The following is a 71,113-nucleotide window of genomic DNA, read 5'->3' as shown; positions in this document are numbered from 1 at the left end:
CAGTTCCTTTAGCCAAGACTCCCCTCCTCCTTGCACCACAATCTCTTCAATTCACCAATGGCCTTCAATCTTGCTCTAGATGCCCACAGCCGCTTAGGGTTCTTCTCAGTAGACTAAAAGACGGACAATGACGGCATATAGTGTGTTATATACGACCCAAACCTGAACGGCTAGGGTTTTCGCTAAACAACGTAGACTCGCCGAGTCCATATCGGACTCGTCGAGTCCAGTCGCGAACCCGCGACCCGAGTCCCCTCTTAAAACACCCCCAAATCATAATTATATCAACGTTTGAAATTTCGGGCTGTTACAACTCTCCCCCACTAGAACTAGACTTCGCCCTCGAAGTCTCACTCTGAAAATAGCTCCGGATGCTGCTACCGCATCTCACGTTCCAGCTCACCGGTCATATCCGATCCCCTCCAGTGCTGCCACCAAACTAACACTAGAGGTATCTCCTTACACCTCATAGCCTCGATCTTCCGATTTCTGATGACCACTGGTCTCTCAGCATAATTCAGGCTCGCATCCACCTGAATATCCTCTAATGGAACCACTGCCGACTCATCGGCTATGCACTTCCTCAGTTGCGACACATGAAAAGTGTCGTGGATCTGTCCCCACTCCGCTGGCAACTCAAATCGACAGGCTACCCGGCCTATCCTTGCAATCACCCAAAATGGCCCACTGTACCGGGGCCCAACTTGCCCCTCTTCTTGAATCGAATCACTCCTCTCTAAAGAGAGGCCTTCAGGAGTACGAAGTCGCCAACCTGAAACTCAAGCTCGGATCGGTGGCTGTCTGCATAACTTTTCCTGTCGGCTCTGGGCGGTCAATAACCTCTGTCTCATCTGCTGAATCTGCTCTGTCGACTGAAGCCCGATCTCTGTACTGTCCATCGCTCTCTGTAACCGAGAATTACCCAAGATGCAACTCTGCTCTAAATCCCAACAATCACTCAACCCATAAGGGTTAGGAAACCATGAACCACCGGATCCCCGATCCAAAGCCCACTTTGTCCATCCCGGACCGACTGAGAGATCCATTCTCACTCTCAGAGCAACTCTCACAAGTTCTCCTCTTGCCATCACATGCACCTACTGAACTAGTCCCAACACCCGCAGGTTGGAAGACCCGATACACTGATGATATCCTCGAACATCTCCCAAGATGAACCATTACATCCATCCTACACTCTGATCAGAATCACACGGAGAATTTAAGATTCTCTCTCCCCCTGCATCCCTTCTGAGCCTCAACAGACATCTCCAACCCATATGGGTTCCTACTTCGCTGCCGCGAACACGATACTCAAAGCCATACTCGAAATATTCTAACCATAATTCTGCTCTGCAGCTTTCATTCTTGTGAACTTGCACTCCCCTTCAGAGTTACACACCTTTCCCTTTTCCTTCCAAGGGACCCTCTTGGCCATAATGCCACTCCAACCGGTGCCACGGTGCTTGCCCCAAGCGACACCACCCTTTTTGCGTAATCGCTATTCACATACTCTGGTCCTCATTGCAGGGGCTCTCAATCCCATGCACTCTCTCCACTCATCAAAATCACTGCCTCAGCTAAACAAGATCACTAACCCGGGGCCATACCTTCCAATGCAATCACACTGCAACATACACAGTCCGCAATCTCAGACGGATCCAGCAATACCAACAGAGTCTCCAGCATGACTGGACCGACCCTCATAACACATACTAGCCACTCGAGGCTATATCTCTGTGGGTCCGTACACCCAAACTCTGCGAACCCTCAGGTTCTAACTTTGGGAACCTTCCGGTTCCAGCTCTAGAAACATGCACAACATAATCCCGTGGGATTAATGCAGTACAACTCATTACGTACCTCAAACATACAAATACTCTGATCGCATAACCCCGGTTACTTACTCAAGTTTGATCTCGGCCTTCTCTCAGGCCTCCACAATCAAATGCCCTAGGTCTGTATCCCGCCCCGCGTACTTGACAATCGCTCTTGTCAGCCTATACTCTGAGCTGATAGAACACTGCTGAATCCCAACAGCTAAGCACCCTCACATACTCAACGATCTCCCGGAGAATTCTCCAATTCTCCCCCACTAAAGCGCTGACTAACTGCCACCGATCGTCATTAACGACCTTTCAGAACAATCCTGCACAAAGAGAACATTTACACACTGACTGCTTCCCACAAGCATAAGCAACCCTCAGCCAGGTACATCTCCTCCCTGATCAATCCGCTCAAAAGAATCTGGTCTTTCAATTATACACTCCACGACTGCAGACGCTACCCCAGTGCCGCATTACCACTATTAACTCTCACGAACGATAACCAACGGAATTCCCAAACAACAACCCGTAACCAAACCCACAACCCGCCAAAGGATGAATACCGCATCGAAAACCGCACAAGGCTACCGGCACCAAAACACCAAACTATAACCATACCAAACCATCAGGGAACAACGAATGCCAAAGCGAAAACCTGAAACACCAGTCCATAACCATGCCAAACCCGCGAAACAACGAATACCGCATCGAAATCGACACTATCAGCACAAACAATACGCCACAATCAACGCAAGCTAATCAAGACATCAAGAAAGCATCATACCCGCAGCTGCCTCCGGCACTGCTCCGTCTCCCTCTGTCGCAAGCAGATAAGCACGACCCTGAGCCCTTGGGGCTCCGCTCCATCCTGTCCTCCTCCTGAACTCCTCAAGGTGGCCGATGCTAGAGCCTGCACCGGTCCTGCAGAAAGCTGTGGACAGTTGACCCTCAAATGTCCAGCCTGCTGACAATGATAACAAATTCTCAAATCCCGAATTGGCACTGACTGCTGACGGTCCCGCGCATAGTGCCCCTCTTTTCCGCACTTGTGGCATGCACCACCGGACCAACAAGCTCCGGTGCCATCCCTCCCACACTTCCCACAAGTGTGGCCGCTCCGATCCCCCCATTCCAACATCTACGGTCCTGGACCGTTTCGGCGCCGACTGCGACTGCATCGGGGCCTGCCTCCGCTCACGCAACTGTAACTCAACCCCTAACTCACGCCGCATGGCGGCCTCCTGCAACACCAACAAGGTCTCGCACCTCTGCGTAGACACCAACTGTCTGATATCCCCCTTGAGCATTCTCAGGTATCGGGACATCTGAGTCTGCTCCGAAGCGAACTCAGGGCAAAACATCGCCCTCTCAACAAACATCCTGGTGATCTCAGTCACCGACTCCAAATCCTGCTTCAGCTCAAGGAACTTCCGAGCCAACTCTCCTTTTCCTCCCGCGGAACATAGCGAGTACAGAACATCTCTCTGAATTGATCTCATGAAACCGCAGCCCTCTGCGCATCGGAAAATGACCTCGTAGTCAATCTCCATCAATCCTTCGCTCCTAGCCTCAACAGGCTCAGAGCACACCTCACCCTCTGATCAGCAGGGCATAAACTCGTGGAGAAATACCCCTCCACGTCTGATAACCATCTCATAGCAACAATCGGGTCCTGAACCCTACCGAATGTAGGAGGCTTCGTATAATAGAAGTCCCGATACTGAAAACCCCGACTAGCTCCTCCCCTCGCCGCTGCTACAGCCGTTGTAGCCGCCGCGGCAACCGTCTCTGCGAGAGCCGCATATTGCTCGTCGAAATACTCAATCATGGCGGTCTTGATCGACCCAAACAACTCCGACAACTCAGCCCGGAACAATGCAGCAACCCCACCACGCAGGATCCCACGAATCCTCGCATCCCGCTCGCTCGTGCTCGTCCGATCGATAACCTTCGACGGCACTCATTCACCCGGAACTCGTTCTCCAGCTCCCGATCCTGATCCGGATCCGCTATCATCATGCCTCGAGATCTCCATAATGAGGACACCCTACCAATCTCAAACACTTCCCAAAATCCTGGGATCCAACTCTCGCAACCCTACCCTAGAGACCATGGTTTCCCTGATACGCGTATGGGTCCTGTGCTTTCAGTAGTACGGGCCCATACTACCTTCCACACCTACCCATATTTGTATGAAGTACTACCACAATACCCTAGGGAACATGCATAACAACTATCAACCCTCACCACTAGAGGAACACTGAGAACATCCCATAAGGGACCCTAGGCTACAGGCATCACATATCAGGCGACCTTATCATGAATTCCTGAAGATCCCTAGCCTAACTCTAGCATGCTGTTCTATCAAGCTCAAATAAACAAATATCATGTATGGTATCTTGGGGTTACTTACTGGCTCCGGCTGATCGTACCTCCGCGTCCTCCTTTTACCAAATTTGAAAACCATTTTAATTTCTCATTTTAAAATCCTCCTCGATTTGAGACTGGAGTCACACGAATGTTTCCCCAATTCACTCAAACCAAGGCTCTGATACCAACTTGTAACGTCCAAAATTTCAAAACAATTAAAACTTTTCAAAAGTCACTCATTTTAATAATGTTGTTACAAAAAGGTTTTCAATACATTATTTAACAGAGTATTTCCCAGGTGCAATTCATGAAACACCAACGCGAGGAACGGTACGATCACGCCTTTGCCTTGTCACAGACTCTTGAGAACCTGAAACATAAAACCACAACTGTAAGCCCGAGAGCTTAGTGAGATACCCCCAGAATACCATCCACATATACGCCTTTCCAGGCCCTGACCTTCCGGTCCAACACACAACATAATCGCCTTCCGGCCCATAACATATCGCCTTCCGGCCCATAAGCATAAAATGCATATAAAACATAACAAATAATCATATAGCAGTTCATAGACAACAACCGATCAACAGATCACATATCATAGCATTACTCTAACAAGATACCGGTCTAGCCGGTCACTATCATAACATTACCCTATGAATCAGTCAACATACCAAATGCATACATACGCCCTTCCAGGCCATGACCTCCCGGTCCACATAGTAATGCCTTCCGGCCCATAACATATATTGCCTTCCGGCCCATAACATATAACAACTGACAACTACCCGGATTTCCATCCGATAAAAGGGTTGGCATTGGTGCCATAAACCCTAGCGATATAGTGAGGATAACTCACCTCGAAACTGCCGACTGAACAGATAGCTCAAGCTGCTCCAATCACTGATACGATCTCCACCTCTGGATAGTCACCAATGCACTGAACTCAAACAATAACAACAATTACCAAAATACCCCTGGAACCACTGGTCAATCCTTGGTCAAAGACAAGGTCAAAGTCAACCCCTGACTGACCCTACTCGTCGAGTCAACCCTATGACTCGCCGAGTCCCCATACTCAGAACTTCACTTAACCCGCGACCTAACTCGCCGAGTCACCCCAAGACTCGCCGAGTTCAACGACTCTGAGTCCACTCGCCCTTGACTCACCGATTCCTTCAGATTCCTTTTCTACACGTTGAGTATCCCCTTTTACTCTACGAGTTCCTCCTGGAAGAATCGCAGGGCCACCCCGACTCAACTCGCCGAGTCTGAAGAACAACTCGACGAGTCCCAGTTATTCTTCAAGCTACTCGCCGAGTCTGTTCATCAGACTCGTCGAGTCCATGCCATGCAGTCGATCAAACTGCTTCCTGAGATAAGTATTGTCCCGAAATACACAAGCATGGGACCTTCTGGACCTCTAAGGTCCTAATACAGGGTTATAGTCGTTTGAGTAACAAGGTACTAATCCATCTAATCACCAAATGGGTTCCATAAACCCTAAATCCATGCACACATCAACATAACAGAAGAAGATCCGGATTATTACCTGAATAACGCACTCTCTGTGTCCCCAAACCTCAGAACTCGAATCCCTTGCAGTTCCTTTAGCCAAGACTCCCCTCCTCCTTGCACCACAATCTCTTCAATTCACCAATGGCCTTCAATCTTGCTCTAGATGCCCACAGCCGCTTAGGGTTCTTCTCAGTAGACTAAAAGACGGACAATGACGGCATATAGTGTGTTATATACGACCCAAACCTGAACGGCTAGGGTTTTCGCTAAACAACGTAGACTCGCCGAGTCCATATCGGACTCGTCGAGTCCAGTCGCGAACCCGCGACCCGGTCTGCGATCCTACTCGGCGAGTCTAGGCTCCAACTCGCCGAGTCCCCTCTTAAAACACCCCCAAATCATAATTATATCAACATTTGAAATTCCGGGCTGTTACAAGATCTGGAAGATCTTCACAAAAATCGAACTTCTCGGGGGCAGAGCTTCGGCTCGGGAACCGCACTTCTCGGGATCTTCGGGATCTCAGGACTTGCTTCGGGGCTCGAGAATAATACCAGGGCTTCGGGGTATTTCTGGCACGCAAATCGATGCAAAACGGGAGAGAGAAGAGAGAAAATAACAAAAGAACTCGGCTGCCCTCGCATCCTATTTATAGGAGGCCGGAGCCTCGGAGTACGCGGGGCGTACTGCTCCGAAACGTCATGGCGTTCGTCATCCGAAGAACTCGAGTGCGAAGGTCGTCATGCTTCGCTGTACGCGGGGCGTACTTCAGATCAAATCGGTGACTCCTTCGGATAATCATCCGAATTAAAGATTAAATATAAATACAAAATATTTAATAAACTTCGGAAATTCATATCTTCTTCATACCAACTCCGTTTTCGACGTTCTTTATATCCACGCGTAGGTGAGACTACGCTCTACAACTTTCGTTTAGACTCCGTCGGCTAATTTTAACTTTATTTTTATTATTTATTTTTAATAGGCCGGGACAGAAAAACTTCGTTATAAATTCATAACTTCTTCGTTTGACGTCCGTTCTTGCCTAACTTTTTATCGCTTCAATACCAACAACGAGACCTTCGATCCTCGTTTAGATTGCTTCGGCTAAAAACCGCTCGATCTCAAATCGAGTATTTCGGGCTGCACATCGCTAAGCCGAAACTTCGATAAATCATAACTTCCTCATACGAAGTCAGGTTTGGGCGTTCTATATATATATATATATATATATATATATATATATATATATATATATATATATATATATATAGATATATATATATATATTCGGAAACCTCGTTTCAACTACTACAACATTATCCAAAGATATCAAGTTTATTTTACACTTTAATTTTGACGCTTATTTTTATTCTTAATTAATCAAACCACATAATTAAGCAATTAAGCACAAAACACATAATACTCAAATAATACAATCTTATTATTTCAAAACGGGTTACAAAGGTTAACCTAGACTATTACAATGCTAAAAATGGCATGCCCGGAAACACAGGCGTTACAACTAACCCTTTCTCCGCCCTGCTGCTGCTACAGAGGACAATTGGATAATCTTCGGATGTTCATTAGGTTATATAGGTCGTGTTAACCCTAGTACTTCGGGATAACAGTTACATATGTTGTGTTAGTCCTAGTACCTAGTGACAACACTTACAGTAGTACATTTTCCTGTTTACTTTATTTTGTGATACTTTCACATAAACGATGAGTTAGACTAAGTACTTTAGTACTAAACAATTAAAGGAAAACTATCATTTTACTTACAAAACATTCGGGTCTTGCTAGAAGACTACAATTCATACTTATAGGAAATAAGGGATTTTCTAGGGTTTCCATACTTACATCAACACTTTCATTTAAAGGTTTACATGGCCTTCATAACAAATTTTCATAAGCAAGACAACGACACTTAAATACTTATGAATTCACCAGCTTTAAAGCTGATACTCTCTTTCAAAATAACTTGTATTCTCAGGTCAACAGTAGACAGGTACGATGGCCAGGTTTTGAGAAGACGGAGCAGACAAGTCTCGTCTTTTATTTTGATTGTATATTTTTGGTGTTTTATTACAATGAAAGAACACACATGTATTAAACTTTACTTATAATGCAATGGATGATGTTGTTGCTTGTTTATTATATTACACTATTGTGATACTATACATGACGTCCTCCACCCCTAAACGTTTCCGCCGTTCGTGGTTTTGGGGTGTGACAGATTGGTATCAGAGCATTGTTTATAGTGAATATAGTATATCAACCCATAAAGATATACTAACTATAAATACATCGGGATTAAAACACTCTGTCTCAGAGTTATACTTTTAAATAATAAAATATTTAAGTAAGTATACGTGCATGCATTCATACTAAAATCAGTGTCACAATGACAAGAACAAAAGTATTACGATTGTTGAATATCACAAGTAAGCCTGGGGATATATGGTCAGTCTTGGGAATGGCATAGCCTGATCAATTATGCTGGTCCGAGGAGTGATTAGCATATGCCCAAGAATGGTTGTGATATGGCAAAAAATCTAAAAACTTACCAACACAACCATAAAGAAATACCATATGGGTATTTGATCTTACTGTAATTATCTTAGTTAGTTCGTCTATTTTAATCTATTTCTTATATCCCTTTTCTCGCGTAGATTAAAATGGATGGATTTCACCATGGCGATCCATACTTCCCAAACCAAGGCAATGCTGGTTGGCTAGAGGCAGAACCAGAAGATGATCACCCAATCCCTTTGGATGATCACCATGCCGAGGGTTTTTCCGATAGTTCTGACTCAGAGCCTGAAGTTAACAACCTACCCCCAGGTGCTCAAAACCCAAACCTGAACCCCCCGTCCCGCATTTCAAGGACCCACACCTCTATGGGCCACTGACTTGATTACTTGGAGTCATGAACAGGGTCAGCCCATTCCCTACAATGGAGACCGAAATTTCTACAACCTCACTGAAGGAGGTTCTGCTGATAGAGTCCTACCAATCATGGTGCGTAGGATTTCACAGAACTCGATAATGGCTCAGGCGACTATAAATCAAGTCTTAGAAGTTGACGCCAACTCTGGTGTTAACACTGTCCACATCCGCCAACTAGAGTCTGCTCATGAAAGGACTCTAGTCCGCAATGCAAATCTGCAGAGGGAACTTGCTGAAACCCAAGCTGAAGTTAGAGAACTTCGAGCTCAGCAAGTAAAGTCGGACAGGCGTATAAGGGACATTGAACGTCTACTGTCGGGCTCAAGGACTCATGCTAGTAGTTCTCGTCACCGATAGAATATCGTCAACTCATCTTTTGGATATAACCTAGTTTATGTAAAACTATGGTCTAATTTCCTGTCTTTATAAGTCTTAGACCTGTTAGGTCTTGATCTAGTCTTAATTCTGTCAAAATTTTCCATCTTGGTTGATGTAAGGCCTACTTGTAGGCCACTTTTCCCGAACTTGTTACATCTGTAATTCCAGTATTATTAACAGATATCTAATCTTATGGAAATCATTATCTAAATGTTGTCATCTTCATTTAATCATTCTATTCATTCTGTTGTTGGACTATGGGGAGTTAGTCCATGAGACACATTCATTAATCATTTATTCTTATCCATGTCGTCATCTTTTAAACGTACAGTTAAAGATGCCGCCATGCAAAAGTACAAGACGTAACCCAAACAACGAAGCACCGATACCACCACCTGAACCTCTTCAACCACCAAATCATTTCGATGCCAACATGTTCCAGTCAGCTTTCACAGCAGCAGTTGCAGTTGCTGTGTCAGCAATCAACGCTCCTGCCCCTAGTGGATCAGGAACATGTGCACCACCCTAGAACCACGGCGAAAGCCATAGACACCCTCGGAAATGCACCTACAAGGACTTCACAAACGCCAAACCCCGCAGCTTCAATGGGACTGGGGGTGTTATGGTGTTGAGACAATGGATTGAAAAGATGGAATCTGTCTTTGAAATTTGTGTTTGTCGAGAAGGAAACAAGGTCAAGTTCACAGCTTGTACCTTCTCTGACCGAGCACTAACATGGTGGAACAGCCATGTTAACTATCTAACTTTGGTGGTGGCGTATTCCATCGGCTGGGAAAAGTTGAAAGACATGCTGATGAAAGAATACTGTCCTCGAGGCGAAGTACAAAAACTCGAGCAGGAATTCTGGGGTCTTCAAATGGTTGGATCCGACATCACGACCTACACAAATAGGTTCTGTGATCTGGCAAACTTATGCCCTGACATGGTTGCTCTCCAGAGCAAAAAGATAGAGAGAGATATCTGGGGACTGTCGCCCCAGATCCAGTCAAGTGTGATCGCTTCCAGGCCTATTACCTTTGATAGCGCCAAGGAACTGGCACAATCCCTCATCGATCACCGGAAACCTCAGAACCCAACAATCCCTACACCCGTACCATAGGAGTCCAACCCCGACTACAACAAGAAGGGGTGGAATAAGAGGAAAAGAGGGGATTCGTAAGGATCCTCCAATAAACAACAACTTGTGGCGATCAATGCTGCCACAGTGACTCCTGTTGTCCCTGCGAACCCCTTACCAGCAAAAACTTATGCTGGAACTCTTCCGAAGTGCAACAAATGCAGCTTCCACCACCACGGACCTTGCAAGGAGATGTTTTGCTCTAACTGCAATAGGAAGGGGCACACCGCCCGTTTCTGCAAGGCTCCAACAGCTCAAGCTGCCCAGGTTCCTAACGCCGGTATGGGCCAAACTTGCTACGGTTGTGGCGAAGTGGGCCACTACAAGAGGAACTGCCCTAAAACAGGAATGGCTGGAGGGGTAGGAAGAGTTATGGCCCTACGCCACGAGGAAGCAGTAGCTGATCCTACGATAGTTACTGGTACGTTCCTCCTCGATAACTCATATGCTTGCATACTTTTCGATAGTGGAGCCGAGAAAAGTTGTGTAAGTCACAAATTTGCACACCTGCTTAAACAAAAACCATGTGCATTAGATAGTTCATTCACGGTAGAAATGGCTAACAGGAAAACAGAGAGTACAAACTGCATATACGTAGGTTGTACCTTAACTTTAGATGGCCATACTTTCAAGATAGATCTCATGCCAGTCCCAATTAAATGTTTCGACATTATCATCAGTATGGATTGGTTGATTCTTCTTCGCGCCGACATTATGTGCTTCGAAAAAGCAGTTCGTCTTAACCTTCCTAACAACGAAACTTTAATTATCTACGGCGACAAACCTAGTACGAGCCTTCGCATCATTTCGTGCATTCAAGCCCAGAAGTGCTTGCGGAAGGAGTACCATGCATTCCTCGCACACGTCGTCGATACCAGTCAAGAACTGAAAGACATCCAGAAAATCCCAGAAGTACGTGACTTTCCCGACATATTCCCATAAGAACTTCCCGGTTTACCACCGCAGCGCCAAGTCGAGTTCAGAATCGACTTAGTGCCAGGGGCTACCCCCATAGCCAAATCTCCTTATTGTCTAGCACCGGCTGAAATGCAGGAACTTTCCAGTCAACTTAACAAACTTCTCAAGAAGGGATTCATTCGACCAAGCTTCTCACCATGGGGAGCGTCGGTCTTGTTCGTCAAGAAGAAAGATGGATCGTTTCGCATGTGCATCAACTATAGAGAACTCAACAAACTTACCATTAAAAATCGTTATCCCTTGCCCCGCATTGACGATTTGCTTGATCAACTTCAAGGAGCCAATTACTTCTCGAAGATAGATCTACGATCCGGATATCACCAACTACGAGTGTTAGAGGAGGATGTTCCCAAGACAGCCTTCCGAACTCGTTATGGGCACTACGAGTTTGTAGTGATGCCATTCGGATTAACTAAAGCGCCCGCAGTATTCATGGATCTGATGAATAGGGTGTGTCGTCCTTACTTGGATCAGTTCGTCATCGTCTTCATTGATGACATACTCATCTACTCTTGAAGTAAGGAGGAACATAGCCAACATCTCCGTAAAATCTTAGAAACATTGCGAGCGAAGAAGCTCTACGCGAAGTTCTCCAAGTGCGAATTTTGGATTCGGCAAGTCGAATTTTTGGGCCATGTGGTTAGCGAAGAAGGTATACATGTGGACCCTTCCAAAATTAGGGCCATCGAGAACTGGTCAGCACCAAAGACACCTACTGAAATTTGGCAATTTCTAGGTCTAGCTGGCTACTATCGCAGGTTCATTCATAACTTCTCCAGCATAGCGAAACCTCTTACAACCCTGACCCAGAAAGGCGTGGCCTTTGACTGGGAAGAGAAACAAGAAAGAGCGTACAAATGCTCAAACGAGCCTTATGCACCGCACCAATACTGTCCCTCCCCAAAGGGATAGAAGACTTCGTGGTCTATTGCGACGCATCAAACCAAGAGCTCGGATGTGTTCTGATGCAGCGAGGTAAAGTCATAGCCTATGCCTCGAGACAGCTGAAGACACATGAGGTTAACTACACAACCCACGATCTTGAACTAGGAGCAGTTGTGTTTGCTCTGAAGATCTGGCGACATTACTTGTACGGTACAAAAAGCACGATCTTTACAGACCATAAGAGTCTGCAACACATTTTCGACCAGAAGGAGCTTAACATGAGACAACGGCGGTGGGTCGAGCTACTCAGTGATTACGAGTGTGAAATTCGTTATCATCCGGGTAAAGCCAATGTAGTAACCGACGCTCTAAGTCGGAAAGAATATACTGGTCGTAGAGTCATATCTTTGACTCTAACTATCCATTCACACTTGTCCACGCAAATAAAGGAGGCTCAGCTCGACGCTTTGAAACCTAAAAACGTGGCTGGTGAGTCCCTTAGAGGGATGGATAAGAACTTAGAAATCAAGGGTGGTGGAGCCTTATACCGCATGGATCGGATCTGGACATCGAAACACGGTGGATTCAGAGACTTGGTCATGACGGAAGCTCACAACACTCGTTATTCCGTCCACCCGGGTTCAGATAAGATGTATTTGGATCTTAAAAAGTTATACTGGTGGCCTAACATGAAAGCAGATATTGCTACCTTCGTGAGTAAATGCCTTACTTGCGCAAAGGTCAAGGTCGAATACCAGAAACCCTCAGGTCTTCTACAACAACCGGAGATACCAGAATGGAAGTGGGAGCGGATCACTATGGACTTCATAACCAAGTTGCCCAAGACGACGGGTGGACTTGATTCCATATGGGTCATCGTCGATAGATTGACCAAGTCTGCACACTTCTTACCGATCAAAGAAACAGACAAGATGGATAAACTTACCAGAACTTACATTAGGGAGATTGTAAGGCTTCACGGTGTTCCTTTATCTATCATCTCGGACCGAGATAGTAGATTCACTTCGAGGTTCTGGCAGTCATTACAGAGTTCCCTAGGAACTAGGCTGGACATGAGTACAACCTACCACCCACAGACCGACGGGCAAAGTGAGAGAACTATCCAAACCTTAGAAGATATGTTGCGTGCCTGTGTGATTGACTTTGGAAAAGCTTGGGATACTCATTTACCCCTTATTGAATTTTCCTACAACAACAGTTATCATACGAGCATAAAGGCAGCTCCATTCGAGGCCCTCTATGGCCGAAAGTACAGATCCCCTCTGTGTTGGGCTGAAGTGGGTGATACCCAGTTAGCTAAGGGACGAGTTCCCGAAAGCACTCTCACGGGTCTGGAGATCATTCGGGAAACGACAGAGAAGATCGTTCAAATTCGTGAACGACTGAAAGCCTCTAGAGACCGACAGAAAAGCTACGCTGACAAGCGTAGGAAACCATTGGAGTTCCAGGTGGGCGACCGAGTCCTACTGAAGGTCTCACCCTGGAAGGGCTTGATACGCTTTGGGAAGCGTAGGAAGCTCAATCCAAGATACATATGGCCTTTCGAGATTCTCGCGAGAATCGGCCCTGTGGCTTACAAACTCAACCTACCGCACGAACTCAATAACGTACATCCTACCTTCCACGTGTCAAACTTGAAAAAGTGTCTATCCGACGAGACTATTGTTATTCCACTCGACGAGACCGAGATCAACGAGAGCCTCAACTTCGTGGAGGAACCAGTAGAGATCATGGACCGAGAGGTCAAGCAAACAAAGCAGAGCCGTATCCCGATAGTGAAGGTGCGCTGGAACGCAAAGCGTGGACTGAAATTCACTTGGGAACGTAAGGATCAGATGAAACTGAAATACCCTCACCTCTTCGCTTAGTTATTTGTAATTTCTTATTTGCTTAAATTCTAATTTCGGGACAAAATTCCTTCTAACGGGGGGATGATGTGACAACCCGAAATTTCCATTCTGTACAAACTATATCACTTCAATAGAAGTTATAGCAGTCACAGTTAATTTTCAGACTTTTTCGCGTAAGTTTGAGTAATTCAGGGTTTACACTTCACGAAATATCAGGAGAGTGGGTGCAGTAGGGTTTTGTGCAACACTGTTATTCCAACACTCTATTATATTAGAGATCATTACAGGAATAAAAATATTTTCTGCCAAAAATATCTCAGGACTATAAATAGAATTCTGAACCAAATTCATTCATTATTCACATTTCCAACTAGAGAAAAGCCATTTTCTCTCTCACGGATCTTCGGGTTTTTATCCCAAATCATGAGTACCTCTTTCTAGTAATGTTAGAAAGCTTTATATGTGTTTATAACATGATTTAGAAGGCTAAATCACTAGATCTAGGAGTTTACTCCCCAAGGTGTTCTTGGGCGGTAAACTCCCGAAACAAAGCCGAGACCGACCCTTGTGTTATGCAACTGCCTTAGACTCATATGTATGTGTGTTAGGGACAAGAAAACAACCAAAAATCACCCAAGTTTGGTAGTTCACGGCCCAAGAGTTTCTTAGGCCGTAAACTCCCTTTTCAAACTCAAAATGGTGCTTTTAAGGCACCTAAAGCTTAGGACTTTTATCTAGACTTTTTCCCATTTAATCTAAGGCCTTAAGCACATCAAAATCACTTATCAAAGTGAGTTTATGGCCAAGACTTTGTTCTTGGGCCGTAAACATGAAAGAAGGGCACCAAAGTGTGCCTAATGTCTTCATATGCTTGGAATAAAAGCCTATAACTTATACCACCTATGATTGAGGCTTGAAATCAACAAGAACACCATTCCAAGGGAGTTTACGGCCGTAAACTCCAAAGGAAATGGCCTTAGGGCTGTAAACTCCTAAATGGAGTGTTTCTAGACCTTAAACCCTTCTAATAATTTAACCACCAAGTTGGAATAATTCTAGGAATCATTTGGAACCCTAAACACAAGTGCCTTGTCCCACAATAGCTTAGATGCAATCCTTAGGGCTTAAAACACTTATATAAAGTGTTTATTATGTCTAGGATGTCTTAACATTATCAATTAGTGATTTGAGACTAATTGAGTGCATATATGTGTGATTATATGTTCATTAGGATCGTAGTGTGTGTACAAGTCCTCGCTTGACACCTAGCAATCCTATACCGTTCAGTTCATCCCAATCACCAACTACAAGTGAGTTCATACCCCTAATCAATGTTTTAAATGGTTTTAAATGCTTAAATGGGGGGGGGGGGATACAAGTAGAAACAAACATGTTATTAAGTCATTGATATGTATTTTAAAACTGTGTTTGTCATTTAACAGATTTCACATACTACAAAATGTGACGCATGAAATGGTTTTCTATCTTAAAATACCTTGATAACAAAAGTATTAGTTTTGAAATGTTTATTAAAATGACATCAATTCATTCTCAATTATTGTTCAAAACTCCTAGATATCTTGCAAAACCATTATTTTACATTCTTGAACTAAACTATGCATATACACTTATAATCTTATATATGTATTGATGTTTTAGTTTACACCTTTCATTCAGTTTCCCACACCCTTGAGTAGTAAGAGTGTATAAACCTACATGATCAACCAATTACCTCTCAGTAAATCATCATAGGGATAAGTTGGAGATATCAAACATAATTCCTATTACAAGGAATCACACAAGAGTCAGTTCATTCATGAGTCTATATCAGTACATTACCTGATACATGAGTACCTTTACCTTTGATTACATGATACATGAGTACGTTTACATATACTTACATGATACATGAACACGCTTACATGAATGCGTTACATGAGTACCTTTACGTAGATACACTTACCTGTGTATATTAACATGAATACTTGTATCTCGAATTGCGAGGATGATTTATTAGTACCTTCTGTGTAAATCTTCCTGCATATCCCTAGTACCTCGGGATATCTAGACAGGACCCTATCCCTAGTACCTCGGGATACCTAGATGGGCCCCTATCCCTAGTACCTTGGGATATATGGACGAGACTAACCATTCCGGAACCCATCTGTTAGCAACAGTGGTTGATGAACATCTACGGATGCCTACGGTTATTACTTATACTAGGAGTACCTTTATAAGGACTAACCCTTTCTCCGCCCTGCTGCTGCTACAGAGGACAATTGGATAATCTTCGGATGTTCATTAGGTTATATAGGTCGTGTTAACCCTAGTACTTCGGGATAACAGTTACATATGTTGTGTTAGTCCTAGTACCCAGTGACAACACTTACAGTAGTACATTTTCCTGTTTACTTTATTTTGTGATACTTTCACATAAACGATGAGTTAGACTAAGTACTTTAGTACTAAACAATTAAAGGAAAACTATCATTTTACTTACAAAACATTCGGGTCTTGGTAGAAGACTACAATTCATACTTATAGGAAATAAGGGATTTTTTAGGGTTTCCATACTTACATCAACACTTTCATTTAAAGGTTTACATGGCCTTCATAACAAATTTTCATAAGCAAGACAACGACACTTAAATACTTATGAATTCACCAGCTTTAAAGCTGATACTCTCTTTCAAAATAACTTGTATTCTCAGGTCAACAGTAGACAGGTACGATGGCCAGGTTTTGAGAAGACGGAGCAGACAAGTCTCGTCTTTTATTTTGATTGTATATTTTTGGTGTCTTATTACAATGAAAGAACATATATGTATTAAACTTTACTTATAATGCAATGGATGATGTTGTTGCTTGTTTATTATATTACACTGTTGTGATACTGTACATGACGTCCTCCACCCCTGAACGTTTCCGCCGTTCGTGGTTTTGGGGTGTGACATAAAGACCCTCCACCAATCAAAGAAGCGGTGGGTAAGAGTGGATACCCATTAAACGGCCATTTTATAGGCCATAACCTTATACCCCCCTTATAGATCGGCTTCGTGAATGAGGCCTACTAACGGTAAGACTAGCATTTAAGTTATACATATATAATATTAGACTTTTAATGTTATACATAGTATAAGGGTGTATTTTACACTTTTAAAATACTAGGTGGTTTAAATTATACTTTTAATTAACCAAAATCATTATGGATTTATTAACTCTCTTTTAATTATACACTTAATTAATTTAATAAAACCATAAGGGTTTAATTTGAACTTTTTCAAAATTAGGGTTTTGGAATTTAGACTTTCAAAATTAACTTTTAATCAACAATTTAAAATCCAAAACTTGAGGGCAAGTTTTGAAACTTTTCAAAACAATTAGGTTTTAATCTCACTTAAAATTTTCGAATTTAAAACATTTAAATTAAAATTTTAAATATTAAAACTCTTGATTTAATAATTACCATAAATTAAATAATTAATTTAAATTATTAAATCACAAGGGATTATCTAGATCATGAGGATAATTACCATTTATACATTTAAGATATCCTAATCCCTTGAATCCCTCTCTAAATCTCGAAAATAAGGGATGGGATAATTCAAGATCTTTAATTACCATATTTAACAATTAAAAGATAATTACAAGATATGGGATTATCCAAATCCCTAAAATATAGGATCTTATCTTGGGGAAGGAGGCTAATCTCGAAATCTAAGGGTTTGCAAACCCTAGATTTCGAAATCTTGGACTAATGGAAAGGATTCATAAAACCTTTTCATGATATTTTCGCAAATTAGGGTTAGGAAACCCTAATCTCGAAATCTATAGCCTCATATGGTTTATTGGCTATAAACCCTAATTTGTCAAGTTCATACAATTGAATAAACTAATAGAAAACAAGTTAACCAATGGCTCTGATACCACTGATGGGTTTTTTACAAACAATCTTATGTGTGCATGCAACCCTATAATTGGATCTATGTTTTCACTATTAGATACACAACATTATGAACACATAATAAAACCCTAATGAGTCATACTATTTTCGAAATTCACCAAGAATATTAGATTACATACCTCTTGTTGTTATATAGCAATAACAACTCAAATCCTCCTTGTAATGGCTTTAGAAAGCTTAAAGTCACAAGTGTCACTCCTCTAATGGCTCACAAACACCAAGAGCAAGAGGATGAAGAATGATAAGAGAGGAGGCACCCAAAAACGTGTGGAAACCCTAAGGAAACTCTTGTCCACATTTTTGGTGCTCTAGGGATCCTTAAATAGTGAGGCTATTAGGGTTATCTCACAAGGAAACCCTAATTTGACTGCTTAAGCCCTAAGCAACCCATGGACTCCCTCCTTAGAGGCCTAGGACGATTTCTAATGGGTTTCCCCATAGAATTCGTCCACCCCTCTAATATAGAGTCCATTACTCCAATATTCAACTATCATACAATTGACAGTTTTAGTCCCTTAAGTTTAATTAATGTCTTTTAGCCACAAAATTAATTCTTAATTAATTATTGACTAATATTAATTAAACAATATGATTTCTCCTTTAATATATTATTCTCATAATATATTAATAAATCATAATTAATCCTCTTTCTCCATAGTTCATCCTATCAAGTTGCTTTGGTGAAGGCAACCCAAAAGGACCATGCACCATCGGGTCAAGTACATACCAAAATAGTTATGGACTTAGACACTAATACACAAAGAACTACCCATGTGAGAAATAGGTAGTTTAGCACCATTTCCAAAGGTTACATGCATATTACCCGAGTAAGGAGTCGGTTGAGAAACATTGTTTTGTGATGAATTCATGTGTGCAGTAGCACCTGAATCAACATACCAATCAGGATGGCCTTGAGTTACATGGCACCGAGATTGAAAAGCTTGTGCTAGATCGGAACTAGAAGTGACAGAATTTGATGTATAAGTGGACAAGTTCAGACATGATGAGGCATAATGCCCGTTCGTCCTACATAATTGACAGTGGGGAGGGCGACGACCACCACGACCTTGTCCACTGTTAGAGGCACCACGATAACCACCACGAGAATGAGTTTGACCACGACCCCGATTATTCTTGTTGCTATTGAAACGTGAGTTTTGAGAAACAAAAGCAACAGGTGGTGTGGAAGAACCATGTAATGACTGAAGAAAAATCTCATGGGCTTCAGCCTGAGCAACAAGATCACGAAAAACAGGAGGGGGTTTGGTGGTACGAATAGCAGTGGAAAACGTTTCAAAAGAGGGACCCAAACCACATAAATACCAATGGAGCTTATCAATATCTTCAACAGGTTGAGCAATAGCAGAAAGTTGATCACAAATAACCTTGAATTTCCGACTATATTCAGGGACAAAAGATGTACCTTTAGTGATGTTACGAAGGTTATCACGCAGAGAATGGATGCGTTCAACTGAGGAACTGCTATATGCAGCTTCAAGTGCTAGCCAAATAGAACAAGCAGTCGATAATCCAAGTACTTCAGAAGCTACTTCTTCCGTCAGAGAAGAATTAAGAAGGATAACAGATCGCTAGTCAAGATTAAACCAAGTAGCATAAACAGGATTCAGAGTGAGTTTATCATCAACCTTAATCTCTGTGGGTGGGGCTTCAAAGGAGCCATCAATGTGGGCGCTGAGTTACTGATAGGAGAACAAGGGTAACATTTGATTTCACCACAGTAAATAATTAGAAGAAGAGAGTTTAATAGGTATCATATGCAACAACGTATTCATAGTGAAAGTGGTATCGGTAGACGTCGCCGTGAACAGATCCCAGGAATAAGAGAATAAGATCGGTAGAAGTTTAGGGTTTAGGAAATAATGAGGGAGAAAAGATTAGGCTGATACCATATAACCTAAGATTGAATTAACAACACACCAATTATGTGCGTAAGAGTTGTATTTATATAAATAATACAAACTAATCTCCTGTGATAAAGGAGTGACAGATACAAGATAAATACAACATAAATTTTTGAATATAATGAAGACTAATTATCTAATAAATAGGAACCTTAATGCTAGTTGGGTTGAGTGACTTTTAAACCTTATCATGTATATTCATCTGTAATCCTTTTGTTGGCATTTTGTTAACATGTTAATATATAATTATTTAGTTGTTCAAAAAAAAGTATGGAGTTGGAACGTAACTTTGATCTTAGCTTCGGTATCACCTGACACAATCTCGGTTGGAGACCCGAGAAAACAGTAAAGTTAGTCTTTCATAGGAGAATGCGTCTAAGAATCAATGTAAGAGTGCTAGGGTTTGTGTATCCTCTCATGTGCATCGTACACCTAGGTGATTTATAAGGCATGGAACAATACATGCCTTGTGAATCAGGACCAAGACTTTTGACAACGTATGTTTTTTTTTTCAAATAAAGATAACGATCTTGATGACACGGTGCAAAATATATGGATAAATACTTACAACAGGGATACGTACTATATCCATATACAACGGATAGTATGTGTGCATTGTTTGTAAATATGTGATATATGTAATGGGTTTAATGCGTAATGTGTGACAAGTGCCTTGGAGCGGAGGGAGTCGTTGACAATTTGGAGGAAGGTACCAATGGTACCTCCAAGATTACCATTATTTACCAAGTGGGTTGATGGTTGGAATGCATTTCAGCGGGTTTATGAATCCCTTTCCTTTCATTTAAAATAAGTTGGTTGTACATCATGGTTTAAAACTTATACTAAATTATGTTTATATGTTTTTAATTAGTTTTCTATGTTTTTAATGTTTTTGTTAATTAGTTGTACACAGAAACGAATACGGCAACGGGAAACAGACACGGAACGGAACCGGAAACGGCAAAATTCAAAAATTCAAGATATGGATACGGCAAAGATACGACAATATAAAAATATGCAAACACACACACACACACACATATATATATATATATATATATATATATATATATATATATATAAGAAATTCCAAAATATGTAAATCGGTGTCTGATTAGTGATTTCTTAATTGGTGAATCCGTGAATGGTTTACAGGTTTGCTGATTTCTATTTGGTGATCACTATGATGAGTGATCGTCTGATCGACGAGGTAGTAAACAGACTTGAGGGACGATCGAATTTAACTTGTATGGTATTAAGTTAAGAGTCGATTAATATAGCCCATTAGACTTTGTTGGACTGAAAAGGCCCATGAAAACCCTAAAGAAAATGGAAACTTGGAGGATACTGCACAATAACGTATCGTGTTTACCAGATACGTCATGGAAACATTTCCTAGGTGTTTCCATGGAGTATCGGATACGGGAACGACGACCAATTTGAAGTTTCTGTGCATCATAGGTTTTGAATGATTTTAATCAACGTGTATTTATTTTAAAATTAAAAATTGAGTGGGTTTAGTGGGTTGGGAAAATAGGTTTCCATGTGCTTTGGGTTATGAAAGATGGAAAAGAGATAAGAGAAAAAAACTGATACGACATTGGGTTGGAAGGAACGAACTCCCTCCACCCTAAGGCTTGGTGGTGCACCTCCATAACACTAGACCTTCAAGTGGTCTCCTCTTACATGCTTTTCATCACCCCATCTACATATAAAATATGTATAATCTCTTGATACTTGGAACCTAATGTCATCTCAAGATACTCAGGTGTAATATACATGTATCCTGCTCATGATTTCAAGATATTTAGATGAGATAACTCTTTATTAATAAAGTATTAACTTTACATTAAAAATTAATAGTTTCATACATACTTATTAATCTAGCATTTTTTTCTTGAATCTCATGCATTTGAAACCTCATTTTTTAACTTCCTTTCACCACATTCATTTGAAACTCCCATGACTTTTCAATTTCTTTACATTAATATTATAAATAAGTTAAATAATGTTCTATAAACAAGAAAGGGTGTTTTATTACAATGTCTTCATCCCACATCGATGGTGAGAGTAAACAAGAGAATGTTTCATCTTCTATAAATAGGAAAGGTTGTGAAATGTTTCAAAGGGACCAAACCAAGAGAACTTCCTCATGCCTACCTTTGTAGGATTTTGAAGGTATTATTTGGTGAGATTGTCTATATTGGCAAGTGTCCAGTTAACTTTCAGAATTCCAAAAATGGTTTTGAACCGAATTTTTTCAGGTTTAAACCGTGTTTCAGTTAGAAAAAAAATTATGTAGTTGGGTATATTGAGTTGAACCGGAGCTGGATTAATTTGGATCGATAAATGAATCATTTTCCTTTCACAACAAACATTTGAAACTCCCATGATTTTTCAAATAATTTCTAGTTATATTATAAATAAGTTACATAATTTTATATAAATATAAAAAACATCTACTTAAACGTAAAATTATAACTATTTGAAAAATCTCTTTGATTCAAAAGCACGAAATATATACAAACCGGGTTTCACTAGAAAAAAAATATGCAGTTTGGTATATTTTGTTGAATCGGTCCGAGTTTGATCTATTTGGACCATAAAAGAAGCATTTTCCTTTCACTACATACATTTGAAACTCCCATGATTTTATAAATTGTTTCCAATGATATTTTAATAAAGTTACATAATGTTATATAAATATAAAAAAACATCTACCTAAAAATTAAATTATAATTGTTTGAAAATTCGATTTTGATCAAAAGCACAAAATATATGCGCAGGTTATATTTTATAAATGAATTTGTTTTATAATGAACTTTTGAATCTTGAAAATACATATAAACAAGCTTTCTATATTAAGTACCTAACTGAATTTATGATTTTAAAATTGAACAAAAAGTTATTCAATAAGAACATACTTTTTTGGATAGCAACTTATGAGATTATAGAAAAATGGAACTATTGAACAATAAAGAAAGGGTGTTTTACTAAATAAGTTGAATAATGTTTTATTAACAAGAAAGCGTGTTTTTTTACAATGTCTTCATCCCACATCGATGATGAGAGTAAACAAGAGAACGTTTCCTCTTCGATAAATAGGAAAGGTTCTGAAATGTTTGAAAGGGACCAAACCATGATAACTTCCTTATTCCTACCTTTTTAGGATGTTGAGGGTATTATTTGGTGGGATTGTCTTTATTGGCAACTGTCCATTTAAGTTTTAGAATCCCGAAAACGGTTTTGAACAAGATTTTTTTTGGTTCAAACAGAGTTTCAGTTGAAAAACCGTAATGTATTTTGGTATATTGAGTTGAATCGGTCTGAGTTTGATCAATTTGGACCGATAAAGGAAGCATTTTCCTTTCAGCACATACATTTGAAACTCCCATGATTTTTCAAATTGTTTTTAATAATATTATAAATAAGTTACCTAAACATAAAATGATCATTGTTTGGAAAATAAATTTGATTCAAAAACACAAAATATATACAAACCGGGTTCCAATAGAAAAAACGTTATGTAGTTTGGTATATTAAGCTGAATCGGTCCGAGTTTGATCAATTTAGACCGATAAATGAAGCATTTTCCTTTCACCACATAGATTTGAAACTCCCATAATTATTCAAATTGTTTATAATAATATTATAAGTTACATAATGTTATATAATATAAAAAAATCTACCTAAACATAAAATTATAATTGTTTGAAAAATCACTTTGATTCAAAAGCACGAAATATATACTCGATTATATTTTATAAATGAATTCATTTTATAATGACATTTGGAATCATGAAAATACATATAAACAAACTTTCTATATTAAGTACCTAACTGAATTTATGATTTTAGGATTTAACAAAAAATTATTCAATAAAAACTTGATTTTTTATAGCAACTTACGAGATTACTGAAAAATGGAACTATTCAACAATAAATTTTCTGGATAATGTTTTATTTTTATTATTTAATATTTTATTTAACAAAATGAAATTATTGTCAAATAAAGAAATGAGTTTAATTAAAATGTCTTCATCCCACATTGATCGTGAGAGTAAATAAGAGAATGTATTATCCTCTATAAATAGGAAAGATTGTGAAATATTTTAAAGGGACTAAGCCATGAGATCTTCATTGCATCTAACTTTGTAGGACGTTGAGTGTATTCTTTGGTGAGATTGTCTTTGTCGACAAGTGACTAATTAAATTTCAGAATTTCGAAAATGATTTTGGACCGTATCTTTTAGATTTGGATCGAGTTGAATAAGGATCCGAGTTTTAGGAGTGAGCATAATAACCGAAAAACCGAACCAAAACCAAATTAATCAATATAACCGAACCATTTTAAAAACCATTGGTTCGGTTTCTAATTTTTCTTAATCAATAACTAACGGTTCGGTTATGGTTTTATAGGTTAATCGATCCATTATTAACTAAACCGTTAACTTTATATATTAATATATAAAAATTATATATTATATATAAAACAATAATCTAATTTATTTAAGACCTATTAAAATTTCAAAATATAATTCATTAATCATCACTTATCAGGATACGAACGAACAATCAAACCATCAAAGGTTGATCACACATATAACAGAGACACACACAATCTTCCAATCATACATTGAGTTAGATTATTGATTAATGTTGTAATTCCTAATTGGCTAATTTATAATTTTAAACATTATTCACCATTAGTTTAATCTTCACACTCATAATCCTAATTGGAAGGCTTCCCACACCGTTAATCCTAACCAAAGATTGTTTTGACTTTATAGTTCTTTTCGAAAGATTTTTTTACTTTATAATCACAACTTCTAGGTAGGTTAAGTTTTTTGTTCTTGACTTTGTGATATATTAAGAATGTATTTTTTTTTATTTTTTTATTTATTGTTTTTGACTTAATCACATTTAGTGTATATGAGTGATTGACTTTTTTTTATCCATATAACACATAATATGAATGTTTGACTATTTTATCTTATAGTTTTTGATTTAATCGCATTGAACGTGTATGAATGTTTGACTTTATTTTAATGTTAATATCAATTCTCAATATATGAAATTATTTATGTAAATTTTTTTAATGTTTTATATTTTTTTTATTGTTTTTTATTTTGAATATGACTATGTGTTGTCTCACTTCGAGTATCAAAGGTACACATTTTATTCTATTAATATAAGCTAGGTTACAAACATTGGTTCCAATGATTCTTTTGTATTCTCTTTTCAGTTTTTATGCCACTATACTTTCGTCATTTATATTATTTTGAACATTATGGTTAACCAATATTAACCATTAACCAAAACCATTAACCGACAAAAACCATTAACCATAACCACTATTAACCATACCCAATGGCTACTAAAATGCATTAACCAATCATAATGGTTATGGTTCGGTTTTGACCAATAACTGAACCAAACCGCCCCATACACACCCCTACCGAGTTTCTTCTGGCTGAGTTAGGCAAACTCGCTTCCATTGGAGGCCGAGTTTAAGTAACATGTCGAGTATTTGGTTGTGTGTAGCCAAGTTTTACAACCCTGTATGTAATACAATTTAAAGTTTTAACCTTATAAAAGACGTCACTATTATCATATGTTTTACATAATTATGGTAATATTTATGATACAAAACATTTTTTTTATTATTTAAGATAAAAAGTTGTCTCTATTATCATATGTTGTATACAATGATAAAATTTAAGATAGATAAAAAAAATGTCTCTATTATCGTATTTTCTACATAATAATAATATTTAATATAAACATTTTAATTTAATATGAAATTATTATTTAATAGATAACAATAACGATTTATTTATTTTAATTTTTTTTCTATTTTAATCATATAACTTTGTATATGCAAAACAACTTCAAGTTCCGACCTTATCTCTTATAATATAGTTCAACATAATAACAATAAAAAAATCATTTTTTATTTTTTTTATGAAATTATTATTTAATTGTTAATAACAGTGATTTAGTTATTTTTAACTAACTAGGGCATTCGCCCTAGTTAGTTATAATAATTTTAGCCATAAATTCTAAATTTAACAATTTTTAAAAGACCATGCCTGTTTTCATCCGATCTATATGGCATATGCACCTCTATTATATTGGTGTAAGTGTGTAACCGTATAAGAGAATGGTTAAAAATATATAGTCCTATGTGCTATGTGAATGGTTAAAAAGTCAAATAGAAAAACTAATTGGGCCACGGCCCAACCAAAATCAGGAAGACGAACTCGTTATAGTTAGAAACCCTAGACCCTCCATTAGATTCTTTCTCGGGGTGGCCTTCGCAGAACACACTAAATTTTTATCGGCGACGCCAGCAGCAGCAGCAGCAATGGTAAGTTTTCGCCGCCTGTTTTACTGAAATCATGCGTTCACAGGCACCGGCGCACGTATACACATATCTTACGATCGAGTTTTTCTATATCGATGTGCTAATTTCTTATTGTCGGCGATGATCTCAGGTGAAGTACTCGAAGGAACCAGAAAACCCCACCAAATGTAAGTCTTTGAGTTATGTTTTGATTCTGGAAAATAAAACCTATCTACTACTTCAGATTCGTAGTTTCAATATTTGATTTTAGGTGTCTATACATACACTAATTAGATTGTGTTTTTGTTGATTATATTCATCAGCTTGCAAGGCCAGGGGATCTGATCTCAGGTGCCATTTCAAGGTAACATTTCCTTCAATTCCTCAACACAACGTTATTTTATCAATTTAACGAATGAAATTTTACTGTAATCGTAGTACTTGTTCGGATTGTTAACCTAATTAGCTTTTTTTTCATCATCTTATTCACTGATACACATGTTGTAATGTAATGTTTCAGAACACTCGTGAAACAGCACATGCTATCCGAAAGATGCCTTTATTGAAGGCGAAGAGATACTTGGAAGATGTTTTGGTCCATAAACAAGCCATTCCATTTACTCGTTTTTGCCGTGGAGTTGGACGAACTGCACAAGCCAAGAATCGTCATTCCAATGGACAAGGACGTTGGCCTGCTAAATCTGCAAAGTTCATTCTCGATCTTCTAAAGAACGCTGAGAGTAATGCAGAGGTAAACAATCATTAACAATTCATCAACATCCATCTTTACATAATCTTTTCTTAAATTCCAACCTATAAAGTTTTATTTTGTTTACGAACTGGTTTTAGGTGAAAGGATTGGATGTCGATGCTCTTCACATCTCCCATATCCAGGTCAACCAAGCCCAAAAACAGAGGCGTCGGACATACCGTGCTCATGGAAGAATCAATCGTGAGTCACCCACCTTCACCTTCACCTTTTTTTTTGTGTGTTTATTAGAGTAGATTTGGGGTTGTATATTGATTGAATGAATGATAATGGAAACCTGTGTTTCTTGTTCAGCTTACATGTCTTCTCCTTGCCATATTGAATTGACCTTGTCTGAAAAAGAGGAGCCTGTTAAAAAGGAGGTGGGTTGTTTGGTTATTTTACTAATCTTTGATTGTGGACATTTTTTTTTTGTTTTTTTTGCTAACTATGAATATGTTGCAGCCTGAGACTCAGTTGGCACCAAGAACCAAGAAGAACCAAGCTTAAGTGAAGTTGAGTGGTAGAAAGGATTCAGTTTTTGTTATCTGAAAACTCTGTTTCTGTTTCCAAAAGATTTGTTTTATGTTTCTATTATTATGAGGTGATGTTTTTTGCTTTATGAAATTAAAACATTTTGGTTGAGTGTTTATGATTCTTTTTGTGGCTGTTTGAGCTCAAAGCTGCAAAACCCCTCATCACTCTTTTGTGTAAACAACACATTATAACGACATATCTGTGTTTGTGACATTTCCCAACACTCAATTGCAGCGTCCTTGTGATGTTAGAGAACTCTTGTCATGTGTTTTTTTTGGTACTATGAAGAATTTTGAAGCGCTTGCAAACTTCATAGAGAATAATCATCTCATTTTTGAGTATTTGCAATTTTCTATCATTGATCCTGCAACTTAATATCTGACTATCACATGTGAGTCGCCTTTAGACCGATGGGAGTGGCACGCGGTTTGGAACTGCATTATAGCTACGTGGACTGCACTACGGCTCGAGAGGATCACGACTTGTGATTGGCGGTTGATTCCTTTGACCGTTGAACGGTCCTCTTTGCGCATTTTTTTTTCTTTTTGCTTTTCTTTCCTATATATACAAGTACATTTTTTTTTTTCAAACAATACAAACCCTTTTCTCTCAAAATTTTTAAATAATTTACCAATTTCTTTCAAAAGTGTCATCTTCCGAAGAATTTCAAGTTATATTTGATGCCGCTGTTGCATGTGCTCAAATGGCAGAACAAACATACGATGCTTTATGCAATAACGCAGCCGTAAGTTCTCAACGGATAGCACGAAGATATATTTTCAAAAATTATGAAGAAGCCAACCAATGTTTGGTACAAGACTATTTTCAAGAGAATACCACTTAGCAAGGGTACTTGTAGGCGTTTTAGAATGTTTAAAAAGGTTTATACGACGTATAGTTGAAGATGTAACGAGGGAGTGCAGTTTTTTTCAACAAGGCTAAGATGCTAGAGGTACATCCGGTTTCACTCCCTTACAAAAATGCACGGCCGTATTTCGTCAGTTAGCATATGACATTTCGCCTGATGCGTTACACGAAAGTTTTAGGATGTCTGCTAGGACCATACGAGACAGTCTCCACTATTTCTGCAAAACTGTGATTCAGTTTTATGGTCCTAAATATTTACGTAAGCCTACACATAATGACATCTTGCAATTGCAAGCTCATCATGCTAGTGTGCATGGGTTTCCTTGAATGCTAGGAAGCTTAAATATTCTCCATTGGGCATGAGAAAATTGTCCTACATCATATCATGAGCAATTTACCCAAGGTGATCATGGTCACCCAACGGTCATACTTGAAGTAGTTGCATCACAAGATCTATGGATTTGACATGTTTTTTTTTGGTTCTCCTGGTTCGATTAACGACATCAATGTTCTTAATCGTTCACCTATATTTATTAACATATACGATGGATCTGCACCAGATTCTTCTTTTGAAGTGCGTGAAACGCCATATAAGTATGATTATTATCTGGTCGATGGATGCTATCCTGAGTATGCTGTGTTTGTTAAATCATTTACGTGTCCACATGGTTCTAGACGAAAAAAATTCAAGAGAGCTCAAGTAAGAGCTAGGAAGGATGCTGAGCGTGCTTTTGGAGCTCTGAAGAAACGGTGGTTCATATTGAAAAAACCAGCAGTTAATTTGGGCAAGGAAAAAGTTCAAGAAATCATGTATCCATGTCTCATATTGCTTAACATGATTATTGAAGACGAAGGAATAGCGATATGTGCGTTTGACGAGGAAGAAACCATACCAGAGACACAACCAATAAAAATTGGTGGCGAAGAGTATATGAACATGAGAGTAGAGATACGTTGCACTGAAACATTTCACAATCTTCGCAATGACTTGGTGAAACACATTTACGGGGTTCAAAACATTAACCTTAATTTGGATCCACTGGATGACTCCGAAGACGAGTTCTCGGAGAACGACTTTATGTAGTTTGCTTTAGTTATTTTATTTGTGTTTTTTTTTTTTTTTTTAAGTTTCTAGGATTATTTAAATGTCATGTGTGTGTTTTTCGGGTTTCTTTTTTTTTTTTTTTTTTTTTTTGTAATGCAATGTAACGTTTTTTGAATTTTCAAGTAATGAAAATTTATGTTTTTTATTAAAAAAGAAATTTTAATTAAAATAGCTATAAAAAAATAAAATAAAATTGTGGCACCACTCCCTTGGTGTGGCAAGAAACCACACTTGTGTGGTAAAAATGACGTGACGCTTATGTGGCGGTGGAGGGAGTGATGTTTCGGTGGCACCACTCCCTCCAGCCTTATGTGCCCTGATCTAATAGGGTTAGATAGCTACAATAGCTTCGAATCAATTGTGTCTAACCCACTATGGTCTGATTCATTGATAGACCCCCATTGAACGGTTGGACTCCGCTAAACTTCATTGATGACAAAAAACTTACAATCTTTAAAGGGATCTTCTTAGATACCAATTAGCAAGCTTAATCGAATGATATGACCTTCATTCCTTGGACAAACGTCATCACAACAGATATCATGTAACATTCTCATCTTATAGTATTATATTATTTAGTGCAACACAAATGTATATTATATTTCTTGTTCTCTTCGATGACGTAGATCGTGCTGATTGTTTTAATGTCCCAACGTCTTTTAAGGACCCCAAAAGCATGTTCTGTGTCTTTTCTTACTGATTCATGTAACCTTTTTTTTCTTCATTTATTGGATGTGGATATGACTTCATAAATACAATCCAAGTTGGATATATTTCTTCCATAAGATAAGCAACATGCTTTTAATGTTTGTCGTTTAGGTTAATGAACACTCGAGTGGTGTTCCATAATATTTATCGTCAAACAGTGGTGATTGGAAGAGGATGTTCAAATCATTGTTCAAACCAACTACAAATAGAATGCATGTTAAAACCATAAATCTTCTGATTCTATTATTTCTAGTATCATCGTTGGATAATCATAATCATGATCACCAAGCATTCCAGGGAATCCATGTCTAGTTTTCTGTGTTTTGCACAAAAGTTGAATGTTAATGGATGTTGGACGGTGCAAATACCCAACCTTATAAAGTTGGATCATAGCAAAAGTTTTGAAGACTTCACATGAAGTTCTTTCTGACATATTCAGATACTCATGTAACGACTCTGGGTTAGTAGAAGTTTTCAAGACTTTCATGTGAAGTTTTTTTGGTACTATGAAGAATTTTGAAGCGCTTGCAAACTTCATAGAGAATAATCATCTCATTTTTGAGTATTTGCAATTTTCTATCATTGATCCTGCAACTTAATATCTGACTATCACATGTGAGTCGCCTTTAGACCGATGGGAGTGGCACGCGGTTTGGAACTGCATTATAGCTACGTGGACTGCACTACGGCTCGAGAGGATCACGACTTGTGATTGGCGGTTGATTCCTTTGACCGTTGAACGGTCCTCTTTGCGCATTTTTTTTTTCTTTTTGCTTTTCTTTCCTATATATACAAGTACATTTTTTTTTTCAAACAATACAAACCCTTTTCTCTCAAAATTTTTAAATAATTTACCAATTTCTTTCAAAAGTGTCATCTTCCGAAGAATTTCAAGTTATATTTGATGCCGCTGTTGCATGTGCTCAAATGGCAGAACAAACATACGATGCTTTATGCAATAACGCAGCCGTAAGTTCTCAACGGATAGCACGAAGATATATTTTCAAAAATTATGAAGAAGCCAACCAATGTTTGGTACAAGACTATTTTCAAGAGAATACCACTTAGCAAGGGTACTTGTAGGCGTTTTAGAATGTTTAAAAAGGTTTATACGACGTATAGTTGAAGATGTAACGAGGGAGTGCAGTTTTTTTCAACAAGGCTAAGATGCTAGAGGTACATCCGGTTTCACTCCCTTACAAAAATGCACGGCCGTATTTCGTCAGTTAGCATATGACATTTCGCCTGATGCGTTACACGAAAGTTTTAGGATGTCTGCTAGGACCATACGAGACAGTCTCCACTATTTCTGCAAAACTGTGATTCAGTTTTATGGTCCTAAATATTTACGTAAGCCTACACATAATGACATCTTGCAATTGCAAGCTCATCATGCTAGTGTGCATGGGTTTCCTTGAATGCTAGGAAGCTTAAATATTCTCCATTGGGCATGAGAAAATTGTCCTACATCATATCATGAGCAATTTACCCAAGGTGATCATGGTCACCCAACGGTCATACTTGAAGTAGTTGCATCACAAGATCTATGGATTTGACATGTTTTTTTTTGGTTCTCCTGGTTCGATTAACGACATCAATGTTCTTAATCGTTCACCTATATTTATTAACATATACGATGGATCTGCACCAGATTCTTCTTTTGAAGTGCGTGAAACGCCATATAAGTATGATTATTATCTGGTCGATGGATGCTATCCTGAGTATGCTGTGTTTGTTAAATCATTTACGTGTCCACATGGTTCTAGACGAAAAAAATTCAAGAGAGCTCAAGTAAGAGCTAGGAAGGATGCTGAGCGTGCTTTTGGAGCTCTGAAGAAACGGTGGTTCATATTGAAAAAACCAGCAGTTAATTTGGGCAAGGAAAAAGTTCAAGAAATCATGTATCCATGTCTCATATTGCTTAACATGATTATTGAAGACGAAGGAATAGCGATATGTGCGTTTGACGAGGAAGAAACCATACCAGAGACACAACCAATAAAAATTGGTGGCGAAGAGTATATGAACATGAGAGTAGAGATACGTTGCACTGAAACATTTCACAATCTTCGCAATGACTTGGTGAAACACATTTACGGGGTTCAAAACATTAACCTTAATTTGGATCCACTGGATGACTCCGAAGACGAGTTCTCGGAGAACGACTTTATGTAGTTTGCTTTAGTTATTTTATTTGTGTTTTTTTTTTTTTTTTAAGTTTCTAGGATTATTTAAATGTCATGTGTGTGTTTTTCGGGTTTCTTTTTTTTTTTTTTTTTTTTTTTTGTAATGCAATGTAACGTTTTTTGAATTTTCAAGTAATGAAAATTTATGTTTTTTATTAAAAAAGAAATTTTAATTAAAATAGCTATAAAAAAATAAAATAAAATTGTGGCACCACTCCCTTGGTGTGGCAAGAAACCACACTTGTGTGGTAAAAATGACGTGACGCTTATGTGGCGGTGGAGGGAGTGATGTTTCGGTGGCACCACTCCCTCCAGCCTTATGTGCCCTGATCTAATAGGGTTAGATAGCTACAATAGCTTCGAATCAATTGTGTCTAACCCACTATGGTCTGATTCATTGATAGACCCCCATTGAACGGTTGGACTCCGCTAAACTTCATTGATGACAAAAAACTTACAATCTTTAAAGGGATCTTCTTAGATACCAATTAGCAAGCTTAATCGAATGATATGACCTTCATTCCTTGGACAAACGTCATCACAACAGATATCATGTAACATTCTCATCTTATAGTATTATATTATTTAGTGCAACACAAATGTATATTATATTTCTTGTTCTCTTCGATGACGTAGATCGTGCTGATTGTTTTAATGTCCCAACGTCTTTTAAGGACCCCAAAAGCATGTTCTGTGTCTTTTCTTACTGATTCATGTAACCTTTTTTTTCTTCATTTATTGGATGTGGATATGACTTCATAAATACAATCCAAGTTGGATATATTTCTTCCATAAGATAAGCAACATGCTTTTAATGTTTGTCGTTTAGGTTAATGAACACTCGAGTGGTGTTCCATAATATTTATCGTCAAACAGTGGTGATTGGAAGAGGATGTTCAAATCATTGTTCAAACCAACTACAAATAGAATGCATGTTAAAACCATAAATCTTCTGATTCTATTATTTCTAGTATCATCGTTGGATAATCATAATCATGATCACCAAGCATTCCAGGGAATCCATGTCTAGTTTTCTGTGTTTTGCACAAAAGTTGAATGTTAATGGATGTTGGACGGTGCAAATACCCAACCTTATAAAGTTGGATCATAGCAAAAGTTTTGAAGACTTCACATGAAGTTCTTTCTGACATATTCAGATACTCATGTAACGACTCTGGGTTAGTAGAAGTTTTCAAGACTTTCATGTGAAGTTTTTTTGGTACTATGAAGAATTTTGAAGCGCTTGCAAACTTCATAGAGAATAATCATCTCATTTTTGAGTATTTGCAATTTTCTATCATTGATCCTGCAACTTAATATCTGACTATCACATGTGAGTCGCCTTTAGACCGATGGGAGTGGCACGCGGTTTGGAACTGCATTATAGCTACGTGGACTGCACTACGGCTCGAGAGGATCACGACTTGTGATTGGCGGTTGATTCCTTTGACCGTTGAACGGTCCTCTTTGCGCATTTTTTTTTTCTTTTTGCTTTTCTTTCCTATATATACAAGTACATTTTTTTTTTCAAACAATACAAACCCTTTTCTCTCAAAATTTTTAAATAATTTACCAATTTCTTTCAAAAGTGTCATCTTCCGAAGAATTTCAAGTTATATTTGATGCCGCTGTTGCATGTGCTCAAATGGCAGAACAAACATACGATGCTTTATGCAATAACGCAGCCGTAAGTTCTCAACGGATAGCACGAAGATATATTTTCAAAAATTATGAAGAAGCCAACCAATGTTTGGTACAAGACTATTTTCAAGAGAATACCACTTAGCAAGGGTACTTGTAGGCGTTTTAGAATGTTTAAAAAGGTTTATACGACGTATAGTTGAAGATGTAACGAGGGAGTGCAGTTTTTTTCAACAAGGCTAAGATGCTAGAGGTACATCCGGTTTCACTCCCTTACAAAAATGCACGGCCGTATTTCGTCAGTTAGCATATGACATTTCGCCTGATGCGTTACACGAAAGTTTTAGGATGTCTGCTAGGACCATACGAGACAGTCTCCACTATTTCTGCAAAACTGTGATTCAGTTTTATGGTCCTAAATATTTACGTAAGCCTACACATAATGACATCTTGCAATTGCAAGCTCATCATGCTAGTGTGCATGGGTTTCCTTGAATGCTAGGAAGCTTAAATATTCTCCATTGGGCATGAGAAAATTGTCCTACATCATATCATGAGCAATTTACCCAAGGTGATCATGGTCACCCAACGGTCATACTTGAAGTAGTTGCATCACAAGATCTATGGATTTGACATGTTTTTTTTTGGTTCTCCTGGTTCGATTAACGACATCAATGTTCTTAATCGTTCACCTATATTTATTAACATATACGATGGATCTGCACCAGATTCTTCTTTTGAAGTGCGTGAAACGCCATATAAGTATGATTATTATCTGGTCGATGGATGCTATCCTGAGTATGCTGTGTTTGTTAAATCATTTACGTGTCCACATGGTTCTAGACGAAAAAAATTCAAGAGAGCTCAAGTAAGAGCTAGGAAGGATGCTGAGCGTGCTTTTGGAGCTCTGAAGAAACGGTGGTTCATATTGAAAAAACCAGCAGTTAATTTGGGCAAGGAAAAAGTTCAAGAAATCATGTATCCATGTCTCATATTGCTTAACATGATTATTGAAGACGAAGGAATAGCGATATGTGCGTTTGACGAGGAAGAAACCATACCAGAGACACAACCAATAAAAATTGGTGGCGAAGAGTATATGAACATGAGAGTAGAGATACGTTGCACTGAAACATTTCACAATCTTCGCAATGACTTGGTGAAACACATTTACGGGGTTCAAAACATTAACCTTAATTTGGATCCACTGGATGACTCCGAAGACGAGTTCTCGGAGAACGACTTTATGTAGTTTGCTTTAGTTATTTTATTTGTGTTTTTTTTTTTTTTAAGTTTCTAGGATTATTTAAATGTCATGTGTGTGTTTTTCGGGTTTCTTTTTTTTTTTTTTTTTTTTTTTTTTTTTGTAATGCAATGTAACGTTTTTTGAATTTTCAAGTAATGAAAATTTATGTTTTTTATTAAAAAAGAAATTTTAATTAAAATAGCTATAAAAAAATAAAATAAAATTGTGGCACCACTCCCTTGGTGTGGCAAGAAACCACACTTGTGTGGTAAAAATGACGTGACGCTTATGTGGCGGTGGAGGGAGTGATGTTTCGGTGGCACCACTCCCTCCAGCCTTATGTGCCCTGATCTAATAGGGTTAGATAGCTACAATAGCTTCGAATCAATTGTGTCTAACCCACTATGGTCTGATTCATTGATAGACCCCCATTGAACGGTTGGACTCCGCTAAACTTCATTGATGACAAAAAACTTACAATCTTTAAAGGGATCTTCTTAGATACCAATTAGCAAGCTTAATCGAATGATATGACCTTCATTCCTTGGACAAACGTCATCACAACAGATATCATGTAACATTCTCATCTTATAGTATTATATTATTTAGTGCAACACAAATGTATATTATATTTCTTGTTCTCTTCGATGACGTAGATCGTGCTGATTGTTTTAATGTCCCAACGTCTTTTAAGGACCCCAAAAGCATGTTCTGTGTCTTTTCTTACTGATTCATGTAACCTTTTTTTTCTTCATTTATTGGATGTGGATATGACTTCATAAATACAATCCAAGTTGGATATATTTCTTCCATAAGATAAGCAACATGCTTTTAATGTTTGTCGTTTAGGTTAATGAACACTCGAGTGGTGTTCCATAATATTTATCGTCAAACAGTGGTGATTGGAAGAGGATGTTCAAATCATTGTTCAAACCAACTACAAATAGAATGCATGTTAAAACCATAAATCTTCTGATTCTATTATTTCTAGTATCATCGTTGGATAATCATAATCATGATCACCAAGCATTCCAGGGAATCCATGTCTAGTTTTCTGTGTTTTGCACAAAAGTTGAATGTTAATGGATGTTGGACGGTGCAAATACCCAACCTTATAAAGTTGGATCATAGCAAAAGTTTTGAAGACTTCACATGAAGTTCTTTCTGACATATTCAGATACTCATGTAACGACTCTGGGTTAGTAGAAGTTTTCAAGACTTTCATGTGAAGTTTTTTTGGTACTATGAAGAATTTTGAAGCGCTTGCAAACTTCATAGAGAATAATCATCTCATTTTTGAGTATTTGCAATTTTCTATCATTGATCCTGCAACTTAATATCTGACTATCACATGTGAGTCGCCTTTAGACCGATGGGAGTGGCACGCGGTTTGGAACTGCATTATAGCTACGTGGACTGCACTACGGCTCGAGAGGATCACGACTTGTGATTGGCGGTTGATTCCTTTGACCGTTGAACGGTCCTCTTTGCGCATTTTTTTTTTCTTTTTGCTTTTCTTTCCTATATATACAAGTACATTTTTTTTTTCAAACAATACAAACCCTTTTCTCTCAAAATTTTTAAATAATTTACCAATTTCTTTCAAAAGTGTCATCTTCCGAAGAATTTCAAGTTATATTTGATGCCGCTGTTGCATGTGCTCAAATGGCAGAACAAACATACGATGCTTTATGCAATAACGCAGCCGTAAGTTCTCAACGGATAGCACGAAGATATATTTTCAAAAATTATGAAGAAGCCAACCAATGTTTGGTACAAGACTATTTTCAAGAGAATACCACTTAGCAAGGGTACTTGTAGGCGTTTTAGAATGTTTAAAAAGGTTTATACGACGTATAGTTGAAGATGTAACGAGGGAGTGCAGTTTTTTTCAACAAGGCTAAGATGCTAGAGGTACATCCGGTTTCACTCCCTTACAAAAATGCACGGCCGTATTTCGTCAGTTAGCATATGACATTTCGCCTGATGCGTTACACGAAAGTTTTAGGATGTCTGCTAGGACCATACGAGACAGTCTCCACTATTTCTGCAAAACTGTGATTCAGTTTTATGGTCCTAAATATTTACGTAAGCCTACACATAATGACATCTTGCAATTGCAAGCTCATCATGCTAGTGTGCATGGGTTTCCTTGAATGCTAGGAAGCTTAAATATTCTCCATTGGGCATGAGAAAATTGTCCTACATCATATCATGAGCAATTTACCCAAGGTGATCATGGTCACCCAACGGTCATACTTGAAGTAGTTGCATCACAAGATCTATGGATTTGACATGTTTTTTTTTGGTTCTCCTGGTTCGATTAACGACATCAATGTTCTTAATCGTTCACCTATATTTATTAACATATACGATGGATCTGCACCAGATTCTTCTTTTGAAGTGCGTGAAACGCCATATAAGTATGATTATTATCTGGTCGATGGATGCTATCCTGAGTATGCTGTGTTTGTTAAATCATTTACGTGTCCACATGGTTCTAGACGAAAAAAATTCAAGAGAGCTCAAGTAAGAGCTAGGAAGGATGCTGAGCGTGCTTTTGGAGCTCTGAAGAAACGGTGGTTCATATTGAAAAAACCAGCAGTTAATTTGGGCAAGGAAAAAGTTCAAGAAATCATGTATCCATGTCTCATATTGCTTAACATGATTATTGAAGACGAAGGAATAGCGATATGTGCGTTTGACGAGGAAGAAACCATACCAGAGACACAACCAATAAAAATTGGTGGCGAAGAGTATATGAACATGAGAGTAGAGATACGTTGCACTGAAACATTTCACAATCTTCGCAATGACTTGGTGAAACACATTTACGGGGTTCAAAACATTAACCTTAATTTGGATCCACTGGATGACTCCGAAGACGAGTTCTCGGAGAACGACTTTATGTAGTTTGCTTTAGTTATTTTATTTGTGTTTTTTTTTTTTTTTTAAGTTTCTAGGATTATTTAAATGTCATGTGTGTGTTTTTCGGGTTTCTTTTTTTTTTTTTTTTTTTTTTTTGTAATGCAATGTAACGTTTTTTGAATTTTCAAGTAATGAAAATTTATGTTTTTTATTAAAAAAGAAATTTTAATTAAAATAGCTATAAAAAAATAAAATAAAATTGTGGCACCACTCCCTTGGTGTGGCAAGAAACCACACTTGTGTGGTAAAAATGACGTGACGCTTATGTGGCGGTGGAGGGAGTGATGTTTCGGTGGCACCACTCCCTCCAGCCTTATGTGCCCTGATCTAATAGGGTTAGATAGCTACAATAGCTTCGAATCAATTGTGTCTAACCCACTATGGTCTGATTCATTGATAGACCCCCATTGAACGGTTGGACTCCGCTAAACTTCATTGATGACAAAAAACTTACAATCTTTAAAGGGATCTTCTTAGATACCAATTAGCAAGCTTAATCGAATGATATGACCTTCATTCCTTGGACAAACGTCATCACAACAGATATCATGTAACATTCTCATCTTATAGTATTATATTATTTAGTGCAACACAAATGTATATTATATTTCTTGTTCTCTTCGATGACGTAGATCGTGCTGATTGTTTTAATGTCCCAACGTCTTTTAAGGACCCCAAAAGCATGTTCTGTGTCTTTTCTTACTGATTCATGTAACCTTTTTTTTCTTCATTTATTGGATGTGGATATGACTTCATAAATACAATCCAAGTTGGATATATTTCTTCCATAAGATAAGCAACATGCTTTTAATGTTTGTCGTTTAGGTTAATGAACACTCGAGTGGTGTTCCATAATATTTATCGTCAAACAGTGGTGATTGGAAGAGGATGTTCAAATCATTGTTCAAACCAACTACAAATAGAATGCATGTTAAAACCATAAATCTTCTGATTCTATTATTTCTAGTATCATCGTTGGATAATCATAATCATGATCACCAAGCATTCCAGGGAATCCATGTCTAGTTTTCTGTGTTTTGCACAAAAGTTGAATGTTAATGGATGTTGGACGGTGCAAATACCCAACCTTATAAAGTTGGATCATAGCAAAAGTTTTGAAGACTTCACATGAAGTTCTTTCTGACATATTCAGATACTCATGTAACGACTCTGGGTTAGTAGAAGTTTTCAAGACTTTCATGTGAAGTTTTTTTGGTACTATGAAGAATTTTGAAGCGCTTGCAAACTTCATAGAGAATAATCATCTCATTTTTGAGTATTTGCAATTTTCTATCATTGATCCTGCAACTTAATATCTGACTATCACATGTGAGTCGCCTTTAGACCGATGGGAGTGGCACGCGGTTTGGAACTGCATTATAGCTACGTGGACTGCACTACGGCTCGAGAGGATCACGACTTGTGATTGGCGGTTGATTCCTTTGACCGTTGAACGGTCCTCTTTGCGCATTTTTTTTTTCTTTTTGCTTTTCTTTCCTATATATACAAGTACATTTTTTTTTTCAAACAATACAAACCCTTTTCTCTCAAAATTTTTAAATAATTTACCAATTTCTTTCAAAAGTGTCATCTTCCGAAGAATTTCAAGTTATATTTGATGCCGCTGTTGCATGTGCTCAAATGGCAGAACAAACATACGATGCTTTATGCAATAACGCAGCCGTAAGTTCTCAACGGATAGCACGAAGATATATTTTCAAAAATTATGAAGAAGCCAACCAATGTTTGGTACAAGACTATTTTCAAGAGAATACCACTTAGCAAGGGTACTTGTAGGCGTTTTAGAATGTTTAAAAAGGTTTATACGACGTATAGTTGAAGATGTAACGAGGGAGTGCAGTTTTTTTCAACAAGGCTAAGATGCTAGAGGTACATCCGGTTTCACTCCCTTACAAAAATGCACGGCCGTATTTCGTCAGTTAGCATATGACATTTCGCCTGATGCGTTACACGAAAGTTTTAGGATGTCTGCTAGGACCATACGAGACAGTCTCCACTATTTCTGCAAAACTGTGATTCAGTTTTATGGTCCTAAATATTTACGTAAGCCTACACATAATGACATCTTGCAATTGCAAGCTCATCATGCTAGTGTGCATGGGTTTCCTTGAATGCTAGGAAGCTTAAATATTCTCCATTGGGCATGAGAAAATTGTCCTACATCATATCATGAGCAATTTACCCAAGGTGATCATGGTCACCCAACGGTCATACTTGAAGTAGTTGCATCACAAGATCTATGGATTTGACATGTTTTTTTTTGGTTCTCCTGGTTCGATTAACGACATCAATGTTCTTAATCGTTCACCTATATTTATTAACATATACGATGGATCTGCACCAGATTCTTCTTTTGAAGTGCGTGAAACGCCATATAAGTATGATTATTATCTGGTCGATGGATGCTATCCTGAGTATGCTGTGTTTGTTAAATCATTTACGTGTCCACATGGTTCTAGACGAAAAAAATTCAAGAGAGCTCAAGTAAGAGCTAGGAAGGATGCTGAGCGTGCTTTTGGAGCTCTGAAGAAACGGTGGTTCATATTGAAAAAACCAGCAGTTAATTTGGGCAAGGAAAAAGTTCAAGAAATCATGTATCCATGTCTCATATTGCTTAACATGATTATTGAAGACGAAGGAATAGCGATATGTGCGTTTGACGAGGAAGAAACCATACCAGAGACACAACCAATAAAAATTGGTGGCGAAGAGTATATGAACATGAGAGTAGAGATACGTTGCACTGAAACATTTCACAATCTTCGCAATGACTTGGTGAAACACATTTACGGGGTTCAAAACATTAACCTTAATTTGGATCCACTGGATGACTCCGAAGACGAGTTCTCGGAGAACGACTTTATGTAGTTTGCTTTAGTTATTTTATTTGTGTTTTTTTTTTTTTTAAGTTTCTAGGATTATTTAAATGTCATGTGTGTGTTTTTCGGGTTTCTTTTTTTTTTTTTTTTTTTTTTTGTAATGCAATGTAACGTTTTTTGAATTTTCAAGTAATGAAAATTTATGTTTTTTATTAAAAAAGAAATTTTAATTAAAATAGCTATAAAAAAATAAAATAAAATTGTGGCACCACTCCCTTGGTGTGGCAAGAAACCACACTTGTGTGGTAAAAATGACGTGACGCTTATGTGGCGGTGGAGGGAGTGATGTTTCGGTGGCACCACTCCCTCCAGCCTTATGTGCCCTGATCTAATAGGGTTAGATAGCTACAATAGCTTCGAATCAATTGTGTCTAACCCACTATGGTCTGATTCATTGATAGACCCCCATTGAACGGTTGGACTCCGCTAAACTTCATTGATGACAAAAAACTTACAATCTTTAAAGGGATCTTCTTAGATACCAATTAGCAAGCTTAATCGAATGATATGACCTTCATTCCTTGGACAAACGTCATCACAACAGATATCATGTAACATTCTCATCTTATAGTATTATATTATTTAGTGCAACACAAATGTATATTATATTTCTTGTTCTCTTCGATGACGTAGATCGTGCTGATTGTTTTAATGTCCCAACGTCTTTTAAGGACCCCAAAAGCATGTTCTGTGTCTTTTCTTACTGATTCATGTAACCTTTTTTTTCTTCATTTATTGGATGTGGATATGACTTCATAAATACAATCCAAGTTGGATATATTTCTTCCATAAGATAAGCAACATGCTTTTAATGTTTGTCGTTTAGGTTAATGAACACTCGAGTGGTGTTCCATAATATTTATCGTCAAACAGTGGTGATTGGAAGAGGATGTTCAAATCATTGTTCAAACCAACTACAAATAGAATGCATGTTAAAACCATAAATCTTCTGATTCTATTATTTCTAGTATCATCGTTGGATAATCATAATCATGATCACCAAGCATTCCAGGGAATCCATGTCTAGTTTTCTGTGTTTTGCACAAAAGTTGAATGTTAATGGATGTTGGACGGTGCAAATACCCAACCTTATAAAGTTGGATCATAGCAAAAGTTTTGAAGACTTCACATGAAGTTCTTTCTGACATATTCAGATACTCATGTAACGACTCTGGGTTAGTAGAAGTTTTCAAGACTTTCATGTGAAGTTCTTTTAGTGATTATCAAATACTCGTCTAACAACTGGGCTTGCTTCTATATGCTATTTGACGTATTGTTGAGATGCATTTTTGTAGCGTACTGCTTCTCTCATGTGTATCCCATGTTGTTTGAAAAAAAGGACAATTCAACTTCAAGGCACGAACAAATAAGAAAAATACACCTAAACAAATATTTGATTATCCGGATTGTAGAGAGAAAATAAATATAACTTAAGAAAATTTGAATGAAATTGAAGGTGTGATTGTTTTTGAAGGTAAAGATGGTTATTTATATTGTTAACTTGAAAAAAAAAAATTATTGACCAATCATCCGTCAACATAACAGAAAGAGAGGGAAAAAGAGGGGGGGGGAGAGAGAGAGAGAGAGAGAGAGAGAGAGAGAGAGAGAGAGAGAGAGAGAGAGAACGGGTTTAGAAACCACCCTAGCACCATTTGCATGGTATCGCCATCTTTGAGTATCTGAATATGTCAGAAAGAACTTCATGTGAAAGTTTTCAAGACTTTCATGTGAAGTTCTTTCTGACATAACTAAACCCACATGGCGTACGGTCTAACCCTTAATAAGAAAGCTTACCATTTTGTGACTAAATTATGGCATGTTTGGTATGATCAAGTTGAATCACATCCATAAAATAATAAAAAAATATTTAATGTTATGTTTGGTTTAGTTAAGAAAATAGTAGATAAATCTACGATATTAGAAACCCATAAAGACAAACGATATTTTTTTAGTAAAATATCAATGAACTCCCAAAATTACAATACAAAAATATTGCTAGATATCCATGAAAAATGAAAGGAAATAATTTATTTGAAAATTGAAAATCTTAAAAACGGTATCATTATTGAAAAGTTAAAATTTTATGAATAAAAAGTAATTTACAGTTATAATATATTATTACATTAGATTCATCAAAGAACGAAAAAGAAAACCCCTCCCAATTTCAATATTACATGACAAACATGACCTTTTATCCATTTTCATTTTCCATCCTATTCCACTTCTCTTCGTTTGTTGCACATACCAAACACTATATTAGTCTTACAATTACACCTTTTTTTTTTTTTTTTTTTTATGACAAAAATGCAACAAGTACAAATCGAACCCACCCCAAAATACAACAATCCTTATGTCCCATTCAATGAAGCCAAGCATACCCATCAAAAAGTAATCAAATACAAAGATGATTGTAAATCCAAATCCAACTCATTCAGATTCTTAGTACTCAAAATCAACTAGTCCTTTGTCAAAAAATGTCACACACATTTGACATGAACCAATTACACATAAACATCACACACATAGTTCAAGGCTGCACAGCTTCAAGCAGTTTCTCATATACCTGTCTACCTGTCAAATCTTCCACCTGTTCCACAATATATCCATCAAATTCCGATGCTTACATCCATCTTTTTTATACTATAAAATACTAAAAGATAAAATTCATAATAAAGAAAAAAAAATTACAAAAAAGTTTGTTTGTTTCAACTTACCACAAGAAGCTTAGACTTGCTATTCCACCCTCTCTGAAGTGTCATCTGACTTAGTCTCAAACCTAACACCTAAAACCAACACAACAAAATCATATATGATTTTCTTCATCTACACAACTCAAAAATTAAATAATAAAATCGAAAAATATAAAAAGAAAACAAACCTTCCCCATAAATTCTAAAAGCTCATTGTTAGCTTCCCCACGTGCTGCAGGTGCAGCCACAGTGACTCTAACATCATCAGCATTCACTCCTACCAAAAAATTAAAAACAAAAATAATAACATGTATTATTATAAATTTATAACACAAACCAATTTTGTCAAAAATATAGATTTACTTGTGATTGCTGAGCGTTGTGCTCTGTCCTCCACTTCAATTGCCACCTGGACAAGTCCTCCTTCTAACTGAGAAATGCAAGGTGGCACAGGTGCATCCTGTAACATAAAAACAATATAAAAATTATTAAAAAAAAACCTTCATTGAGCATTTATACAGGTCCTAATCGCTTATAAGGTTATAATCTTGTGAGTTTTATTGCAAAAGCCATGGAAACTACAATTACAGTTTACCTGGGGATTAGTTTCTGCAGCAACTGTACTAAGTGCACCATCAACAACATAAATGAAAGAGGCAGATTCCAAGTCTTCTTCAGAACGATAGCAAACAAAGAGTCCACAACCTATACAGTTCATACGAAATTGCTTTTCTAATTTCCCTTCACCCCTATAAGAAATTCAGTATTAGTTGCTAATAAAGTAAGATATGTGTACGTTTTCACAAGCACCAAAGAAGTGTAACAAGCTTACCTCTTTAGGAGAATTTTTCCGGCTTCATTTATGTTCAATCTTGTAAGATGCTTTTTCTTGTCCAAAGCATATGCTTTGTCGGTTTTTCGTTTGGGCATCTTCTGCAATTGCGTATCTACAATCTTACTTTAGTATGGGAAAATTGTAGAGAGAAATGGTGAAGTAATGCGGAAAATGGATATGAAGTTTGGATTTGCATAAGAAGATCATATTCAGAACTAGGTCTAAAACAGAGGAAAAAAAAAGGAGTTGGAATGTAATTTGAAGTAAGCTAAGAGAAGAAAGCCGATGAATTTCGAATTTTCCAGTATAACTTTCGCCGAAAAGAAACAGTTTTTGGTTCGTTTCAAGTTAATTAGGGTTTCCTTTTCGAATTGTGTTGTTTCGATCAAATTGACAATATACACAAAGGAATTTGCAGAGAACAATATACTAATAATAGAATTACAAACTAAGATACATAAATTTTACATAAGAGAAAGAGAGAGGTTCACCGGTAATGAGGACGTGAGAACTACAATGCTTGCAGTAATAGACGAAGAGATCGGAATCTGGTCCATCTGGCGCTGCATCCTCGCTCGAGTATGTGTGAGTCGTCCTCTTCGGCATATTGTTGCTTCCTTGTCTATCTCACACACCGGCTCCGGTGAAGTTCGGAAATCTAGCCGGAGAAAGCAGATATCACCAGGAGAGTGGAGACGTACTCAAAAGAAGGATTCAGCAGCGAATTTTATAAAAACAACCCTCATTTTATTCTAGTGCGTAGATTATATAATTACATTTTTTACCCCTCAAGTAACATTATTTTGCAACTTTGATCACTTAAATTACTTAACATTATTTCATGTACATAATCATATTTGCAGAGCATCTTTGGATTAGACGCTTATATTTGTGGTGTAATTTAGTTCGGCTTCATGGTTCGATTTGCAGAATTCAGGATCGAAAGGTTGGACTTGAGGAAAGATGGATAAAAAGCTTGGATTATTGAAAAAAGAAATAAAAAGGAAGATGCTTTAAAGAAAATAAAAAGACATGAGAAAGAAATTCAACATGCATGGTCATGCACAATACAAAATGTCATCTATTTTGGAATGTATAACCATGCAAAAATTTGCACCGAGTATGCATGGTCATACAGAGTTTTGAAAATTTTAAGTCATTTAAATACTTTTAATCGGGAAATTAGGTTTTAATCGGTTCCTAAGTCCTAACTTATCTTGTGAGAACTCTCTCTTGGACGAATTTTGGGCTAGAAGACATCTTATTTGATATTTTTGAGTTAATTGTGGTAGGGTTTACTCACATAGGAGTAAATTATACGAATGGTCCCTATGATTTGGGTTAATTTTCATGTTTGGTCCCAAATTTATTTTTTTAATTCGGAAGGTCCATATTGTTTGTTTTTGTTACGCATTTGGTCTCTATCTTACCTAAAAAGACTATTTTGTCATTGATTTTTTTAATTTATTTAAATAAACAAACTCTCACCCCACTTTCACCTCACTTTAACTTACCTTACCTACACCACTTTATTTAAATAAATTAAAAAATCAAGGGAATAATATTTTTAGGTAAGATAGGGACCAAACGTGCAATAAAAAGAAACTGTAGAGATCTTCCAAGTTAAAAAATAAGTTAGGGATTACACATGTAAATTAACCCAAACCATAAGGACCATTCATATAATTTACTCTTGTAGTAGTGATTCACCCGGCCAAATCTCAAAATACTTACTTACTTAGGTTGTGTTTGTTTTTTTAAAAAATCCTCTTCTAACCTCTTAGTGATGCGCGGCGCAACACACGCGCAACACTTTTAAATTCGCAGCAGTTTGATTTTTAGAAGGCTTCGGGCTCAAAAACCTCTTCCCGTCCTCTTCCCCACGCAGCATTGGGCTTGCCTCTTCTCACCACTTCTAAACCTAATGACAAAAAAAAGACACGGACAAAAGCATAGCCGCAGCTCCTTCGTTCTCTCTTGGCGTCGAATCTGTTGAAGACCGGAAGAAATCTCGCTACCGGTCACCGCTCGCTGCTTCTGCTCGCCGCCTACTGCTGTTGGTGGTCGCCGATTTCACTGCCCCATCCTTCATCTGCCTTCGTCTTCAACATCATATCACATAGGTTTGTTTTTTTTCCTGATTTCTTAATTGACTACCTAAATATAAAGAATTTGTGAAATAAGCTTTGAAAGTGTGAAATAAAATTGAAGCTGTGAAATAAGATTGAAGAGAGAAGCTGTGAAATAAGCTTTGAAACTGTGAAATAACTTTGAAACCTTGAATTATTTATTTTTCTGAACCTTTGAAACTGTAAAATAAGATTGAAGAAAAAGATGATAATCTCATGATTTTAATGGTTTCATAAGGGCATAATTGGCTTTTTTTTAACAGATCCACCATAGAGAGAAGTTTGTGTTTTGTTATAATTCTAGCAGTTAGAGATATTGCAGCCATAAATTGAGTTAAAATTCTGCTTTAGTGCTTTGTTATAATTCAAGGAGTTTGTGTTTTGTTCTTTAATTAGAGCCATGATTTATGTTTAGGTTCATGAATTTTTGTGTTGAATTGTTATGAATGTTGGGTAAAATCATAATCATTGCTGAAATCATATACTTATATGCTGAAATCATAAACTCGTATACTAGTTTATATGCCGAAATCATTAGCTCAAATGGTTTTTTTAAACTTATTTGTTGAATTGTTATCACTTGTATTTCTTGAATGGAGATCAAGTTTATGCTTATTTGCAAGTTTGTGCTTAAATTGTTGAATATGATAAACGTATTTGTTGATTATGTTGAAATATGATTAATCCTTTTTGCTAAAGTATGTATTCTATATTTTTTTTGTTATTAGCAATGGGAGATAAACATACATGGACCAATGAGCAAACAAAATGCTTATTGCTCACTTGTATTGAAGAAGTACAAACTGTGGGTAGAAAAGGTTTGAGTTTGCACAAACAATCATGGCACAAGTTAGGAACAACCATTAAGGAAAAGTATGGCGTGGATTTGAGTTAACGACAATTAAAAAACGCCTATGATAACCTTAAAGCCAAATACACAGGATGGTTATACTTAAAAAACAAAACTGGAAACCTTTACAATCCACAAACAAATACTTTTAATTTAACAAATGAGGAGTGGGAGGACTTTAAAAAGGTATATATACACACACATATTTATATGTATATTGTTTATATAGTTTCCAATTCTTATATTACTTTTGGTACATTGATTGCGTTTAGGGACATCCGAAAGTCGCTTCTTTGAAAACCGTCCCATTATTGTTTCCAGAGCTTTGTGCAGAACTCTTTGATGGAAACAGTGCATCTGGTAATCTCAGTTATGCCACATCCCAAACACCATCGGGACATGGATCATCTTCTTTCCATGTCACACCACTACATCTTATGGACACCCCTTCTATTAACATAGATGAGGATGATTTCTTTTCCAATCATACTAGTGAGCATTTTACTCAGCCTTCACCTTCTGCTGCTTCACCTTCTGGTAACCCCAACAAAAGGGCTAAACCCTCAACTCCTAGACCTCGAGCTCCTAGTGCCTCACCTGATCCACCTTCTTCTGCCTCGCCTAAAGCTTCTATTACTGCTGATGATTTAGCATTGGAGATGCAAAAAGCTCTACGCCATTTGACTCAAGGGCCAACAAATCCCCAATGTTTAGAGAAGCTTGAGTTGCTCGAGTTAGACCCAATAGACCCTCTACGATTTGCTGCGTATCACATTTTTGGAGGGACCATGAATATGAGAGAGATGTGGGTAAATTTGCCTAATGATCCACGAATATTAAGAGGATGGATCGAGATGACAGCTACAAGTTTGGGAGTTTTAAAGGATGGAAAGATCGTTCGTTAACTTTATATGTTTGAGTTGTTTAGGTTTTAATTGCATGTTTTGGAACTATATGGTTATGTTTTTTGGTTATTTTCTACTTGAATATTATTTTTAGTATTTGGTACTTGAGATTTATGTTATGTTTTTTGGTACTTGAAATTTATGTTATGTTTTTTGGCACTTGAAATTTATTTTATATTTTTTTGTACTTGAGATTTATGTTATGTTTTTATCTTATGTTATGTTATGTTTTGTTGATTAATAGGTTTGTAATGGATCACAACAAAAAGATACTACTCATAATTCTTATGTACTTGTACGTCCGCTACTTTTGGAAGAGAGGTGTCAAACGAGTGCGGGACAACGATTCGGAAATGACGGGACATGAATTTACGTTAGAGTTACTTCACCGTAATCCTCTACAATGTCTTGAAGTGCTACGTATGTCCCGTGAATCATTTGTTCGGCTATGTGCTCATTTTAGAGTAAACTACGCGTTAAAGGATAGCAAACATGTGTCGGTTGAGGAGAAGATGGCTATGTTTTTGATGATGATCGGTCATAACCAACGTTATGTGATTATCAAGCGGAGATTTCAACACTCAAAGCAAACAATTCATAAGTTTTTTCATGAAGTGTTGGACAAAATGTTGCTTTTCGCACATGACATTATAGTGCCAACTTCTTTTAATCCGAATCCAAACATTCCGGGACATAATAGGAGGCTACGACGGGTGTTCAAGGGAGCAATTGGTGCACTTGATGGCACTTTGATACATGTTGTTGTCCCTGCAAACAAACGGGGTTTATATAGAAGTAGGGGAAAAGGCAATTGTTACCAAAACGTATTGGCAATATGTGACTTCAACATGATGTTTACGTTTGTTGTGGCCGGTTGGGAAGGGATAGCACACGATTCTAGAATTTTATCAGAAGCATTAGCAAATCCACATGCACCATTCCCGCTCCCACCATCAGGTAAATTTATGGTTATTTAAATAGTTTTATCTTAGCTTGAAAAATAAATGACTTTTTTTTTGCTTTTTACAGATAAATATTATCTTTGTGATGCCGCCTATGCAAACATTCGAGGTTTTATGGCACCGTACCGTAATGTAAGGTATCGGCTTGGAGATTTCCGTCGAAGACGTGCATTAACGAATAAAGAAAAATTTAACCATGCACACGCAAAACTTCGAAATGTCATTGAGCGGGCTTTTGGTGTCTTGAAAGCACGATTCCCTATATTGAAGAGGATGGCACCATTCTCGTTGGTTACACAACGAAACATTACCCTAACAAGTTTTGCGCTTCATAATTTTATAAGAAGAGAGGGACTACGTGATGAGTTTTTGCACGATATGATGAACCAAATGTCTCGGTTCAGAATAACAATGCAGTCGTTGATAATGATGAAGATGAGATTCCAACACATGGTACTGCAGCGGACCGTGAATATATGACCCAGTTACGGGATGAAATTGCCGAACAATTGATGCAAAATATGGAATGAAAATTATTAAAGTTTGGGTCTATGAATTTTATTTAAAAATGTTATTATAAGACTAATGTGGTTGTTTGAATTTTATTTCAATGTTTTAAAACTACTATTATTAAATTTTTGGTATTAAAAAACTATATTCGGTTTATTAAATTACTTTATTTTAAATTTTTTAATATCTGCAGCAGTTTGCAGATGTTAAAAAAACAAACATGTTTCTCATTACAGTCTGCAGCACTTTGGTCCACCTCTTCTGCTGCAGAGGGCCGCAGAGGTGGTCCGCAGACTTCAGACAGTTTCACTTCGGAAAAACAAACAACACCTTAGTGATCATTAATCTTTGTTGTTTTGAATTTCTATATTTTTGTGTATATATTATTTTGGAAATTAAATAAGCTAACCGTTATAAATGAGTTTTTTTATTTAAATATCTTTTTTTTTCAGCTTTTTAAAAATAATCATTTTCTCCGGAATGTTTTCATTCCGGTCATAGTATTGTTTATATTCCGAAGTTTTTTTCAAAGAAATATTTTTATATTTTTTGGGGATTTCGAATGCTACATTTCGAAGTGTTTAATGTCATCATTTTTCAATAAAGTGTTTAATATCATCATTTTTCGAATGCTACATTTCGAAGTGTTTAATGTCATCATTTTCCAAAATTTTAGTCTGAAATCTGAAAGGTTGGTCCGGAACTCGGTCTGAAATGCATTTTTTTTTGTCATAAAAAATGTTTTTTCTTGGTCTAAAATTGACGGTGGTTGTTTTCTTCAAATACATATTTGAATGTGGTTAGATTACTTAAATTCTCTATTATTTTTCCATTGAAATCTTGTTGTATAATCTTTAGATTCATGATCATATTGTTAAGGTTTCAATTAAACTGGCCATTTATTTGGATATTTTAGTTAGAGAAAATTTCGTGTATACCCTTTTTAAACAACAAAATATCGTATTTGTCCAACTTAAAACCTAAATATTATATTTGTCCTTCTTAACCTTTAAAATATCATATTTATCCAAAATCTTATTTTTAAATATTTTTTAATAATTTATAATCAAATGGATGTTTGAAGCCTGCGTAAATTTCTTAAGCACCTCAATCGAGTGGATCAATTTCTTGATCATTTACTTTCATAGATGTAATTTTAAGCCCTAGTTTGGCAAATTTCGTTTTGGTTTGTAATAAGTTATGTGCTTCTTCATCTTGTCTGCATATGATGTTTGGGTTCCTTTTCACTTCTTATAATTTTCACTTCTTATAATGGTACTTCATGCTTGGTTATGGTTCATATGGTAGTATGGTACCTAATTCTAGAAATAATTATGTTTTTGGTTCAAGATGCAAGTATAATCTAGTAGGTGAACTAATTAACTTATTTCAAGAACAAATGATTGTAGTAATTTGTCTGGAAATTAAGAAGATAAGTGGATCATTGTAGCCAAATGATTGGATCAATTATCAAAATTGACAATATCAGTCAATGTTTCACGTTCAATTACTTGATCCAGCTTTACTTCCCTTCCCGCTTCTTTGCTGTACAAATGTTGTTGAAGGCGACGTTGAATGAAGCTTTTTTTCCGGCATGTGTCGTGTGTAATTGAAAGGGCAAGTTGGTCAATTAGCCTTTTATTTTTTAAGTTAAATTGATTATAAATACTAAAAGCGATTAAAAAAATAAATTTAAACAAACATGATATTTTAAAAATACAAATACGATTTTTTGCAATGTTTTAAAAACCGGTCTGAACCGGCCGGTCGAACCGGAAACCGGAGGAGGGAGCGGTTCAACTATCACCGGTTTTATATCAATTTCTGAACCGGATTGAACCGACCGGTTTTTAGAAAAACCCGGTTGAACCGCTTAAACCGAATAAAAACACACGAAAAAAACCATTTACATAATAAACTTTAGTGATTTTTTTTCCCAAACCTATTTAGTTTTCTTTAAATAAAAACATATGATAAATGTTATAAAATTTCTTGATGTTTTTGTATTTATTTAAAACTATATTTTGTTTCGGTATTATTCTTTTTTTTAGATATATGGATTGATGTAAAACATTAAAACTTATAGTTATATGTTAATTTAATATATATTGATTCATCAAAAACTTATTTTTATGTGTATTTTTAATGTTTGAACTTGTAAACATCAAACTCATGATTTATTTATGTACATATGTGTAGGAAAATAGAAAAAAACATGAAAAATATTGAAACCGGTTGACTCAGCGGTCGAACCGGTTAAACCGGGAACCGGTCACCATACCGGTTCAACTAAAAATCTGGTTTTTAAAACATTGATTTTTTGTTGTTTAACAAGAGTATACACCAAATTTTCCCTTTTAGTTATATGTAGCCCATTCAAACCTAGTATTCGTAATTTTTTAAATGTTTATACGGTACAAGTAATTGACATGCATTTTTGTAGAAAAAAATGATCTTTTTAATATTAATGTAACTCAGTCTTTGTTTATTTATGACAGAACTAAAAGTCTGAGTTTTGAGTTAGAATCAATTTCATAACTTTCAAAAATAATCTCATAACATTTGAAAATCTAATCAACATTGCCTCTGTTTAACTAACAACCAGCCACGATATCAAATCTCATTTATAACTATTTCTATGGATTTAAGAAAATTTCTTGCATAGATTTATACTTTTCACAAACCTAAAATCATACAACATTGGCTTAAATCGGTGCTATTATTCACACCTTTGATTTGATAAAAAAAAAAAAAAAAAAAACATCAAATCAAGAGATACACAATAAGTAATTAAAGGGTGCATGTTCAGTAAAATAAATATTAAAAAAAATTAAAATGGAGTTGGAAGTTGGAACATTTAGTAGTGGGTTGTAATTGTATCAATAGAATCATCCATTTAAATACGTTCACAATACCTTTTTGAGATTTGATAAAACTTGCTTTTTTCTTATCGCATTAGCATCAAATATAATTCAACCATAAAGACAAATCCAACAAAAACTTCATTTTTTTCTCAGAATCAACGAGTCTTCCAACAAAAAACCATAGTCACTAAACAAAATCAAAATTGGAAAGATAAAACCGATAGATGGTTTTTCATTTGATAGATCAAAGAAAATCATAAACCATGACCTCACATCTCTGCAATCACAAAAACCCGACACATTAGCAAATTAATCAATCATATAACTTCAAAAAAATATCTAATTAAAACAATAAACTTACAGATCTTGTTGAAGGCAACAATATCACAGCTCTGAACATACTCATTAATGGGCTCCTCACAAAGCCTTTCTTCAATAAGTGTATCAACAGACACCAAATCATCAACAATAGTCATCATGATCTGAAGCTTCTTGATCCCATATCCAACTGGAACAAGCTTTGCTGCAATCATAACAAAAAATATTCCCAAAATCATATAATTAATCATCTATCATTTTCCCATTTTATTAAAAAAGAAAAGATGAATAACATACATGCACCCCAAAGCAAGCCATCCAAATGAACACTTCTCACAGCCTCTTCAAGCTTCTTCATGTCAGTTTCATCATCCCATGGCTTTACATCCATCAAAACTGAAGACTTTCCAGCTGATAATTATATAATATAAACAGAAACAAAGTCAGTCAAACAATTAAATGGTAAAATTAAAGATTAAAATGAGAGCACAAAGTATCTTGAACTCACATTCTTTCTTCTTTCCAGATGCTTTTGCTTTTGCTGCACGTTCTTCAGCTGCTTTCTTTTCCTCTTCGGTTTCCTCACCAAAAAGATCCACATCACTGTCATCATCTTCATCAACTGCAGCCTAATAAATGTAATACAAAAGATGAATAAATCAACAAAACCAAATGTATAATCATTAAGCAATTTATGTGAAACTTACTTACCTTTGTTCCGTTGACAGGAGGGGTTGCAATGGCTTCTTCAGGGAAACAAGCAGATCCCTCAACAGTAACGCCACTTCCTTCAGCAGAAACACCACTAGAAGAAGGGTGACGTGTAAAGATTCTGAATGAAGTGTGAAAAAAAAAATGAGGATTAAGATTTTAGGAACTTACGAGATTCTTAGAAGTGCATCAATGTGGTTGAACCAACGAGATACATTGACATATTGGGATGATGGTTGTTTTGTGAAAGCAGCATGAACAGTGAGATCATCCTTTGAAGCTTGGTACCTGTGGTAACAATGGTGAGAAGTAATCTTCATTGAGAAATGAAGAATCAATCACATGTTTTTCAGATGGTAATTTTGACTCACCCAGTGATGTAACTACGGGTTAAAAGGTACTCATCGAGCTTCTTGAGACCGGCTTCTGAACCAACATAGAATGTAGGTGCCATTTCTGGATGATCGAGTATTCTCTTCTGCAAGTAATAATTCGTATGGTAAATATATGCAATCTAATAAAAACTGTGAACAAAATTTCATATCGATGTATTTGTATCAAATCCTAGTTCATATTTGCAATTGGATGCCAACAATCATGTCTCTAAACAAGTTTCTCTAATGTTTTAATATATTGACGACATTATCAGCCCTGTTAAATTCGTAACCTAAATGAACTCGGATCTTAACAATAAGATCAAAAATCAAAACTGTCGAATCATGACACAAGAGCAACACAAAATTACTTGGTGAATTGCAACTTCCATTCAATTACGCAACTACTTTTCGAAACCCTAATCACCGTTAGAACTCAGTATGACTATACACACTATCTAGAATTAAAAATCATGACGAGCGTACAGATCCGACAAGTATGAATATATAAGAAGAACCTAAGGAAACAGTTTGCGCTGGTTTTGAAAGTCTACAGATGCAGATTTCATATGATTAGAAATCAATTAAACAGAAGGAATTACAGAACACTAATTCATCAGTCATACCTTCTTCTGAGAGATCCGATGGCAGCCTCGTTCGTAAGTTCGGCAGTCGGCTGAGACGAAGACTTGAAGTGAAACCCTACTCTAATTTATAGCAAAGATAAATAGGAGCAAAAATGTCATTTCGACGGAGGCCTTGGAAAAAGAAAATTACAACAAACCCCTAGTGTTTGGGGAGTTTAAACTTTTATGACTATCTTCATAATTAATTAATAACAAATCTTCAAAAACGGTTCCTATGGTTTTTCAAACAATCAACTTGAGTTTCTTTTTTTTCTTTTTTGTCTTATGGAGGGTAAACATTGTTTAAAAACCTTTTACAGATAGTTATTTTGGCTAACACTATTAGTTTTGGTATGTTAAGTCATAACATGGGCAGTTCATACCATGGTAAATTTGTCTTTACAAACTACATGGACCATTTATGAAGATTTGTCTACATTATATTTGTTTTCAATTGGCGCCCAAATCTCCCCCAGTATCAAACCGAAAAGAAAGCCCTAGCTCGTTCACATGCCTTTTGCTTGAACTGACATACGAAAGTAACTCACAAAATTCTTCACGTTCACGTTCATCTTAACGAATGACGTACGCACACAAAATTTTCTTATTGATCGCTACTTCACATCGAACCGAAGAAAGCACCAACCCAAATTAGATTGAGTGTTTGATGACTTAAGTGCTTGAAGAAGTCAACAAGAAAGGCAAACCTTCTTTCGGTCTTTGTTCTTGATTATATTAAATGTGTATTGTTTTGATTGATTTTACCATCAAATAATTGTAAGTTTGGTGAAGATTTGGTGATTTAGGTTTATATATGTTATGTGCCTATTGTTTTCACTATTATGTGCATCTGATACTTTCTGATCACAATGTTCTTTCTTGCAAAGTTTTCGTTCGTACTTGTTCAAAACAAATTTATGTTAATTTTGGTTCAAAGTGGCAAGAATAAAGCTTCAAGACTATGATTTTTTTTATCTTTGTTGCTCAAAGCCTCAAACCAAGAGTTTTTATGTAAATATGTTATTGATTCCGTCTATTGTGTTGGGACAAATTTCTTAGTTTGTGGTCATGATGTTCATTAATTCGAGCTACTGAGAGAAACTAGACCCCAAGAATCGAAGGTATGATCTAGTGCTTTTATTTAGTGCGATTTTTAGACCTTGGTGGTGCTCAGGGGTTTGATTCATTAAGAATCCATCCTTTTCTTGTGCTTTTGGATCTTTGGAGGTCATAAAGTTCTTTGTTTTATTTAGATCCATGCTTAGGTCTAGACTTTGGTTGGGTATTGGTCATGTTTGGTCCTTTTACACTTGATGTTTTTTTTTAGTTTGAGTAACTCCAGAACCGTGGAATGGATACAAGTTATTTTGTGGTCATTTGAGAATAAGAAAGAGTTTATGAATGGATTTCACTTGATCCATGCACACTTTAAAGTTAGGGTTATAGATTAGGGTTATTTGAGCCATTTATATGGATAAAGTTGGAAATTTTATCCATTAAGACACTTAAATACTCACGATACTATGTAGGATACCAGGTTTCATGGTATGCTAGATTATCTTTGTGAATTTGCATGAAAGATTATAGTGGTACCACAAAACTTGCATGAAAGATTATGTGAGATCATAACAAGAAAGACCGTGGTGGTAATAAACAAAAGTAGCGTACGACTATGATGGCATCATAACATTCACATGAGTATGTTGTATTTTGAGGTGCTCATTAAGCTTTATGTTTACTAGTTAAATTTTAAATGTCACAGGTTGCTCTAGTAGCAAGGGGTATACGTGACTTGATTGCATAACATCTTTGGATATGTCTCGAGACTTTTGTACATTTAATTTCATTTTATTACTCTTGATTTTAATTATGGTTATCAAACTTGAACAAATGATTATTTATATATCTTTTGAGAATGGAATTGGGATGAATGCTTTTATTTAAACTAGAAATTTTGGTTTAAAATTTGGGATGTTACACTTCATTAGGTTTACTAGCCCAAAACTATACACGTTGTATGCGATTCAAATACACAAGAATGTTGAATGTGTGAAAGTGGATAATGGAAATACGAGGATGTTGTTCTCATAAGAAAATAGTTGCAAGGTGAGTAGTTACAACCTTTTGGAATTTGACTTCGGTCAAAACATACATTTTTACAGGCAATTTTGTTGAATCATCTTATTGTTGCAAAATGTTGTTGTACCGTGTGATGGTGGTTTTTATATACAACGTTTATGTGTGGTGATCTTTAGATGCTATAGACAACAATTGTCATGTAAACATATGAAATTGTTGGATGATCCAATCATATGTCGCTATAAAAATCAAAGACCAAAATTAATTATAGACAAATCTTCATAAATGGTCCATGTGGTTTGTCAAAAACCATTTTTGTCCTCACATGTCTAACATGTGTTGTGACTTAACAAATCAAAACTAAACCACTTAGCCAAAATGACTATCTATAAAAAAATTTAAACCACATAGACCATTCATGAGACCAAAAAAAACTAGGTACTTATGTCTTAATTAATTAGTGTTTTGTTTCTAATTTTTCATGTATTTTTAGAGAAAAAAATAATGGCAAGTCAACTTTAATCTTTGATCTTGCATGTCGATATGGTTACATTATAAAATTATTTTACCTTGTTTTATGTCAAAACCACTGCATTTTTGTATGTTAAACATCAAATACTGAGGTTACTTGTTAAATCAATACTTTTTGCATATTAGGGGTTTGGTTTTTCATTTTCAAACACTGAAATTTCCTTCAATCAAGGGAAATCAAATACTGAATTTGTTCTTCATTCCTTCACCAATGAAGACAAACATGCTCAATTTTGATATAGGCTTTGCTGGTTCATCTCTTTTTTTTCATAGAAAAGTAAAAAAAAAATGTCTATATAGAAATAGTCCAACTATAAAACCAGTTTCAAAAGTTGCAACTAGCTCAAGTCATGTTAGTTTTTGAGGTTTTAACAGAAAAACAAAAATACAACTGCTTTTTGTTTATTTACATAAATAAAAGTTGCAAATGAATGAATGCTATTTGTGAGAAGAATCAAGAGTTTTGCAAAACCCATCCAAACCTTCGGAACTAAACCAGTCTTTCTTCATCTACAAACACATAAACATACAAAACGAAACAAAATCTAAAATCAAAATCAATCACTAAAAAGATTATTTGGTACATTCAAATGTATACTAGAACTTTTGTTTTTTTACAACTTAGTTTTTATATATATATATATATATATATATATATATATATATATATATATATATATATATATATATATATATATATATATATATATATATATATATATATTCGGTCGTAAAGAAATTGTTTTTTTTTATAAAAGTACTTTTTACAACTTTTTGCCTTAATTTTTTCTACAACTTCAGTTTTTTTACAAATATGTAAAAACAAAACGATTTTTTACAGCCTTACATATATGAAAATGAATATGCAAGAAAGTTAGAAAAGGAATTTGTAAAAAAAAAAAAAAAAAAAAAAAAAAAAAACTAATTTCTTGAAAAAGAAAAAATCTTACAAAACATGCATAAAAACGAATATGTAAAAAAGAAACTTTTACATGTTTTTCACAACCTTACATGCAGAAAAACAAATATGTAAAACAAAAGTTGTAATAAAAGTAATTTTGTGAAAACTAATTTGTAAAAAAGAAAGTTATAAAAGAGGTTGTATAAATAGTTATTTTGTAAAAAGAACTTAGTTTTAAAAACATGTAAAAACAAAGTTGTAAAAAAAGTTAGCAAATTTGTAAAAAAAAATGTTTGGACCAAAAATTCATAACAAAATTTAAAAACTCGAGCCAAATTTGTAGAAAAGAAAAGTGTATAACCTTTTAACTTCTAGATATAAAATGGTGTTCAATAACCTTCCATTACATTTTTTTGTAAGTAAAAAAATTCTTAACTACAATTAAAACAAAGTATACAATAAAGTTAAAATTACACATTGTATTGTCTATAGAAAATTCATTCCGTTCTACAAGCCAACCAAACATGATCATAGAATGGAATGCCTCATTCCATTCCTTTTTTGTGATTCCATTCCATCATATATATCAAACATACCCTTATGTATTTTCGAGAAAAAAAAAAAAAAAAAAAGTGGCAAAAGGAACTTACAAAATAAGGGTACCCATTGGATATGCTAAAACTTTCAGGAGCATTCTCAACAAAAAGCTTTATATAATAAAGAGCAAAAAAACCACATTCCTGATTATCTCTCTGCTGTGGAACCTGATAATTCAAAACTCTTTTTTTTCAATATTATCATTCAATAAATCAAATTTAAAATAAAAAAAAAATCAAGAAATTCTATCAAGTCACCTTAGGAACTAAAAATGGCATTTTAAGCAACAATTTTTTATCCTCTGTCCTCTCTAAATTCCTGTAGATATCAGAAACAAATCTGACATGGCCAAAGTCAGCAATCTGTCATGAGTTTTGTTGGCAGGAATGGAATGGAATCTCGTATTCCAATTCCACCATAACTAATGAACCAAACAAACCCTAGAAACATTAAAAAAAAGACAGATGAATATAAAATTACAAAATCAAACATTACTTTCTTATTACAGGTTCCAGTTGCTTGGAATGATCAGCTTTTGCTAGTGAATCCAGCAACAAAATGCATGGAGTTTTGAATTTTGATCCTAAACTTTCACCAAAGTGACAAAATATCAGCACACTCCAATGACCCCTGACAAAATCACATTCACTTTCCAATAAAAAAAACATAAGAGAATATGCTAAAATTGATGTATTTTAATTTTTAAGGATTACTCACCACTGAACAATGGGAAAAACCACATATTTTCTAGAAAATATGTCTTTTTTCTTGATCCAGTTCAACACCTTTTCTTTGTTGGAGTCACTAGAGTACAAAGTATACCACAATGGATCAAGATGTGTGAATGAACTCTTTTTATCCTCTGGAATGCTGAGCCATAAATTCCTACATGATATACAAAAAACATGTAAAATTAAGGGTTTGTTTAGTATGATGGAATGGAATGGACCAATACATTCCATTATCATGTTTGGTTGGCTTGAGGGAATGGAATGAGTCATTCTAATGATTGTTGTTTGTTATGTTTAATTAAAAAACTTAATGAAAGTAAATACTATTGGTTATTGAAAATTATATACATAAATAAAAATAAAAAGGTTTAGCTTACTCTAGGTAACTATGAACTTTATCAGAGTTCAACTTCTTAGCTTGATTTACCATATTGCCACGGTTCCCTCTTCTTTGACGAGTAATGGTGGTTGGATGATGGTCATCCTGAGAATCGCTAAGCTCTTCAATTGCTCTTTTTTTACTTGTTTCTGGAGATGGATGCATCAAGTAATCTATTCTGCGAGTAATTTGTAAGGTAAATATACGCAAAATATCCAAATTCGTTGGAATGATCATAGAGTAATTTCGCTAAACTAAAGGGATTTTTGCAAAATGTGTGGTTGTTTTGTAAAATTTATGTAAATGGTGGTCATTGTTCCCTCGCTCATTTTAGTGATTAACGCCTATAGTATTGGTCAGGTCTATAACTCTGTATCAAATCAGGATAGAATCGGAAATTGCACAGCATTACCTGAATCTGAACGTTTACCGATTATGCAACAGTTTCTGAAAGGAAGAAAGCACGCATAAAATTAATGACGAGATCAACTACGGTTTGGAAATAACCATATCAGAAGTAGTCATTAGAGAATTGCCCTCGTTATGAAATGTATAGAAACATATGTTTGACGTGAATTATAGATTCATCGACCGAATGACTTCTAAACTGAAATGTAGAACCCTAATTCTGCGATTTAAGAATCATACCTGAATGAATCTCGTCTCACTCACTTGTGCGCAACGTGGAGCGATCGAATGGGTCGAATCAAAAAAGAAAAGATAAAAGTATATACTGATTTATGTAACAAAAACCTTGTACGTTGTACTATCTGCAACACACACTAACAGACAAAAAAAAAAGGAATTTAAATCAAATATTTTAACCCGTTTAGTTAAATGGATTTATTTATATTGAATGCGTAAGTTTACGGTTAAAATTTTAACTCAAGCTTTTCTTTTTGTGAATTCTTTAGATAGTCTTAGAAGACTCAAAACCAACACTATATGTAAATGAAAAAGAAAATTGTGGGTTTAGTCATTTTATAATAGAAAATTGTAAAATTCTTAATACTTTTAGAAAAGTTATATTTTAGTCTAAAGATTTTTTTTGAATATAAAAGTCCCGATTATTTATAAAAACACAATAGTATGTAATTTCAGGTTAAAAGAAAAAAAAATGATTTTTTTGTAAACTTAGCCAAAATGAAATAATCGATATTTTTATGTTAAAAAGTAAATCTTGGGACTAAAGTATAACTTTATGAAAATATTTAGATTTTTCTGATAATTTCTCTTTTATAATATGGAAACGAGTTAATCATTAAAGGTTAATATTTTATTTTTGTTTTTTCTCCCAAACTATACTGTCTCTCGACACTACCTACTCTCCATGATCTTGCCCTTCTGCCTCCCCAACTTCTATTATTTCAATTTTGTCCTCTAAACTTTACTATGAATGCAATCATTTGTCTCCTAACTATTATTTTTTCAGTTTTTACCTTTTCCTTTTGGTTTATACATTCCTATTATGTTTAGTGTTTTAACATCAATTTTCAAGGTTCATTTTAACCTGAAACCCGACAAAACTCGACGGTAAAATAAAATATGTGACATGACATGACACAACACGATAATTAAAGAAGACAGGTCAGAGTCAAGCTCTCAACCCGTTTATTGTTTCGACAAGACACATTTCTTAAGTTTAATACAAGGTGTTTAATATTTGTCAAAACTAGCGACAAATTAAGCAGGAATGGAATAATTTTTTCCACACCTTGTGGCAGATTTATTAATCACACATTTTCCATCTTATTTTTGTAATGTTCTATCACACACATATTATTTCTACAATTTCACTATTACATTAGGACCATTGCGGTAATTTGTCTTATACAATACTATTTCTATGAATTTTGTAAGGGACCATTTCTCTAATGGACCGTTTCAGTAATATCACTATTATACAAGGACAATTTATAGAATTGTCTTAACATGAATTGCTACTGTAATTTACGAACCAAGTCTATAATTTCGTTATTGCATAGGGATCCTTTCTGATTATTTTTGTAATTTTATCAAATATAGGGGCTATTAGATAACTTTGTAGGAACCACTTCTGTAAATTTCTCAAAGGACCATTAAATATCTATATATCTATTATAATAGATGCCAAGATACTCTAACCATTTTCATTTGAAAACCTACAAATTTTCATCTTCTTTTTTAATTAATAATAATTAATGACTATAACTCAAAAGCTTTATAATATATGATACTTATGATCATGTTTTGCCTATATAAGACCATTATTTCTACCATTGGGTTACCCATATTTGTTTATATTCTCTTTCTGATATTTGATTCTTTACTAGCATAGTGTTTAATTGTCCCTATTTGTGGTTTTAATTATTTTTATTGGTGCATTATGTTATTAGGTGTTTCAGCTGTGAGTTAATTCGAAAAAAGGTGTGGAGAAGGTAGAAGCAATATGAGAAATTTGATTTTAAGTGGTGACATGGGTGAGTTGTTTCTTGCGGTTGGTGTTTAATTAAAAATATTAATTATTATTATAATGTGCATTATTCTTTACACCTTTACTCTTAGGGCGTGTTTGGCAAAACTAGATGGTAGCGGATAGCTAGTAACTGATAGCTGATAGTGTTTTGGTAATGATTTCCCTGTATCTCATTCATACATTAGCAAAGGTTTAAATACAAGAAATCATATAAGGCCATGGGCTGGCATATACAAACGAAATGCAAAAAGGATTATACAATTGAACTAATAAAGGAACATATATAATAACCATAGTAGATGAGATGTCGGTTGGCTAACATCCCCCCTGTAACACCGAAATTTTCAAAACAAAATTTTCATTTAAAATCGCTTATCTCTTTAACACTTTTCATAAAAATCTCATTTTTATGTTTAAATTACAATACATGCCTCCTTTGTTCAATCAATTAATAAACCAGGATCCTCAAAACAAACGCTTCCTCTGGTGTGTACAATCGAGCCGGTGTCGTCCCGTGATTCTGAGAAAACCTGAAACACATAACACAAAACACTGTAAGCACGAAGCTTAGTGAGTTCCCCAAATACCACTCTGACACATATTAGCCACTCATGGATATAACTTTGTTGACCCTCTGGTCAGTGTGTCTTAGTGGGACCCTCCAATCCCAACTCTCTGTGGGCTCTCTGGCCCTAACTCTATGGACCCCAAGGTCCTAACTCTGATAACTCTGAATCATGCATATCACATATCACAATAAATCTCAACACATAAATAGCATACAAATACACTGGCACATAATTCTAAAAATACCACATATAACACATATTAGCCACTCGAGGCCATAACTCTATGGGTCCTTGGGCCCTAACTCTTTGGACCCTCTGGTCCTAGCTCTGTGGACCTTCCGGTCCTAACTCTGATATACACACAACATAAATCACATAGAAATAATGCAGTGCCACACATCACATAGATAGCATACAATAACTCTGTCACATAACTCTGTTACCACTCTAGGTAAGGTATAGTGAGAAGACTCACCTCAGATGTCTCGGTAAATCTCTGGCTCGGTAGAAATATGATCTAGCCTCCGCCTAATCACATAAAGTAAATACTCTCATAAATATAACTCTCGATACTAGACTTAACCCTCTCTTGGCACCCTTAGAAGGGTGAAAGACCATTTTACCCCTCTCTTGACTCAAAGACCCCATCATTGACCAAACCCTAAAAGTCAACGGTCAAACTTTGACCCGACTCGTCGAGTGCACTTGGGCGACTCGGCGAGTCTACACGTGTCCACTAACTCTCTAGTCTCGCTTGACACGTCGAGCCTTTCCCTTGCTCTTCGAGTTACACCTGGCATGAATCGTGGGGCCACCCCGACTCAACTCGTCGAGTCCCATGATGAACTCGGCGAGTTTCGCCTTGAACTCCAGTCCTCTAATTCCCTCTGACTCGCTGAGTCATTCCCCCAACTCGGCAAGGTACCAACTGAGTGATCTACGGGTAGAGGTGGCAATGGGTCGACCTGGGTTGGGTTCGGGTTCAACCCATTTAATAATTGGGTTGAAAATGACAACCCAACCCAACCTGTTTATTTAAATGGGTTGATATTTCCAACCCAACCCAACCTTTTAGATAAATGGGTTGTCACCAGGTTGACTTGTTTATATAGTTCCTGACCCAACCTATTAAATAAATGGGTTAAACTTGGGTTAACCCATTTAAAATCAATTAAATAAATTATATAATTAAATATTATATCACTTAAGTTATAAAACGTAAATAAAACTTCATAATTATTATAAAAGCACAATCGTAATTCATAAATACAAATTTAAATTGTTCAAATAACAGTGAATTTGGAGAGTGACCAGTATTATCGGCGCTAAAAAAGGATGGAAATTAGGATTGAATTTTATTAAACATAGATAATAATAATGCAACATTATAACTTACAAATTAATACTTTGATTAATACATGATAATATTCAAATAACATTAAATTAAATATATATTAAAATTAAATAGGTTAACGGATTGAAAACGGGTTGATAATTTTTACCCAACCCAACTTATTTAATTAAATGGGTTAGACGGGTTGACCCATTTAAGTTAAATGGGTTGAAAATCTTAACCCATCCCGCTAATTTTGGGTTGGGTTGGCGGGTTGGGTCAATTTTTGCCAGCTCTATCTACGGGGAACCCTAACCCTACTCGTCAAGTCTGTTCTTGGGACTCGGCGAGTTCATGCCATGCTCAACAGAAATGACCTCCTGAGGTCAGATCTGTTCCTCTATCCCATAGATCTGGCTCGGTAGAAATATGATCTAGCCTCCGCCTAATAACATAAAGTAAATACTCTCATAAATATAACTCTCGAGACTAGACTCAACCCTCTCTTGGCACCCTCGGAAGGGTGAAAGACCATTTTACCCCTCTCTTGACGCAAATTCCCCATCGTTGACCAAACCCTAAAAGTCAACAAAAGTCAACGGTCAAACTTTGACCCGAATCGTCGAGTGCACTTGGGTGACTCTTCGAGTGCACTTGGGCGACTCGGCGAGTCTACACGTGTCCACTAACTCTCTAGTCTCGCTTGACACGTCGAGCCTTTCCCCTGCTCGTCGAGTTACACCTGGCATGAATCGAGGGCCCACCCCGACTCAACTCGTCGAGTCCCATGATGAACTCGGCGAGTTCTACCTTCAACTCCAGTCCTCTAATTCCCTCTGACTCACCGAGTCATTCCCCCAACTCGGCAAGGTACCAACTGAGTGATCTACGGGGAACCCTTGTTGGATTAGTGTCTAAGTCCATAACTATTTTGGTATGTACTTGACCCGATGGTGCATGGTCCTTTTGGGTTGCCTTCACCAAAGCAACTTGATAGGATGAATTATGGAGAGAAAGGATTAATTATGATTTATTAATATATTATGAGAATAATATATTAAAGGAGAAATCATATTGTTTAATTAATATTAGTCAATAATTAATTAGGAATTAATTTTGTGGCTAAAAGACATTAATTAAACTTAAGGGACTAGAACTGTCAATTGTATGATAGTTGAATATTGAGCTAATGGACTCCATATTAAAGGGGTGGACGAATTCCATGGGGAAGCCCATTAGAAATCATCCTAAGCCTTTAAGGAAGGAGTCCATGGGTTGCTTAGGGCCTAAGCATCCAAATTAGGGTTTCCTTGTTAGATAACCCTAATAGCCTCACTATTTAAAGGACCCTTAAGCCCCAAAAACGTGGTGAACTTGTTCCTTAGGGTTTCCACACGTTTTGGGCAGCCTCCTCTCTCCTTATTCTTCATCTTCTTGCTCTTGGTGTTTGTGATCCATTAGAGGAGTGACAATTGTGACTCTAAGCTTTCTAAAGTCATTACAGGGAGGATTTGTGATTGTTATTGCTACATAACAATCAAGGTAAGATCTAAACCTCTTTCTCATGTTATTATGATTAATTATATGCTAGAACTAGGGTTTAAAGTCTTGGATGAATTGCATGTACAATAGAGAAACCTAGATCCAAGCATTAGGGTTTGCATGAGCACATAGGATGTTCTTATGGCTAAAACCCATCAGTGGTATCAGAGCCTTGATTGGTTTCTATTGTATTGATGCCTTGGTTATTTGTTCAAGCTTCAAAAATCGTTTTTTTTTTGCTCCCTGCCTGATGAACTCGGCGAGTTCCAATGTGGACTCAGCGAGTTGCTCCTACTCGGCGAGTCCATAGAGGAACTCGGCGAGTTCAAGCGTCAGAAGGAGGCTGTTTCAGGATTTTTGCCTATTTTGACTTATTATAACTGCCATAATTGTTTAAAATTAATAAAATTTGAATTTTATTGATTCCTTATGATTATCTTTGTCAAAATAAAAGATTTTGGTCATCTAATTAGATAATGGTTGCCTGATTTGATAAATGTTAAATTATTTGGATTATTTGATCATTATCTTGCATGAAATTGAATTAGGTCATAATTAGATAATCACCAATTAATTGTTTAATTGCCTTATTTGTATTTTGATCTAACAGTTTTAAAAAGTTTCAAAATTTGCCCTCAAGTTTTGGAATTTAAATTTTGATTAAAAGGTTTGATTTTGAAATATTTAAATTCTAAACCCTAATGATTTGAAATGTTTCAAAACTTGCCCTCAAGTTTTGGAATTTAAAAGTTGATTAAAAGTTTAATTTAGAAATGTTAAATTCTAAAACCCTAGTATAGTTTTGAAAAGTTCAAATCGCACCCTTATGGTTCTATTAATTAATTAAAGTGTATAATTAAAAGAGATTTAATAAATCCATAAGTTTTGGTTTACAGTTTAATTAAATTAAAAATATAATTATTAAATTTGACCATCTAACATTTTAAAAGTGTAAAATACACCCTATACTATATATAACATTAAAAGTCTAACATTATATATATATATATATATATATATATATATATATATATATATGAGTAAAAAGTCAGTCTTACCGTTAGTAGGCCTCATTCACGAAGTTGGTCTATAAGGGGTGTTTAAGTAAATTGCCTATAAAATGGCGATTGAATGGGTATCCACTCTTACCCACCGCACTCTTGACTAGTAGAGGGTCATTAGCCGAACGGGTAGGATAGGACAGAAACCTTCCATTATAAGTATAATGAAATACAAAAGTAACTAAATGCTTTTATAAAATTCCCAATCTTAGTTACTTTAGGCAAAAGTGAATTGATGCAATTCCATAAAATTGCACTTTGTACCCTTGCGAAGACGTTAGTGGAGCGTGTGTGGTTAATTGGCACACTAAATGGTTCTAAGCAAAGGTAGCAAAGGGTGACTCAATGTTTGTCGTAGTTCGGTGGAGCGTGTGTGGTTAACCGGCACATCGAATAGGTGACTGTAACATGTGAGGGCACCATGTAGATTTGCATGGTTATTCACACCCGCTTTGTGATCCTCGGCATCCCAGTCACAAACTAGAGGGGCATATCGAGATTTAAACATGCAATTGAAAAGTTCAATGAATCTCAAAAGATCTAGGAATTTTCAATAGATTTAAAACTTAATTTTTTTTTCGTTTTTCATGGTGGAAATTAGTGAATCGTCATTCACTTACCTTCAAATGTTCTGCAATTTGGGTTACGACATCCCTCTTTCAAGTTGTAGAGTATTGTGTTGGATCCTAGCCTCCATGTTTCATTTGGGTGTCACATCGAGGATTCAAATCAACTAACTTGAATTTATTTTCTCCCGTTTTGTAGATGTCAAAGTATGACAACTATGGTCTTCCCAAATCCCGTGGAACAAGCTTTTCACATGAAGATGATATTCCACGATTCGATCGAGGAACACGAGATCATGCTTCACTTCCTCCACCTCCTCCTATTATTCTCCCTAACCCACAAGTTCAAAAGATTGAAAAGTTCAAACTCACTCAAGCCCTTTTGGCAAGTAAACATGAAGAAGGAAAGTCGGTGTGTACACACGTCCTAGAGATGAAGTCACACATTGATAGATTAAGAATGTTGGGATCTGTTTTCTGTGAGGAGCTGGCTGTTGACTGGGTTCTTCAGTCACTTCCTAACTCATATAGTGAGTTCGTGAGAGAGTACTATATGATGAACCACGACGTAACCCTCATTAATCTCACCTATATGCTTATTGTTGCTAAATCAGCAATGATTTGGCGCAATGGAAAAGCAAAGTTGATTAGTGGATCGGCCTTCCAGACCTCTATGGATATAGGCAATGGCAACGAAAGGCATGCGATGATTGAAAAGTTTGATCATAAGATAAAGGCAAAGTCAAAAGTAGTTATGTGTGCTATTCCAAAAGAGTCAATTTGCTTTTGTTGCCGAGAGAAGGGGCATTGGAGACGAAGCTGCCATATTTACCTAAGAGATCTAAGAGATGGGAGAGTCAAAACGTATGGCTCTACTTTAGGTAAATTCCATTAACTAACTCTTTTAAGTTCCTATTCCATATTCTTAATACATGATGCGATAAGATTGCATTTCGATGTTTTGTAGGATCAAAGAAAAGAAAGGAAGTTTAAGAGAAGAAGTGAGCGAAATCTAATCGTGAAGAAATGGATTTCGATCGCATTACTTGAAGATTAGAATCTTGAGCTACTACTTGGAGTTAGAATAAGATTGCTAAGAACTATGTATTAACATAGTTTTCAATTGAATTGCATTGTAAGGACAAATTTTTCCGCAATAAAATAAATTTTGATTTTATATTATTTATTTATCCTTGCAATGGCATGTATGAAAAATTGATTATTAGCAATAATGGATTTGATTCTTAATTATGTTATTTGTGGAAAGGTCAAGAATTTACCAAATAGGGAAAGTTTCCCATCGCCCAAGTTTCAATTGGATAGAGACTTGGAATCATACAACTTGGTTGCATGATGAATGAGAAGTTTCATATTTGGAAATTAGACTAATTCAAGTGAAGGACTAGGAGATCAAGTACACAAGGTTGTGTGTTGATCAAGTCCACCACAAGAGTGACAAGATATTCGTCATGATTTACTAAAGGTTTAGTGGATATGATTATGCTTATAAGATTAAGTGTAATTCCGAGTTGATTTGAAAGAGTTTAAATCTATAGCAGAACGAATAAGAAGAATCAAGTAGGCAGAAAGATAAAAGTTTCTCTATTATAAGAAGAAGGGAGATTACCTTTTATTATGTTTTATGATAAGGTCTTAATGATTAATAACCATACCTCAATTGATCCTCTAAGTGAGTCTTAGTACTATTGTATGTCCGAGAAGGGGAATCAAGAATTGAAGAAATGCTTAAATCAAGAAGTCAATCATACTTCGTTCCAAAACAAGTCTTAGAGTTAAGATTGTGACATTGAGTAACAAGTCTTAGGAAGGTTTATAACATTCATCAATTTTATGAAGTGTTCTATCTTGATAAAAGCTACACTAACTCTTGAATATTTGTTTGTCAATAAATGTTTATTGACAAGAGAATCTTATACGTCAAGGAGTCAGTGGGAGTCTTAATGGTCTCGAAAAGTTTCAAGAACTAATCAAGAATAAACCTTATTGATCATCACTAGCACATGACTTGAGGTTTACAACCTATCGTGTTGACACTATCCTGTTTCTGTGTCATTCCAATTGAGTTAATTATGCATGTAAGTTCTATGAGTTCTCATTTGAACGCATAAAAGGCAAGCACATTGATCAATGAAAAGTACATTGATAAGAAAGGGTGAGCTGCTTAACTACTTGGAAGACATGGCGGGCAGCCGTGTTACCATAAGGCAAGAGATCAAGATTGAGAAAGTTCGGTCCATAAGAGTTTGGATTTGTCGCAAACTTTGGTTTTGACAATTCGCATGGATAGGGACACATACACCATTAAAATCTAAGTGTCATAAGATTTTCTCCTTCATGAAGATGACTGTGAGAAAATGCTTTCACTAAGAGAGATTTTAAGAAGATAGCGATTGTAAAATTGTATTCTCAAATTTGATTATGATTACGGTATCCCTTTCCATAATTCGAATTGTGAGATTTGGCAATTAGTCTGAACTGTTTAAGACACACATATGAGCTATCTAAGGCAAAGGTGTATAAGTTTAATAAACTTAGATAAAGGATTATCGAAGCATTAGGTATTAGAAATATGAACTTCAGAAATTCAATAAGTATTGTTTTCTGGAAGTTCAGTTGTTTTCTAAAACATGTCAAAGCTAGTGGGAGCATAAGTGTTATGCTTATATGATAATAATCATCATGATAGTGGGAGCATAAATGTTGTGTTTGTATGATTATTAAGGCAAGTATTGCAAGTTAGCAATATTAATTATAGAAAACAAGAGTTATACTTTGCAAAGTCGTAAGGGTTAAATAGTCGTTTTGCTATAATTAAGGGAGAGAATATTATGCTTCATTTCAAATCTAAAGGCTTATGTTGTGGAATGTTAATAAATTTAGTCAAGGACACATAGTGCGTTCTCAAATTTAGATTATGATTATGGCATCCCTCTTCATAGTTCGAATTGTGAGAACGTGACACATAAAATATTATGGCAGAAGATTGATAAAGTATCAGATCTTTATGTAAGACATTATGCATCGTGTCCTATACGCTTCGGGTAAAGGATCGATTGCAAATGCTATAATATTTGATCATTCTAAAATTTTCCAAATGTCTAGCGCATTTAGAGGGGAAAAGGACTAGAATCGGTTTTGATTAAGATAATTAAACAACTATCAAAGGACGATCCAAAGCTTGCTAAGGATTGGTCACTTGTGAGTAGTTGGAAGTATAGTATTGGATGGACCATATCGACATTATTATGAATAGAAAAGGTTCTATTAAGAATGAGTTGTCATATGGAAAATATGGAATTGGTTCCATATTAGGAGTCGGATATTGAGAATCTATATCTAGATTAGAAATTTTTATGCAAAAGGATGTTCAAAGGAATGTACTTTGAGTGAGAGACATCACGTCTATGGAATTGTATTGTAACAATCTCATATAGAGGACTTTGTAATTTCATTGGCAATAGTCATTGTGACTTTTGTGCTATGACGTTACGAAAGGATCATTGCATAAAATGTTAGAATCTAGCATATTCTATAAGTGGCAAGAATTTGATATTCTTTCACTT

At 36.1% G+C, this 71,113-nt stretch overlaps 10 protein-coding genes across 13 annotated transcripts; 7 read left to right on the top strand and 3 right to left on the bottom strand.

The window, feature by feature from the left end:
• Nucleotides 1-26,038: 26,038 nt before the first annotated feature.
• On the top strand, nt 26,039-27,538 carry LOC145102601 (large ribosomal subunit protein uL22y). The gene is made up of 7 exons (XM_079040046.1): nt 26,039-26,169; nt 26,297-26,333; nt 26,469-26,509; nt 26,666-26,896; nt 26,995-27,097; nt 27,209-27,276; nt 27,359-27,538. The coding sequence occupies exons 1-7, from the start codon at nt 26,167-26,169 to the stop codon at nt 27,401-27,403; spliced, it is 528 nt and encodes a 175-aa protein (XP_078896172.1). The 5' UTR covers nt 26,039-26,166; the 3' UTR covers nt 27,404-27,538.
• A 1,225-nt stretch (nt 27,539-28,763) lies between these two features.
• On the top strand, nt 28,764-29,381 carry LOC145098836 (uncharacterized). The gene has a single exon (XM_079036436.1). The coding sequence runs from the start codon at nt 28,764-28,766 to the stop codon at nt 29,379-29,381; it is 618 nt and encodes a 205-aa protein (XP_078892562.1).
• Nucleotides 29,382-31,667: 2,286 nt separating this feature from the next.
• On the top strand, nt 31,668-32,285 carry LOC145098835 (uncharacterized). Its single transcript, XM_079036435.1, has one exon. The coding sequence runs from the start codon at nt 31,668-31,670 to the stop codon at nt 32,283-32,285; it is 618 nt and encodes a 205-aa protein (XP_078892561.1).
• Nucleotides 32,286-34,571: 2,286 nt separating this feature from the next.
• LOC145098834 (uncharacterized) lies at nt 34,572-35,189 on the top strand. Its single transcript, XM_079036433.1, has one exon. It carries the CDS (start codon nt 34,572-34,574, stop codon nt 35,187-35,189), a length of 618 nt encoding a protein of 205 aa, XP_078892559.1.
• Nucleotides 35,190-37,478: 2,289 nt separating this feature from the next.
• Nucleotides 37,479-38,096, top strand: LOC145098833 (uncharacterized). The gene has a single exon (XM_079036432.1). The coding sequence runs from the start codon at nt 37,479-37,481 to the stop codon at nt 38,094-38,096; it is 618 nt and encodes a 205-aa protein (XP_078892558.1).
• A 2,286-nt stretch (nt 38,097-40,382) lies between these two features.
• Nucleotides 40,383-41,000, top strand: LOC145098832 (uncharacterized). The gene has a single exon (XM_079036431.1). It carries the CDS (start codon nt 40,383-40,385, stop codon nt 40,998-41,000), a length of 618 nt encoding a protein of 205 aa, XP_078892557.1.
• A 2,348-nt stretch (nt 41,001-43,348) lies between these two features.
• LOC145102599 (UPF0235 protein At5g63440) lies at nt 43,349-45,259 on the bottom strand. 2 transcript variants are annotated; one of them, XM_079040045.1, is made up of 7 exons: nt 45,028-45,259; nt 44,534-44,634; nt 44,297-44,450; nt 44,065-44,161; nt 43,890-43,978; nt 43,726-43,794; nt 43,349-43,598 (listed from the first exon to the last, which is right to left on the bottom strand). In XM_079040045.1, exons 1-7 carry the CDS (start codon nt 45,103-45,105, stop codon nt 43,539-43,541), a joined length of 648 nt encoding a protein of 215 aa, XP_078896171.1. In that variant the 5' UTR covers nt 45,106-45,259; the 3' UTR covers nt 43,349-43,538. The 2 variants fall into 2 exon arrangements, with proteins under 2 accessions (XP_078896171.1, XP_078896170.1); XM_079040044.1 differs by having other exon boundaries at nt 44,534-44,648; nt 45,028-45,252.
• Nucleotides 45,260-48,773: 3,514 nt separating this feature from the next.
• Nucleotides 48,774-49,912, top strand: LOC145098831 (uncharacterized). Its single transcript, XM_079036430.1, has 3 exons — nt 48,774-49,377; nt 49,450-49,673; nt 49,787-49,912. Exons 1-3 carry the CDS (start codon nt 48,774-48,776, stop codon nt 49,910-49,912), a joined length of 954 nt encoding a protein of 317 aa, XP_078892556.1.
• A 2,967-nt stretch (nt 49,913-52,879) lies between these two features.
• Nucleotides 52,880-54,923, bottom strand: LOC145102598 (elongation factor 1-delta-like). Its single transcript, XM_079040043.1, has 8 exons — nt 54,786-54,923; nt 54,157-54,263; nt 53,957-54,073; nt 53,786-53,879; nt 53,583-53,703; nt 53,372-53,485; nt 53,118-53,279; nt 52,880-53,033 (listed from the first exon to the last, which is right to left on the bottom strand). Coding segments are annotated over exons 2-8 (693 nt in total). The 5' UTR covers nt 54,240-54,263; nt 54,786-54,923; the 3' UTR covers nt 52,880-53,031.
• A 2,750-nt stretch (nt 54,924-57,673) lies between these two features.
• On the bottom strand, nt 57,674-60,748 carry LOC145102597 (putative ubiquitin-like-specific protease 2A). Of its 3 annotated transcripts, none has more exons than XM_079040040.1 (8): nt 60,652-60,748; nt 60,416-60,450; nt 60,002-60,176; nt 59,611-59,778; nt 59,389-59,523; nt 59,151-59,232; nt 58,947-59,060; nt 57,674-57,905 (listed from the first exon to the last, which is right to left on the bottom strand). In XM_079040040.1, the coding sequence occupies exons 3-8, from the start codon at nt 60,166-60,168 to the stop codon at nt 57,834-57,836; spliced, it is 738 nt and encodes a 245-aa protein (XP_078896166.1). In that variant the 5' UTR covers nt 60,169-60,176; nt 60,416-60,450; nt 60,652-60,748; the 3' UTR covers nt 57,674-57,833. The 3 variants fall into 3 exon arrangements, with proteins under 3 accessions (XP_078896166.1, XP_078896168.1, XP_078896167.1); XM_079040042.1 differs by having other exon boundaries at nt 59,151-59,211; XM_079040041.1 differs by having other exon boundaries at nt 60,002-60,181; nt 60,652-60,746.
• Between the last annotated feature and the right edge of the window lie 10,365 nt (nt 60,749-71,113).

The sequence above is a fragment of the Lactuca serriola genome, chromosome 4 (genome assembly GCF_051521515.1).
Source record: "Lactuca serriola cultivar US96UC23 chromosome 4, Lser_US96UC23_V15, whole genome shotgun sequence".
Taxonomy (NCBI): Eukaryota; Viridiplantae; Streptophyta; class Magnoliopsida; order Asterales; family Asteraceae; genus Lactuca; species Lactuca serriola.
The sequence above is the reverse complement of the archived record's forward strand: the minus strand, read 5'-3'. Positions and strand labels throughout refer to the sequence as shown.

Coding starts and splice junctions, on each gene's coding strand:
- LOC145098831 (XM_079036430.1), top strand. CDS start 48,774: ATGACGGGACATGAATTTACGTTAGAGTTACTTCACCGTAATCCTCTA. Junction 49,378..49,449: donor ATTCCCGCTCCCACCATCAG/GTAAATTTATGG, acceptor TGCTTTTTACAG/ATAAATATTATCTTTGTGAT. Junction 49,674..49,786: donor GGATGGCACCATTCTCGTTG/GTTACACAACGA, acceptor GTCTCGGTTCAG/AATAACAATGCAGTCGTTGA.
- LOC145098833 (XM_079036432.1), top strand. CDS start 37,479: ATGTTTTTTTTTGGTTCTCCTGGTTCGATTAACGACATCAATGTTCTT.
- LOC145098834 (XM_079036433.1), top strand. CDS start 34,572: ATGTTTTTTTTTGGTTCTCCTGGTTCGATTAACGACATCAATGTTCTT.
- LOC145102597 (XM_079040040.1), bottom strand. CDS start 60,168: ATGCATCCATCTCCAGAAACAAGTAAAAAAAGAGCAATTGAAGAGCTT. Junction 59,779..60,001: donor AAAGTTCATAGTTACCTAGA/GTAAGCTAAACC, acceptor TATATCATGTAG/GAATTTATGGCTCAGCATTC. Junction 59,233..59,388: donor CTGGAACCTGTAATAAGAAA/GTAATGTTTGAT, acceptor TGGCCATGTCAG/ATTTGTTTCTGATATCTACA.
- LOC145102598 (XM_079040043.1), bottom strand. CDS start 54,239: ATGGCACCTACATTCTATGTTGGTTCAGAAGCCGGTCTCAAGAAGCTC. Junction 53,880..53,956: donor GATGCACTTCTAAGAATCTC/GTAAGTTCCTAA, acceptor CCCTTCTTCTAG/TGGTGTTTCTGCTGAAGGAA. Junction 53,280..53,371: donor TGGCTTGCTTTGGGGTGCAT/GTATGTTATTCA, acceptor TTATGATTGCAG/CAAAGCTTGTTCCAGTTGGA.
- LOC145098836 (XM_079036436.1), top strand. CDS start 28,764: ATGTTTTTTTTTGGTTCTCCTGGTTCGATTAACGACATCAATGTTCTT.
- LOC145102599 (XM_079040044.1), bottom strand. CDS start 45,142: ATGCCGAAGAGGACGACTCACACATACTCGAGCGAGGATGCAGCGCCA. Junction 44,162..44,296: donor CTGCAGAAACTAATCCCCAG/GTAAACTGTAAT, acceptor TTTATGTTACAG/GATGCACCTGTGCCACCTTG. Junction 43,599..43,725: donor GCAAGTCTAAGCTTCTTGTG/GTAAGTTGAAAC, acceptor ATTGTGGAACAG/GTGGAAGATTTGACAGGTAG.
- LOC145102601 (XM_079040046.1), top strand. Junction 26,334..26,468: donor ACCAGAAAACCCCACCAAAT/GTAAGTCTTTGA, acceptor TATATTCATCAG/CTTGCAAGGCCAGGGGATCT. Junction 26,897..26,994: donor ACGCTGAGAGTAATGCAGAG/GTAAACAATCAT, acceptor AACTGGTTTTAG/GTGAAAGGATTGGATGTCGA.
- LOC145098832 (XM_079036431.1), top strand. CDS start 40,383: ATGTTTTTTTTTGGTTCTCCTGGTTCGATTAACGACATCAATGTTCTT.
- LOC145098835 (XM_079036435.1), top strand. CDS start 31,668: ATGTTTTTTTTTGGTTCTCCTGGTTCGATTAACGACATCAATGTTCTT.